This window comes from Theropithecus gelada, chromosome 1 (assembly GCF_003255815.1).
Source record: "Theropithecus gelada isolate Dixy chromosome 1, Tgel_1.0, whole genome shotgun sequence".
Lineage (NCBI taxonomy): Eukaryota > Metazoa > Chordata > Mammalia > Primates > Cercopithecidae > Theropithecus > Theropithecus gelada.
This window is the reverse complement of record NC_037668.1, coordinates 128,200,934-128,266,199: the sequence shown is the minus strand read 5'-3', so window position 1 is coordinate 128,266,199 and position 65,266 is coordinate 128,200,934. Positions and strand designations below refer to the sequence as shown.

At 38.3% G+C, this 65,266-nt stretch overlaps 2 protein-coding genes and 1 non-coding gene across 5 annotated transcripts; 2 read left to right on the top strand and 1 right to left on the bottom strand.

Annotated features, from left to right (window-relative positions):
• Window positions 1-4,634: 4,634 nt before the first annotated feature.
• On the bottom strand, window positions 4,635-57,502 carry SLC35A3 (solute carrier family 35 member A3). 3 transcript variants are annotated; one of them, XM_025364857.1, is made up of 8 exons: window positions 57,330-57,502; window positions 37,134-37,338; window positions 31,217-31,371; window positions 22,325-22,447; window positions 17,708-17,876; window positions 12,683-12,801; window positions 10,287-10,420; window positions 4,635-5,702 (listed from the first exon to the last, which is right to left on the bottom strand). In XM_025364857.1, the coding sequence occupies exons 2-8, from the start codon at window positions 37,318-37,320 to the stop codon at window positions 5,612-5,614; spliced, it is 978 nt and encodes a 325-aa protein (XP_025220642.1). In that variant the 5' UTR covers window positions 37,321-37,338; window positions 57,330-57,502; the 3' UTR covers window positions 4,635-5,611. The 3 variants fall into 3 exon arrangements, with proteins under 3 accessions (XP_025220642.1, XP_025220639.1, XP_025220645.1); XM_025364854.1 differs by lacking the exon at window positions 57,330-57,502 and adding an exon at window positions 56,838-57,044; XM_025364860.1 differs by lacking the exons at window positions 10,287-10,420; window positions 12,683-12,801 and having other exon boundaries at window positions 57,330-57,486.
• On the top strand, window positions 29,595-29,697 carry LOC112615286. Its single transcript, XR_003117315.1, has one exon. It is a non-coding gene; the product is annotated as a U6 spliceosomal RNA (small nuclear RNA).
• On the top strand, window positions 57,204-59,119 carry LOC112611191 (homeobox protein Hox-B4-like). Its single transcript, XM_025364861.1, has one exon. It carries the CDS (start codon window positions 57,221-57,223, stop codon window positions 57,461-57,463), a length of 243 nt encoding a protein of 80 aa, XP_025220646.1. The 5' UTR covers window positions 57,204-57,220; the 3' UTR covers window positions 57,464-59,119.
• Window positions 59,120-65,266: the final 6,147 nt, after the last annotated feature.

Sequence of the window (65,266 nt, the reverse complement as noted above, 5' to 3'; positions counted from 1 at the left end):
CCCAGGCTGGAGTGCAGTGGCCGGATCTCAGCTCACTGCAAGCTCCGCCTCCCGGGTTCACGCCATTCTCCTGCCTCAGCCTCCTGAGTAGCTGGGACTACAGGCGCCCGCCACCTCGCCCGGCTAGTTTTTTGTATTTTTTTAGTGGAGACGGGGTTTCATCGTGTTAGCCAGGATGGTCTCGATCTCCCGACCTCGTGATCCACCCGTCTCGGCCTATTAAACATTTTTAGTTAGTGCTTTTCATGAGAGGTTACCAAAGAAAAATAAACATTTTTAAAATGCTGGCACTTTAGTGATTTTTTACAAAGTATTTTGTGTAAGGTTACTTCAGCAGTAGAGACAGGACTAAAATCTTGTATATTATCACAATTTATCTCCATGCATTCCATTGACGGTCACAATTGAAGCAATTATATCCAAATTATGAAGAAAATATATACCAAACTTCTATAATTACTTAACCTTGAGGCTAGCCTAGAGATATTTAAAACAAAAAATGTTAGGCTGTTATTAACATAAATTCTAACTAGTTTAAATAAACCCAATATTTTTTTGTTGTTTCAGTTTTTGTTTTTTGAGACAGTCTCACTGTCACTCAGGCGAGAGTCCAGTAGTGTCATCATGGTTTACTGCAGCATCAACTTGCTGGGCTCAAGCAATCCTTCTGCCTCAGCCTCCTGAGAAGCTGGCCCCACAGGTGCATGCCAACATACCTGGCTACTTTTATTTTTAAGATTTTTTGTAGAAACAAGGTCTCCCTATGTTGCCCAGGCTGGCCTCAAATTCATGGACTCAAGCGATTCTTCTGCCTTGGCTTCCTAAAGTGTCAGGATTACAGGAAGGAGCCACTGCACTTGGCCAACCCAGTCTTTCATGCTACAGTATGGGCTAGAGAAAAGGATGAAAGATCACATGTGATAGTGATAGAGGTACTACAGAGCTAGAGAAAAAGATCAGCAACTCATTTCTGATATATAAAGAGAGAAGACAAATTCATAGGTTAGGTCACAGACACAGGTAAATAGGAAAATAAGGAAATATAGAAAAAGATTTGTATAGAGTTCTTTATGAAAATAATCTATTTCAATAAATCTATTAAATAGATAATAGCTGGATACCAAAAATGACAAGAGATGTTTATCAATTAAAAAGCCATTTAACAAAAGACCAGTTTATACATTCCTTTCAATTATGTCCATAAAAAATTTAAATATACAAATTACATTCTCAAACCCAAAAGAATCTTTCTAAACAAATGAAATACAGATATAGACAAAGTCAGGATCCAAATTATTTTAAAAAGTTTTTAAATTACAGTAAATTATATTTTGTAATTACAAATGAAACAAACTGACAGTTTTATACAATTGTTAAAGTTTCAAAAAGCTCAGTGATGGAGCAATAGTATCACAATTTATTTAAGTAAGCACTGTTCACAAATGTTTATGCTTTTGTAATATACCTATTTTAATTTTGTTAATGAATTTAAAGAGCTAATGTTGAAGCAACCAAAAAAATAGAAATGTATTTATTCTTAAAACATCCTAATTTTGCCCATGTGTCTAAAGTTGTGAATTACAGGAACACCCTCCAGAAAAATCAGGTACTTGGTAAAGCAAGGCACATAGGACCAGATTTTGATAAAGGTGCTTGTTCTCTGCTCCTGTAACTACTTTAAATAACCTGGAGATTCATAAGATGACTTTCAATATAGCATAAATAACTTTTATAAACCTTTTTTATGTAACGTATTCACCCATGATAATTAAATATTATAATGTGAATGTGTAAATCAAATGAGCAATGCTAAACCCTTTAAGAAAAAACCCAACTCAGTTTAATGACTGTACAATGAAATTTTAAAAGTTCAATAATTTGATATGTAAGAATAATCAGTATTACAGTAACTGTAGAGAACATAACCAGTTTCCTTTCAGATTATATCTCCTTAGAATCTAAATATTAAGCTACCTTTCCTTCCATGAAATTATGACATTCAATATAAATTGATGTAAACATTTAAGTTTTGCATCTCTAAACTATATATTCCACCATAAAAGTAGCCTATAACATCTCTAAAATCACTTATTAAAGAATTGATAATATAATACTGCCGTGTTGAAATATCCGTCTGTTGCATTTCAAACTTTTCTTCCCAAATACCATATTCTTAATTTTTAAAAGAACTATCGATTGGCACTCTTCTCCCATGAGTTAGCACATTTTCACATTGAACAAAGTAGTTGCGTGATAACAAATAAAAAGTATAGGAATTTAAATAATGATGGGAGTCATCATTATAAAAGCTTGATACAGTAAGGCCTGTGGAGGTCATCAAAATACACATTACACACATAAGGAAATGGCATTATCTGTATATGTGACATGATCCTAGGGCATAGGTCTACCTTCTCATGTATGATTACTTTTTTATGAATTAAAAATTATAAACCACATAGCCCAGTCTCTAATAAACATTTTCAAACCCACTAGAAAAGCAAAATATAAATTATGCCTGCCCAATAAAATCGTGCTTTGAAAATATACTTGACTACTTTGTCCATTTTTACAATTCTTGTTTACATTTTTATAACTTTCATTAGAAATTTTGAAAATTGCGTTTTGACACCTAAAAATGTGTTACCACTGTAACTAACATGTCTAATATCTAATTTACTTGTATAAGTTTTTTAAATTATTAAAATAGAAACAGACTAAACCTGATTAAATGTGAATGCACACTGCATTAATACCCAACCAATACTTCAATGTACCCAACCAATACTTCAATGTGCGTTAAACATAAATCATATTTCATCTTGAATTCTGTGCATTTGCAGGATTTAGATTTTACGTAGCAGTAAGTAATAATGTAAGTCTGAATATTATTGCAATCTAAAACTACCATGTTCAAAATGTGGTGAACTTATTAAGCAAATTCTAAAGGGTGGTTACTGAAAATCATGTTGGGAATCCACAAAGTTTGCTTGGTACCAATTTGGAATCACCACCAAAGTGATTTTAAAGATTTGGTAATTTTAAATGCTTTTAAACTTTGGATGGAATTGATGAGCCCTGCAATCTGTAGATTATTACTGCAAAAGCAAGGTAACACTGCCAGTTCACGTTAGGCAAGTGTACCCAACAGTTTGTAACATAGTATTTTTGAGTCAAATTCTGTTTAATAAAATCCATGAGAGCTATATAAAAATACTTATTTTTTACAGTTTTTATATCTATTAGAACAGTCTTTAAAAATATATACAGTGTAGGCCGGGCACAGTGTCTCACGTCTGTAATTCCAGCTACTCAGGGGCTGAGGCAGGAGAATCCCTTGAACCAGGGAGTGGGAGGTTGCCGTGAGCCGAGATCGGGCCACAGCACTCTAGCCTGGCGACAAAGTGAGACTCTGTCTCAAAAAAAAAAAAAAGTATTTTACTTTTTTCATTCATACTGTGGGTGTGTGTGTATGTAAACATATATATATATTTAAATTTAATTAATTATTTTTTTTTTTTTTTTTTTTTTTTGTGAGACAGTCTTGCTGTCATCCAGGCTGGAGTGCAGTGGAGCGATCTTGGCTCACTGCAACTTCCAACTGGTGTGTTCAAGAAATTCTCCTGCCTCAGCCTCCTGAGTAGCTAGGACTACAGGCGTGCACCACCATGCCCAGCTAATTTTTGTATTATTGGTAGAGACGGGGTTTCACCATGCTGGCCAGGCTGCTCTCGAATTCCTGACCTTGTGATCCACCCACCTCGGCCTCCCAAATTGCTGAGATTACAGGCGTGAGCCACAGCGCCCAGCCAGTAAAATACTTCTTATACTCAGTAATTCTGTCTATAGTTAATAATTAAATTAAACCCATATTCAAATTATAGAAAGCATTTTTGCTCACCAAATCATCTTACCATTTATAATATATTCTCTCTCCCTTTAACCAACTTATTAAATAACTCATGTAATCTGCATCCTCAGCTCCAGTGTTCATTAAAAAGGGAAAAAACCCCACTATTTTAAAGCAAAATGGTGGCTCCTTCTCAGTAGCTTTTTTTTTTTTTTTTTTTTTTTTGAGACAGAGTCTCACTCTGTCACCCAAGTTGGAGTGCCAGTGGCACAATCTCCGCTTACTGCAACCTCTGCCTCCCGGGTTCAAGCGATTCTCCTGCCTCAGCCTCCCGAGTAGCTGGGATTACAGGCACGTACCACCATGCCCAGCTAATTTTTGTATTTTTGGTAGAGACGGGGTTTCACCATGTTGGTCAGGTTAGTCTCAATCTTTTGACCTTGTGATCCACCTGCCTCGGCCTCCCAAAGTGCTGGGATTACAGGCGTGAGTCACTGCACCCGGCCTTCTCAGCAGCTCTTGTGGGAACACAGAAGGGGAATTCAAAATTTGGCTACCTCTCCCACTCGTGTGATCAGGGAAGAACAGGCTTATGAGAGACCTGAAAAATTCTTCCGAGCAGCTTTGGATTTAAAGTTATAGCGCTGTTTAAAATAATGTAATATGGCAATCTGGAATGTCTCCAAGAAAAGTCATTTTGGTCTCAGTCACTGACATCTGTACTATTATTTGTTTGAATGTTCTTTTTGTCAACAGTTGTAGAGTAAAGAAGTTTTTACAGATCAATGAGTAAAATGTTCATTTAATAACTTTCTAACTATATACAGTATATGCTTGATAATTCAAAACTCTCCAAATGTGGATATGATACAATAATTATTTCAAATTATTAAATGAGTATTTAATCCTTTTAAATTACATTTTGAAAATTTAATGGCAATTACAAATTTTAATTTAAAATAATATTAAGGATTTAATCTGATTTACAGAAATGAAATGCAATGAAGAGATTAGGGGCTAACCTCCCATTACTATAAAATTCTCTGGCTAGCACAGGAGCAACTGGATTGCTTTCAGCAGTCTTGAAGCACTAAAATATCTTAAAATTCATATGGAGAAATAGTATGTATCTCTACATTAAATTTAGATATGATATTTATTCTCTGACAAATCAGACCCAGAATATTACTTTATTAATTTTTATGTAATTGAACAAAAAACATTTAGCCATCCTTCATTTAGTCATATTTTGTATAAATATAAAAATCTCTGATAAGTGAAATGTTTTTTCAAATTATATTTCTATTTTTTCACAGCTTTATAGGTAATTATAATTTTCAAACTTTAAATATTTCATGTGATTTGATATATCTGTACAGAAAGAGTAAGATAAAAACACTTAATAACATTAAATCTAATTTGCAAAAATTGATATCTGACATTTGTTGTGTGCTCTTGCAAAGAGTGCATAGGACATTTCTGCAGCAATCAAAAAGGTAAAATCTTTTTAAACTCAGATTTCAAGTTTTCTCTAATATTCCTTCTAATTCTAATCCCTGGAAATACTTTCAAGTTTTGATTTCTAGATGCAATGTGTTTTGTTACATATACACATATTTTATCCTTAAACTTTTAAAAAAACAGTATGATCAGATTCAGCATGATGATATCTTCACAGACTCTGTAGAAGTCCTCTGTGCAAGATTAATGTCGAGATTCCTAGTGCACCATCGTGAAAAACCAGTTAAAGATAGTATACAACTATGCTTTAGTGGGATTTCCTGCAGGTTTGGGATCATAACCATATAAAAAAGTAGCTGTTATTACAAGGATGGCTCCAAGGAAAAAGACACTGAATAAGACGAAGACAAAATAAAAAAGAGAAAATCAGATTAAAAGCAGAATAAGTTCCTTCTATTTCTTTACTATAAAAATAATTATAATTTGGGGAAAAATGTTCCAGTAACACAGCTAACAAATCTTGAGTACCTACTACATTCCAGGTATCTGGCTAAGTGCTTTATATGCATTCTTTCATTGAGTTCTCACAGCAACTCTATGAAGATGTACTAGTATTCACTTTTTACACATGAGGAAACAGTTTTAAAGAATTTAAAGAACTTGTCTAAAGCCCCATAACTTCAAGAGGATTCAAACTCAGGTATGTTTAACTCTACAGCCTGTACTCTCGTCCACTGCACTATACTGTCTTCTAAAACAAAGATATTTTAACTTCTGTATTTCACCTTAATAGGGATTTTGTATGCAATACATTCAATAACAAAAGGTCTTAATTCTTCAGTTGAACATATGAAAGGAAAATTTTATTCTGTCATGTTAAACCAAGGTAAAGTTTAGTTTAAAATCCAAGATAGTAATAAGCAAAACTCAGGACCAATTTTTATAGGATGCTTTACAAAAGGAATTACATTAAATACAGGGAGTTCTTGGTTTCCTCTTTATCCTATGTATCTATAGATACAGTCTACCTTACGATACATTGGAAATGAAGACTGGATATGTGAACTAGACTAGACTACAAATATTAACTTTTTTTTTTTTTTTTTTAAAGACAGGGTCTCACTCTGTCACTCAGGCTCTGGAGTGCAGTGCTGTCATCATGGCTCACTGCAGCCTCGACCTCCAGGGTTCAAGCAATCCTCTCAGCTCAGTCTCCTAAGTAGCTGGGACTACAGGTGCAAACCACCACACCTGGCTAACTTTTCTATTTTTTGTAGAGCCGAGGTTTCACTTTGTTACCCAAGCTGATCTTGAACTCCTGGGCTCAAGTGATCTGCCTCAGACTCCCAACATGCTGTGATTACAGGCATGAGCCACTGTGACCGGCCTGAATCTTAACTTTTATTTATTTTTTTGAGATGGAGCCTCTTCTGTCACCCAGGTTGGAGTGCGGTTGTGTGATCTCGGCTCACTGCAACCTCTGCCTTCCAGGTTCAAGCAATTCTCCTGCCTCAGCCTCCCAAGTAGCTGGGATTACCGCTGTGCACCACCACCCGCCGCTAATTTTTTGTATTTTTAGTAGAGACAGGGTTTCACCATGTTGGCCAGGCTGGTCTCGAACTCCTGACCTCAAGTGATCTGCCTGCCTCAGCCTCCCAAAGTGCAATCTTAACTTTTAATGTGTACATTTTTTTAAATGCTATTATAGAGACATAAGCTAGTTTTGGATTTAAAGTTTCTACTAATAGTCCAAAGCCATGCTCCTGGTTTTTTTTTCAATTGTCTGTAAATGAAAAATAATTACTAATCATTATTAAAAGGCCCTTCATAATATGGTCCCCCCAAACTCATCCTCCCCACTTCATGCCACCCAATCTATAATTCAGCCACTCCACTCAGTGAACACAACATACACCTTCTTGACAGTGTCTTTAGAGATACTATTCCTTCTGTCCACAGTTTCTTTGCTTCTTAGAAAATCCTTATTCATAATTCAGGTCTAATGTCTCCAAGACTCACTCCCCTAGGCAGAACTCCCCTAGCATAACACTTACCACACTGCCATTAAATGATGCATAAGTCCACTCCCCTGCTCAACCACGTGCTCTTCATTCACTGTGGTACCACAGTGCCTAGCATATACAGGGAGCTCAGTAATTATCTGTTATGATTAATAACTAGATTTGACTTGATGCAAATGGTTAACTCTTCAAAAGACTTGCAGTTATACATATAAAGTTATTAGGATAACATAAAACATCCTATAATGTATCTTGAAGAAATTGCTACCACATTAATATTTGGTAATTATTAATTACTAGACACTGTCTTCATTAGTCATTATGAACTATTCTTAGCTTTCTGGAACTTTGGAATGGCATGGACTGAAAGTTCATGTCAACTGAAAGATTCTATGGTCTACCTTTGTATCCACTGCAGGAATCCTTTCTATAATATCTTTAGCAGGATCTACTTGAATACCTAATAATGTCAGGAAACACCTGTTTCTCAAGCCAGCAATTTTTAGATGGTTCTGAGAGAGAAAATTGTCCCAGAAAAAAATATATATATTAGGAAAAAACTATCAGAATGTAATGATTACTTCAAGGATCTGAGCCCCCTCTAACAGAATTATTATATGTATACTTCCATTGTTGCATTGATCATACTGTTATAATTCATTTATTCACATCTGTCTTTGCAATCACTTGATGGTCACCAAACCTTGATGACCTTGAAGACAACAAATTGTGTCTCATTCATGCACTCCTTTTCCAGGAGCTAGCACGGTGGCCAGCACGCACATAGTAGACACTTAATAAACTTTTGATAAAAGAATAAGCAACCCTAAATGGAAGAATGGTAACACCACTAAGCAAAATAACAAGCACAAGAAAAATAATTTAGGGAAGTGGGTAATAGTGATATTGTATCAATGGAGATGTCTAACAGTCAATAGAATAAAGGGATCTAGAGTTTAGGTGAAATTTGAACTTATCTTCCTAGAGAAGACAGATATGACATGGCAGTGGATGAGATGGCCGAGAGAGGGAGCAAGGATTGACAAGCTACCAAAGGGACAATCAGAAAGGCAAGTATAGGCATACCATTTCAGAGAAGCCAAACAAACAACCCAGTTTCAGGAGGTGGAATGAGGCTAAAGGCAAATATATTATTACATTTAGGATAGAATTGAATGAAGATTGAGAAAATGTCACTAGATTTATTACTGAAAATGTATTATCCACAAAGGTAAGATGCATAAAGACAGAGGGCTTAGTTACCTATTTTAGGAAAAAGAATCCATCTTCTCCATCTGGCTGAGTGTCCTGAGCATATTCTCAAAATATTCATTCATTCATTCATTCATTCATTCGTTCGTCCATTCATTCGTTCGTTCATTCATTCAATAATGGCAGTATCATTGTCTTTTCTCTTTCTATCTTCAACCCAACAAACCTTATATACTTCCTCAGAAACATGAATTTACAGGCAGGCATATATCTCATTGCCAAACTACTACTCTTTTGTCCCTCTGTTGGCTTACTTGTTCATTTATTTGTTTATTCTCTGCATAATTCAAAGATTTAATTACCTCAGCCTTACATAAGGTTCTTTTAAAAAAAAAAAAAAAAAGGTATGATTTTTAAAGTAAAATCTAAAAATCTGCAAGGTGCAAACATTCTCAAAGTACATTAAAGCATATTATTTCCTCATCTTATGAACAGGGAATACGATTAAGGTTACAAAATTAAGATATAAGTGTTCATTGTTAGTCTAAGTCTCACTAGCTAAGTGATTCATTTCCATACAAAGCTGAAAACAGAAATGCTTTTAAATTTTTATCTCATAAGAACTACAAATCTCAACATGTATGTTCCAGACCTATTGTCTAGATTGCTAGAAAAGAATTAAAACCATCAATGTTCAATATAAAAATATAAAAAGGATATTATATTTTTATAGTGCCAAATTCCATCCATAATCCTATTTCATTCTCAAAAACACAAATGAGTTCGGCGCAGTGGCATATAACTATAATCCCACCACTCTGAGAGGCAGAGGTGGGAAGATTGCTTAAGGTAAGAAGTTCAAGATCAGCCTGGGCAACAAAGCACATCTGTAGTCCCAGCTACCCAGGAGGCTGAGGCAGGAGGATTGCTTGAGCCCAGGGGTTTGAAGCTGCAGTGAGCTATGACCATGCCACTACACTGCAATCTGGGTGACAAACTGAGACCCTGTCTCAAAAATATAAACATATAAATAATAAAGTAATAAATAAATAAAAGATCCTTGGGAGATTCCAAAGTTTAGAGGTTGAGAAAATCAGGAGAAGAGTAAAGTTGGAGGAAAACCAAGAGTGGTGTCCTGGAAACAATTAAAACTTCCCACTAGTCTGGGGTTATAAATTAAACAAAATACTAGAATTTTCAATGCTATCTGTAATGGATATTCACTACACTCAATTTTTCCTGATGCTATCTCCTCCCTTAGCATCCATAAAACTACAGAGTCCTGGGTCTCCTTCCTCACTTATAACTCCTCCTGCAATTCCTTTCCAGTCTGCTCTTCCTGCTACCACCTAATTGAGTTTCCTCATGAGCCACATTCTCTATATAAACTGTCTTCTTCAAGGAAGTCATGTAAATTCCGTATTTTAAAAATGTCATTACATGACTTATTTTTATGACTTTATATGACTTATTAACTTTTTTATATCACTTTTTTTTACTTTGCAGGGAAAATATTCACATCTATTTATTGGGAAAATTCTGGCCAGCCAAATTTGTATAAAAAACTTTTCAGAAGAAGACTTTATTTCATGACTTTAATTTGAAATATTTTTAAAACATAGTTAAATAAATTTTTAAAATTGTATTTCAATGCTTCTTCAAATTTATCAGATCACCTTACGGAGAATTCTAATTTTTCTATATACTTTTGGGGATTAAAAAAATAGAAAAGAATATTTTACCTGGTTGGCACAAAATCTTGAAGCCAAAAATAGGAGATCAATGTTGATAATATTATCGATAAAGAGGTTGCAAATCCTTTTAAAATATTATCTGCATACTTAATAACAGCAGCTATTACAAGGCCTCCAAGTGCCTGCAGAAGTTTTAAAAAAATATTTTTTAAAACACACATATAAAACTGCATTTCAAAACAATTTCAATATTTAATAAAGCTTTAAGCTTTTGTCCTATAAATTCAATCCCATTATAGTAAGGGATTGATTTTAAACATCTCTCACAACAAATAGACTTACAGGTTTTGTTCAATAGCCCTCTTATTTCAAAAGGCATTTAATAAAAGTAACTACCAGGATAATCTGCAGTTTGTTATAATGGAGTTTGACCATATTGCAAATAAAATGTCTATCATTATCCAATTTAGTAATTAAACATCACTTGTTTGGACAAATGTGAGAGGACTGGTCACTTTAAATAGTGAAATATTTTTACTTTTGAGTAAAATTAGTAATCAGAGTCATTTTACAGCCTTTCAATAGCCTCTTAATTTGACTTTTTTCCTATAGTTTCTCCCCGTTGAATTCCACCTTTTATTACTGTCAGATTAAGTTTTCTAAGGCACAATTTTAATTGTGCTCTTTCTTTAAGACTGTAGAAAGAACTTTCTACCCAATCCCTCTCAAATTCCCAATTGTAGCTACTTTAATAATGAGGTTTTACTATACTACACAGTTCTGCTTTCTGCCAAAGACTACTTATCATTTTCCAAATCTGGGTTACCTACTATAACAACTTTCAAAACACCTCTTCTATGATGGAAGCTTTATTTAGAGAAAGTCATAAATTATGCCAGTTGAGCTTACTACAAATTAATGTTTCAGTCCCAATATTTTTTGGCAATGTTGTCATTCATCTGTTTACTCCCTATTGAATCCTTCATGCCAGTTATACCAAACATTTTTTATTTTTCTCATATCTTCAGCCCCTTTTTAAGGGAAGGGGGCTTCTTCTCTTTGCTGGAATAAGATACATCATACATAAACTCTCTTGATTCACCCTATCTCCGCTTCAAATTTTCTTTTAATTATTTTTTTCAAATTTTCACTTATCCTTGTCTCCTTTTCTGCTATCTTATTTTTTTTTTTTTTTTTTTTTGAGACGGAGTCTCGCTCTGTTGCCCAGGCTGGAGTGCAGTGGCCGGATCTCAGCTCACTGCAAGCTCCGCCTCCTGGGTTCACGCCATTCTCCCGCCTCAGCCTCCCGAGTAGCTGGGACCACAGGCGCCCGCCACCTCGCCCGGCTAATTTTTTGTATTTTTTAGTAGAGACGGGGTTTCACCGTATTAGCCAGCATGGTCTCGATCTCCTGACCTCGTGATCCGCCCATCTCGGCCTCCCAAAGTGCTGGGATTACAGGCTTGAGCCACCGCGCCCGGCCTCTGCTATCTTAAAAATAGAAGTATCCGGCTGGGCGCGGTGGCTCACGCCTGTAATCCCAGCACTTTGGGAGGTCAAGGTGGGTGGATCACGAGGTCAGGAGATCGAGACCATCCTGGCTAACACGGTGAAACCCCGTCTCTACTAAGAAATACAAAAAAAAAAAAACTAGCTGGGTGAGTTGGCGGGCGCCTGTGCCTGTAATCCCAGCTACTCGGGAGGCTGAGGCAGGAGAATGGCGTGAACCCGGGAGGCGGAGCTTGCAGTGAGCTGAGATCCGGCCACTGCACTCCAGCCCGGGCGACAGAGCGAGACTCCATCTCAAAAAAATAAAAATAAAAAAAACACAACTATCCTTTGCCACCTTCACCTTCCTTCCTGGAGCCTTGCTTCTTAGGCTTCAAATATCTCTAGAAGAATAGGAGGCTCTAAGGATAGTGACTTGTGTCTTCATTTTTATATCCTCTAGAATTCTCCATATGTATTTTTTAAAGATGTAATTAATTACTCAACCCTTGAACAATTCCAAGCTATATATAAACTGAATTTGACAGACGTTTTCCAATATGTAACTACAATATGAGGCTATGAATTGTCACAATTAAATATCCAGATCTGCTTCTTGGGTCTTAATGGCTGACCCAGACTTCCTATACAATGATAAGACTTATAGAAAAATCCAAAGTTATATTTGCCTTAACCTTCAGCTCTTTTATTCTTAAACCCGTATTTTCATTATGTTACATTTAAATACCACAAAGTTCATTAAAGATCCCTTTTCAAAATAAGATTTCATTACAGCGTTAAGATCACTTCTATTCTAACTTCCTTGAATAAACTAGATACGAGAGCACTAACAGTAGTGCCCTTTTCCCCTCACATCAGCATATCAGGAGCTACTTTGATTCTCTATATTAAAATAGAGTTTATTAGCATTAAATCTAAGACTTTAAATGCTTTACCTGAAGAACAACTACTATCCAGGTCAGTCGGTTATATCCCTGAAAAAATCCATTCTTTGATACCAGTTCTCCATCATAAATGTATACACCCATTAATCCAAATATACTTCCAAAGAAACCTAAAAAAAATTAAAGTCTACATGATGTATCATTTAGTTTTTCTGAAGAGAAATATTTTTTCCACTGACATTCCAAATAATTTTATACTTAACTTTTTCTTTTTGATAAAATTAGATTACTTTCTTTTTTTTTTTTTTTTTTTGAGACGGAGTCTTGCTCTGTTCCAGGCTGGAGTGCAGTGGTGTGATCTCGGCTCACTGTAACCTCCGCCTCCCAGGTTTAAGCAATTCTCCTGCCTCAGCCTCCTGAATAGCTGGGACTACAGGTGCTTGCCACCACACCTGGCTAATGTTTTGTATTTTTAATAGAGACGGGGTTTCACTGTGTTAGCCAGGATGGTCTCGATCTCCTGACCTCGTGATCCACCTGCCTCGGCCTCACAGAGTGCTAGGATTACAGGTGTGAGGCACACGCCCAGCCAAAATTAGATTTTTTTAAAAATCTTTACTTGGTTTTGTATACTTAACAAAAGTATACTTAGTTTATGACTATAAGACAAAGACATACAAATGTAAAAAGACAAAGACAGAATATAAAAAATAACAGACATTATCAACTTTGGAGCACTAAAATAATACAATGCACAAATTAGATGATTACATGGCTAGCCCATTCAAATATGTGCAAATTGCTCACATTTGGAATATGTCATTGTTCTTCCACCTTCCTCTTGCTAGATCTAGATTTTCATATATTCACATTGGTACATACAAATATAAAAGCTCAGGCAGGGAGTACAACATTTTTCCTTATTAAGAAGTTTCGAGAGTGGGCACAGTGGCTCACGCCTGAAATCCCAGCACTATGGGAGGGCAAAGCAGGAGAATCATTTGAGCCCAGGAGTTTAAGACCCGCCCAGGCAATGAAGCAAGACTCTATCTCTACCAAAAAATTTTAAAATTAGCTAGGTGTGGTGGTGCACGCCTGTAGTCCTAGCTAATCAGGTGGCTGAGGTGGGACGATCACTTGAGCCCAGAAGTTTGAGGTTACAGTGAGCTATGATTCTACCACTGCATTCCAGTCTGAGCAAAACAGCGAGACTGTCTCTAGAAAGTAAATAAATAAAGTTTTGTTTTGAAAGTATAACTAATAATTAATACCCAAAAAATCACAGCTAAGAAACAGTCATAGAAAACATTAGATTCTGTGTTACTGAAGCTTCACTGTTAGAGAAAGTCAACTTGGTAAGAGCAGAAACTGTCTTGTTCATGTTGAATCTCACCTCAAAAGCATAGTCTATCACATGACTATTGGAGTAAGAGACTCCCAGAAGCATTGCTAGGCTATAAATAAAGAAATTCATGCTGACAGGGACCGCTTTTTATGGGTAGCCTTTGAAATATATGCAGTTAAAGAGTGCAAGGGTAAAGCAATTTTTAAAAATGAAGTCATAACTAATCAAAGTATTCCACAATAGAAAGGAAGTGAAAAGGATGTGAAATGCTCTAAAATTCCATTTAAGTCAGCTCTATCCTTTTAATGTCTAATTTCAAACATGAAATTAATGCTGGCATATAATTGCCAAAACACATCTGATAGTATTTTATATGATGGTATTATATATATAAAATATGTACGTGTGTATATATATACACACATACGTAAAAAATACCATCAGAAGAGTTTTATATATAACATATATATATATATAATATGTATATTTTGAGACAGGATTTTACTCTCTCACTCAGCAGGCTGGAGTGCAGAGGCACAATCACAACTCACTGCAGCCTTGACTTCTTGGACTCACGCGATCCTCCCACCTCAGCCTCCCAAGTAGCTTGGACCACGGGCACATGCTACCACACCTGGCTAATTTTTGGTTTTTTTTGTTGTTGTTACTGTTTTCTGTACAGAGTTTTGTAGTGTTGCTCGGGCTGGTCTCCAATTCCTAAGCTCAAACAATCCACCTGCCTCAGCCTCTCAAAGTGCTGGGATTACAGGCGTGAGCCACCGCATCCAGCCTTACACATATATATATATTTTTTAAGAAACAGGGTCTCACTATGTTGCTCAGATCTCAAACTCCTGGTTCTCAAGCAATCCTCCCATCTCAGCCTCCCAAGTATCTGGGATTAGAAGCACAAGCCACCACATCCAGTAAAGTTTTTTAATTTATGAAAGTAAGACTTCGTAATTACCAAAAAAGTATACATTATAGAAGGATACATACATGTCATACATGTCAGCATGAACAGGTCTACTGCATTCTAACAGTTGCATAATATTCCTTTGTATGGATTATAATAGCAAATATGTATGTATCAGCATGTAACAGGAATTATTCTAAGTGCTTCCTGTATGTTAACTGATATACAACACTATGAGGTAGATGTCTATTTTATAGATGAAGAAACTAAAGCATAAAGAGGTTACATAACTTGCCCAAGCTCACACTACTGGTGCTCACACTACTTATCTTTGTGCTCTTATAGGATAGATCCTTATCCAGACTTGGAATTCTTACATTAAAGCCTATACATATTTAAAATTTTAGCAAATATACCAAATATTCCCAAATTGAAATCCAACATGGTTATATCAATCTATACTCCTAGGAACAATAGGTAATAGAGTTCCTGCTTCTCTATTCTCTAGCTAAAATTGGATCTTATCATGTTAATCTTTGACAATTTGATGTTTGAAAAATGCTATTACATTGTTTTAATTTGTTCTTATAATTTTGAATTGTGATAAGCAATTATTTAAGTATCTTTTCAAAAACGCTAAGCCTGTTACCATTTTTTTTCTATGAGCATTAGAACTTATGAGGTCACCAAATAATAAGAAATCCATGAAGCACATTAGAACCATGAATTCTGATATGTCTTCCATTTTTATCTTACAATTCAAGAAAAGTTTAGGCAAATCACACAAACCTTGATTATTTCTTTTTCTCTGATATTGTATTTTATATAAATAGTTGACATTTATTAGTGCTCACTATACGTAAGACACTTTACTCTTGGCTCACTGCAACCTCTGCCTCCCAGGTTCAAGCGATTGTCCTGCCTCAGCCTCCAGAGTAGCTGGGATTACAGGTGCCCACCACCATGCCTGGCTAATTTTTGTATTTTTAGTAGAAATGGGGTCTCATCATGTTGGCCAGGCTGGTCTTGAACTCCTGACCTCAAGTGATCCGCCAGCCTCAGCCTTCCAAAGTGCTGGGATTACAGGTGTGAGCCACCACACCTGGCCTAGACACTTTATTCTAAACACTTCACATGTAGTAATTTCATTTAATCCTCATAGTAATATATGAGATAGGTAGTAAAATTTAGAACATTTTGCAGATGAGGAAAGTGAAGCAGAGAAAGAAGTAACTTCCCTAAGGTCACATAGGTGGTAAGTGATGAAACCAGGATTTGAGTGGTCTGATTTCAAAACTAAGTATTCTTAACCCCTCTGCTATAGACACATTATTTCTGAAAGATTGAATTAAACTGCTTAACGCTTTTCATGCCTGTGAGCTTACTTTCTCTAGACAAACGAAAGAAGCTAATAAAATTTTGCTTTAAAAATATTTACCTTGAATGTTCTTATGAAAAAAAAAAAGACACATTTCTACAAATTTTGCAGAGAAACTTAAAGAAATCCTATGTGATTAAAATGAAGGTGCAATCTGTTATTACATTACTTGAAAACAGGTGGAAGGATGAACTGTAATAAAATTTGGAAGATTTGACATAAAATATAGGCCATTAGGAGTACAGACAATTTAGGGCCTAGAGGGGCCTGTATGACTGCTGATCAAGATAGACATGGTGCAACAGAGCCACACTACCTGGATTCAAATACTGAGTGCATTACTTACCAGTAATGTGAGCTTGGGCAAGTTACTTAACCTCTCTGCACTTTAGTTTCCTAATGTATAAAATGGTATATGGACAGAGAAAAAAAAAATAGTGGTTTCAAAGGTAAACCTCAAAGTCACAAGGACAAAAGCTTAAAATAGAATGTGTTGATTTTCAGATGAGCTGCTTTTCACATGGGCAGTTCTATATGACATCACCCAAAATGAATGTATGCCAGGAATACTAAATACTGGAATCTTCGTAGGGAGATTTAAATATTACAATACTAAAAGAAGTTTAAATATTTGTTCAAAGGCTTCAATATAAGAGATTTTTTTCTTTTAAACTATTTACCTTCAGTTAGAAAAATGCTGCAGTATTTAAGAGCTAAAACATAACATTTTAAAATAAAACAGCACATAAGATTTTAAAACAGAGGCCAGGCACGGTGGCTCATGCCTATAGTCCCAGTGCGCTTTGGGACTATAGCACTTTTGGGTGGATCACCTGAGGTCAGGAGTTCAAGACCAGCCTGGCCAACATGGTAAAACTCCGTCTCTACTAAAAATACAAAAATTAGCTAGGCGTGGTGGTGGACACCTGTAGTCCCAGCTACTCTGGAGGCGGAGGCAAGAAAATCACTTGAACCCGAGCAGTGAGCTCCGATCGTGCCATTGCACTCCAGCCTGGGCAAAAAGAAGGACATCCCATCTCAAAAAAAAAAAAAGATCTTAAAACTGAGACAAAAAAAATCATCATTTCAAACTTCCTTAATTATCTTAATCATCCTTTCCAGGAATAAAATATGTAAGTTATTTGCAAAACCTTCTGGGAAAGAAGTGGCAACCAAGGATAAAGTTACTAAGGCTCTAAATAGTGAAGACAGATATGGGCTACGTATACCTTTATGTCACAGATCTAAGTTTTTCATATTCTTAAATAAAAGGTGTTCATTTAAACTAAAATGTTTTAAAAGACAAGAACATTGCCAGATATTTGGATCAATAGCAGATTTTATGCAAGGCTCATTTACTTAAAGATATATAGACATCTTTAAATATAACAATATAATCACTTTTAAAAATAATATGAGAAAACATTTAAAACTTACCAAGCTGAATATTCCTTATCCAAACTGATTGTTTTGTTTCTTTTAAGATTTTCTCAAAGTAAACCCCAGCAAAGCCACTTGAAAAACATGCTGTGAGAACTGCCATGAGTCCTACAAACTGAGAACCAGCTGACAGTTCCTTAGAGTCAAGCTGAGAATCTGAGGGCCACTAAATAAGAAGAAAAGTAAAATTGCAGTTTAATTCCTATAACATTTTACATAAACATATTGAGAGCCCACTCTTAGACCATAACTTAAAAATGCAACCAATATCATTTTTGGGATTGCAAAGGAGAGCTTTAAACATAAAACCTTACAATCATTTGATTTTTTTCCTCACAGTGATAATATATTACTATTACAACTTATAATTTCAAAAAGTACCTTAGAAATAATAAATATTTTACATTTCATCTCTTACAGAGACCAATGTTACCTTGAGATAATTCCTTAAAGTTTAATTTATTAAAAAGCACCATCTCAAATATAGGTAGAAGAAAGGAGGAGAATCTCACATCCCCATCTGCTGTATCAGCAAAAGTAGAGATCAGCTGGAAAGTGGTGTGCTAAATCAAGCATAATAAAGGGAAGCTGTTGGGAGGTGAACCCCAAACACTGTCAGGAAAAGATAGTCCATCAGACAGTGAAGGAAAACTCTGAGTACAAGACACTGGAAAACGAAATGTGTTGGAAGGGACTCCAGGATCATTGCACCAGGGATGGTATCCCCGGGCTTAGATGTTACCCTTAATCTAATCAATTGATATCCTATAACTACTGTTAAATTTTCTTTTGCATCTATTTCTTCCCTCCTCAGTTTGATCTTCTATTAGTTGGACTTCTTTTTTTGAGACATGGTCTCACTCTGTCACCCCAACTGGAGTGCAGTGCATGATAACAGCTCACTCCAGCCTCAACCTCCCTGGGCTCAGGTGATCCACCTTACCTTCCCCAGTAGCTGGGACTACAGCTGCACACAACCACACTCAGTTAATTTCTGTATTTTTTGTAGAGACAGGGTTTTGCCATGTTGCCCAGGATGGTCTCAAACTCCTGGGCTCAAGCAATCTGCCTGCCTTGGCCTCCCAAAGTGCTAGGATTGTGGGTGTGTGTGAGCCACTACATCCAACCTAGCTGGACTTCTTAAAGCCATTTTTCCTTCTGAAACTGTACTTTTCATAGCTACCAAAGACTTTTCAATCAATATGGTAACTAATTTTTAATAATAAAATTGTTCATTCTCTATTCAGCTTGCCTTCACCACAGAATTAACACTACTGACTACTCATTCCTTACCTCTTGAAATGACCTGCTCTTTTCCGTGTTCTCTTCTCCAATCTTTATATTTATTCTAGTCAACAGACCCTTTCGATGATGGAAATGTTCTGTATCTTCACCCTCAATAGGGTTATCACTATCTTTAAGTGGCTACTGAGAACTTGAAATGTGGGTAGTGTGACCAAGGAACTGAAATTTTTATTTAATTTTAACTAATTAAATTTAAATAGCTACATATAGCTTGTGGCTACCCTATTGGACAGTGTAGTGCTACAGCATATTTATAGGAATCCCCTCTACCCTGGAGAGCTGATTCACAGAAGCACTGGCATCTCTTCTGAGCTCAAGTCCAAAATTTTCAGTTGCTGCTATCCAGAAACTTATCTTCTCAAAGCCAATGTGACTAAAATGTACCCATCCCTCTTCAAAGCAAACATACCTTTTGATACCTTTGTATCTATTAAAAATGCCACTATTCAAACTTAAGCTTCTTGATCTCCTTGCTCTCCATTCTCTATGATATTTATTAGTCTAACACTCATACTGATTCTTCCCTTGGAACAACTCTTACATCACTGCTGTGGGACATTTCAATCCCATTAACCTGACAGTTTAGGTCATTGTCATGCTTTCTAATTCCTCTCCATTCCTTCAGTCTTTCTTCCCACCAATCTGCCCTGCATGCCTATAGGAGTTCTCTGATATGCCTCTCTCCCTTCCAACTCTCCAGTGAGGCCTTACAGCCAAAAGCAGTCAAGCCTAAGCTCCTGGCTCAATACTGAAGACCACATATAATCTAGGACCAATCTGTATTTTGTAATTTCATCTCTCACCATATCTTTGTCAATTATTTGTTCCAATCAAAGAAGACTATTATCACTCCTTAACTTATCTTGTGCTTATCCACAGATCAACATCTGTATTTTTTTTTAACATACCTTTTATGTAATACTTTTTCTGCTGTTTCCGACCTACTAAAACACAAATAGTGAAAAGATTTGGTTCTGGCTCTGCCACTACTAGATTGGGATCATAAGCAATTTCATTAACCTCTCTGAGCCTCAATAACTCCTTTGTAAGTTGGGAAGAATAACATATCTACCTTAAACAGTTGGGTATAACATGAGATTATAAAGGATAACCACCAAGTGGGGCACCTGGCACATAAGTACTCAGTATGCAAATTTCATTATAATTATTACCTTTCAACACCTAATTTAACTCCAATATCATCCTTGAAGATTTCCCAGGAGTCATCTGTACTTACAGGCTATAAAATCAGTTGACAACTAATCATGTAAAAACAAATATCATTTGTTTTTCCTGATCTTAAACTGTGTTTTGAGTCTTGCTAATCAGGCACTATGAATGGAAGGAGCAGTGAAACACAGCTGCTGCCTTCTAGGAATTTAAGTTGTAGGGGTAAACAGACATACAAATGAGCATTTACCTATAATATAAGTACTTTGGAAAAGATATGTACAAAGTACTATGGTGGTAGAGAAGAAGGCATAAATGTTATGCCTGTGATGTTATGCCTCAGCTGAGTCTTAAAGGTAGGAGTTAGCCAGGCAAAGAAAGGGGAGAAGGCATTGTAGGCACAAGAGAAAGAATGGATAAATGCTCAGCTGTGCAAAATAGCCCCTACAAGCAGCTCAGTTGTAGCAATTCAGAGTGTGAAGTATGCAGCAGCAGAAATGAGTCTGGAACTGTAGGTACATTTCAAAAGGTTCAATGTGTCACACTAATCACTCTGAGCCTTATCCTATAGGTCTGTGTTCCTGAAGCTTCAGTTATTTGCCTATCATTTTCATGGTTTTGTCAAACTCATGTTCCACCTGAACTATTAATAACTTTCTAATTTAAAATACCTTACTGTTTGAAACAATGCCTACTTTAGCTTACCCTAAGCAATATTTATGAAAATATGAATTTGATATGCCACTTATACTTTTGTAATACTCATTTAAAATAAATATTAAAAATATTAGCCTGGGCACATTGGCTCATGCCTGTAATCCCAGCACTTTAGGAGGCCGAGGCGGGTGGATCACGAGGTCAGGAGTTCAAGACCAGCCTGGCCAACATAGTGAAAGCCCATCTCTACTAAAAAACACAAAAAATTAGCCAGGCGTGGTGGCAGGCACCTGTAATCCCAGCTACTTGGAAGGCCGAGGCAGGAGAATCGCTTGAACCCGGGAGGTGGAGGTTGCATTGAGCTGAGATTGTACCACTGCCTTCCAACCTAGGACAAAGCGAGACTCCATCTCAAAAAAAAAAATTAAAAATTTATTCACGATATGAACACCACACTTCAGGGAAAGTGATGACATGAACTGAGGAATTATCAGGATATAAGTATTAATAAAACCTTCCATCAGAACAAGTATCACTGAGGACTAAAAATAATCATCATCATAATAAATAATAAGATCAAGTGCGGTGGCTCACATCTAACACTTTGGAAGGCCGAGGCAGAATGATCACTTCAGCCCAGAAGTTTGAGACTAGCCTGGGAAACATAGTGAGACCCCGTCTCTATATAAATTTTTTTTTTTTTTTTGAGACGGAGTCTGTGTCACCCAGGCTGGAGTGCAGTGGCCGGATCTCAGCTCACTGCAAGCTCCGCCTCCCGGGTTCACGCCATTCTCCTGCCTCAGCCTCCCGAGTAGCTGGGACTACAGGCGCCCGCCACCTCGCCCGGCTAGTTTTTTGTATTTTTTAGTAGAGACGGGGTTTCACCGTGTTAGCCAGGATGGTCTCCATCTCCTGACCTCGTGATCCACCCGCCTCATAAATTTTTTTAAAAGTAAAAAAAAATTAAAATTAACACCCCCCCAGAATAGATGAAATCTCCAAAAACAAAAGTATACCTTAGAAGAAATAACAAATCTGCAAGCAACCCCAGTATTTAAAGGGAGTCTCACAGAAGAGATCCCTATGAAGAAAACCAACAAGGAATCATTAGAAAGATAAAAGAACCAGGAAAAAATGGTATCGTGAAGCTGATAGAAAATAAAAAGGGAGTGGCTAATAATCTCAAATGCTACAGATATCCAGCAAAAATCAACTGCATTTCTTTAAAATGCAGTGTCTTATTTGCCTAATTAGAATGTTCATTTCTGTAGGTAATATAATTTTATTTTGATTAATTCCTCTGTATTACTTACACTCCCCATGTAGTATGTCACACAAAGGAAGCCCTCAAAACATATGTTAGTTGTGGTGAATAACATTTGCTGGTTTCAACAAGCAATAGAACCATATTCTCCACACAAAATAAATAAGGGTTTGAAACTACGATAAAGATAAAAAAATATACTTATCTTGAATAGTTACCTGCACAAAAGCAACTCCTGTCATCAAAATTACTAGGGACAGCCACTGGTATACACCCAATTTTTTACTAAGCATAGACACAGAAAATAATGCTGTTGTAAGAATTTTCAACTGATATGTGACCTGAAAAAGAAAACAGTAATATTATTAATGTTTGCTTGTTTGTTTGTTCCTTAAGAGTACTATTAGAAATGTATTTTAAGGACTATGGCAGCATGCCTGGTGGTTGCACCTGGCTGGGAACTGGGATCTAAAGCTTCAGTTAATGCCAGTCTCAGGAATCTGTACTATGTACCAGAGAGCTTTGGACACTTGAGGCAATAATGCAAAATGAATTAAACTTTCTTATTGTAAATTCGGTTGCAACAGGCAAGCAAAGACAAAATTATCTCCACAGCCACTGCCACTCTTGCAGGTACACAAGCATGTAATCTAGGAGCCTGGGTATCAACCTGCCCCACCTGCCACAGACAGCACCTGTGCAGACCATCCAGGGGCCTGAGGACAAGCCTGCCCCACCCACCACTGCTTGCATAGGCCTCCAGGGACTTGAAAATGAGCCTGCTCTGTTTACTGCCCATGCATGCCTCCTGGGGGCTAGCGACTGACCTGAACAACCTGTTGCTACCACTGCTGGCACCCACCCACGCACACAAACTGGGGACCTGAACAATGGATTGCCTAGCCCTATGCTTTTACCACTGGCACTCATGTACACCACTTGGGGACCCAAGATTGGCCTACTGTTGCTCCTGCTACTGCCAATGCCACACATGCCACTCAAGAACTGGAAGACCCACCCACCTGCCCAGCCCACTGCTGCCTCCAGCAGCACTAAAACAAGCTGCTGGGAGGCCCAAGGCCCAGCCACCTGAACCTACCACTGCTAGTATCTGCATACACCTCCTGGGGACCCAAGAACCAGCATACCTGGTCCATCACTGCCACCACTGGAGCCTGCCTGGCATCCCCACCCCCAGCAAAGCCTTGCCACAGTCTCCACTAACAACTTCAGTTGAAGCCACTGAGGAACCAGACAGACCCCACTGACATTGATTATAGCCAAAGAAATCATATAGAGACTACATATTATTGCACACACCCAGGATCAAAGCCAAAGCACCCTACCCAACCAACGTTATGTATGTATCTGTAGGAAAATGTCTTTCCCTATGAAAGCTATCTACAAAACTGGAAGAAGTTACTGTTATACCAGATGCAAAGATATCAATGTAAAGACACAAGAAACATGAGAAAGCAAGGAAATACGACACCTCCAAAGGGACACAATAATTCTCCAGTAACACATCCCAATGAAAAGAAAATATGAAAGGTCTGAAAAGAATTCAACATAATGATATCTAGAAAGTTTAGTGAGATACAAGAGAACATAAGCAGACAATATAAACAAAATAGGAGAACAATTCATCATCTAAATGAGGTATTCAACAAAGAGATATCATAAAAAAGAACTAAACAAAAATCACAGAACTAAAGAATTCAATAAATGAAATAAAAAATCCAATCAAGAGCCTCAGTGTTAGACTAGATGAAACAGAATAAAGAATTTCATAAGCCAGTCACATAAAAAAAAGAGAAAAAAGAATGAAAAAGCCTAACTAGAGTCAACCCAAAAAGATCTTCACCGAAGTACATTATAGTCAAACTATCAAAAGTCAAAAGACAAAGAGAGAATCCTAAAAACAGCAAGAGACAAGCATCAAGTTACATATAAGGGAATCTCCATCAGTCTTAACAGCAGATTTTTTAAGACAAACATTATAGGCCAGGAGAGAATTAAATGATATATTCAAAATGCTGAAAGAAAAAAACACTGCCCGATAAAAATACCATACACAGTGAAACTATTGTTAAAAAAATGAATGCAAGCTGGGCCCAGACTGGTCCTGAACTCCTGAGCTGAAGTGATACACCCACCTCTGCCTCCCAAAGTGCTAGGATTACAGGCGAAAGCCACTGCACCTGACCAAAAGGTGAATTTTTAAAGGCTTTTGTTTTAAATGGAAACCAACAAAGACAAGGAGAATAAGAGAAGAGACAAAACATAAAATTTTGAAAGCTAGAAATCATTTGGATGAGTGGTAAATAAGTTAGAAGACCAAGAAAACTGAATACTAAACTGACAATGAAAAAACTGAAAACCAGTTGGGCATAGTGGCTCACGCCTGTAATCCCAGCACTCGGGGGGCCGAGGTGGGTGGATCACTTGAGGTCAGGAGTTCAAGACCTGCCTGGCCAACATCATGAAACCCGGTCTCTACTAAAAATACAAAAATTAGCAGGGTGTGGTGGTGTGCACCTGTAATCTCAGTTACTCAGGAGGCTGAGGCAGGAGAATTGCTTGAACCTGGGAGGCAGAGGTTGTAGTGAGCCGAGATCATACCACTGCACTCCAGCCTGGGCAACCGAACATCAAAAAAAAAAAAAAAAAAAAAAAAGGATGCAAAGCCAGGCATGGTAGAGTGTGACTGAGGTCTAGCTACCTGGAAGGATGAGGCAGGAGGACAAGTTGAGCCCAGGAGTTTGATACTGCAGTGCACCATAATTGTGCCTGTGAACAGCCACTGCATTCCAGTCTGGGAAGCATAGCAAGACATCTCTCTTTTAGAAAATAAAAAATAAATATAAATAAATTTTTTAAAATTAACAAACAGGTAAATAAATTTTTAAAAATAAAATGAAAGATAAAGTCTTTCCTAGATAAGGAAAAACTGAGGAAATTAATCACCACTAAACCAGCCATATAAGAAATGCTGGCCAGGTGCTGTGGCTCATGCCTGTAATCCCAGCACTTTGAGAGGCCAAGGCGGGAGGATCACGAGGTCAGGAGATCGAGACCATCCTGGCTAACACGGTGAAACCCCGTCTCTACTAAAAATACAAATAATTAGCCGGGTGTGGTGGCGGGCGCCTGTAGTCCCAGCTACTCCCGAGGCTGAGGCAGAAGAATGTCGTGAACCTGGAGGAGGAGCTTGCAGTGAGCCAAGATCGTGCCACTGCACTCCAGCCTGGGCGACAGAGCGAGACTCTGTCTCAAAAAAAAGAAAAAAGAAAAAAGAAAAGAAAAGAAAAAAGAAAAAGAAATGCCTAGACCAGGTGCCTGTAATCCCAACACTTCGGGAGGCCGAGGCAGGCAGATCTCTTAAGCTCAGAAGTTTGAGACCAGACTGGGAAACATAACGAAACCTCATCTCTAAAAAAATACGAAGGTTAGCCGGGCATGGTGGTGTGTACCGGTAATCCCAGCTACTTGGGAGGCTGAGGGAAGATGGCTTTAGCCTGGGAAGCAGAAGTTGCAGTGAGCCGAGACTGTGCCCCTGCACTCTAGCTTGGGTGATAGAGCCAGATCTTGTCTCAAAAACAAACAAAGAAAGTGCTTACAGGAGTCCTGCACTTCAAAGTCAGTATCTACCATGACAAAAACACATGAAAGTATAAAACTCACTGGAAAACCAGATACACAAATGACAAAGAGAAAGGAGTCAAACATTAACACTACAGAAAACCAACCAGAAAACAACTGACAAAATGACAGGAATAATTTCCATGTATCAATAATAACTGTGAATGTAAATAAATTTCCCACATAAAAGATATGGACTGGCAAAATGGACTTAAAAAACCGTAAGTTAACTACACACTACCTACAAGAAATGTAGTTCACCTGTAAAGACAAACATAAACTGAAAATAAAGGGGTAGAGAGATATTCCCTGCAAACAGAAACAAAAAATGAGCAGAAATAGCTATACCTATGTAAAATAGACTTTAGGTCAAAAACGGTAGAAACAGACAAAGAGGTAATTATATAATGATAAAGGGATCAATTCAACAAGACTGTAGAGCAATTCTAAATATATATACACCCAACACTGCAGCACCTAGATATATTAAGCAAATATTGGTAGCTCTAAAGAGAGAGATAGGCTCCAATACAGTAACAACTGGGGACTTCACAACCCCACTCTCAGTATTGCACAGACATCATCTAGAAAGAAAATCAACAACAAAAATATTAGAGCATTTAAACTATACTTTATACCTAATGGAACTCCCAGATATTCACAAAACACTTCATCTAACAGTTGCAGAATGCACATGCTTCTCATCAGCACATGCAGCATTCTCCAGAATAGAATATATATTAGGCCACAAGTCTCAACAAATTTTTTAAAGTTGAAGTCATATCAAGTATCTTTTCAGATCAAAACAGAAAATTTTCTTTTTTTCCTTTTCTTTTTTTTTTTTCAGATGGAGTTTCAATCTTGTTGCCCACGCCGTTGAGTGCAACGGCATGATCTCAGCTCATGGCAAGCTCCACCTCCTGGGTTCAAGCAATTTTCCTACCTCAGCCTCCTGAGTAGCTGGGATTATAGGTACCCGCCACCACGCCTGGCTAATTTTTGTATTTTTAGTAGAGACAGCGTTTTACCATGTTGGCCAGGCTGGTCTCAAACTCCTGACCTCAGGTGATCCACCCGCCTTGGCCTCCTGATGTGCTGGGATTACAGGCATGAGCCACTGTGCCCAGTCTAGAAAAATTTCTTAAAAACAAATTGGAACACAACATACCAAAACCTATGAGATACAGTAAAAGCAGTGACAAAAGGGAAGTTTACAGCAATAAATGCCTATGTCAACAAATTAGAAAGATTCACATAAACAACCTAATGTACCTCGAGAAGCTAGAAAAGCAAGAACAAACCAAACCCAAAACTAAAAGAAGGAAAGAAAGAATAAAGATGGGCAGGCCAGGCACGGTGGCTCACAGCTATAATCCCAGCACCTTGGGAGGCTAGGCGGATCACTTGAGGCCAGAAGTTCAAGACCAACCTGGGCAACATAATAAGACCCTGTCTCTACCAAAAAAAAAAAAAAAATTAACCAGGCATGGTAGCACACACCTATATTCTCTTTTTTTTTTTTTTTTTGAGACGGAGTCTCGCTCTGTCGCCCAGGCTGGAGTGCAGTGGCCGGATCTCAGCTCACTGCCAGCTCCACCTCCCGGGTTCACGCCATTCTCCTGCCTCAGCCTCCCGAGTAGCTGGGACTACAGGCGCCCGCCACCTCGCCCGGCTAGTTTTTTTTGTATTTTTTAGTAGAGACGGGGTTTCACCGTGTTAGCCAGGATGGTCTCGATCTCCTGACCTCGTGATCCGCCCGTCTCGGCCTCCCAAAGTGCTGGGATTACAGGCTTGAGCCACCGCGCCCGGCCACACCTATATTCTCAGCTATTCAGGAGGCTGAGGCGGGAGGATTTCTTGAGCCCAGGAGGTTGAGGCTGCAGTAAGCTAAGACTGCGCCATGGCACTCCAGTGTGGGCAACAAAGTGAGACTGTCTCAAACAAACAACAACAACAAAAGATCAGGCAGAACTAAATGAAATAGAGACTAAAAAATACGAAGGATGAAATAAAAGAAAAATTGGTTTCGTGAAAAAATAAGTAAAATCAATAAACTACAAACTAACCAAGAAAAAAAGAGGGAAGACCTAAATAAAATTATAAACAAAAAAGGAGACAGTACAGACGATACCACAGAAATACAAATGATCATTAGAGACTATTATGAACAACTACATACTAGCAAACTGAAAAACCTACAAGACATGGATCGATTCCGAGACTGATACAACCTACCAAGATTGAACAAAGAAAAAATTAAAAACCTAAACAGACCAATAACAAGTAACAAGATTCAATCAGCACTTAAAAAGCCTCCCAGAAAAGGAAAGTCCAGGACCGGACAACTCCACTTCTGAATTCTACTGACCTTATAAAGAAGAACTAACACCAATTCTCCTCAAAGTATTCCAAAAAAATCAAATGAAGGGAATTCTTCCTAACTCATCCTGTGAGGCCAGCATTACCCTGATACCACAACCAGACAAGCACGCAACAAAAAAGAAAACTACAGTTAAATATTACTGAATAGAACAATACAGAACCCAAAAATCCTGAACTAAATATTAATACTAGCAAATCGATTCCAAGAGCACATAAAAAAGATTGTTTACCACAATCAAGTAGGATTTATCCCAAGGATGCAAAGATGGTTTAACATATATGCAAAATCAATAAATGTAATACATCATATCAACAGAATAAAGAATAAAAACCTTATGATCATCTCACTAGATGCAGAAAAAGCATTTGATAAAATTTAAAATATTCCTAGGAACATATCTCAACATAATAAAGGCCATATATGACAAACACACAACTAATATCATACTGAATGGGGAAAAGCTGGAAGGCTTTCCTTTAAAAACTGGAACAAAATAGGGCAAAAGAGAGAAATAAAAGGCATCCAAACTGGAAAAGAGGAAGTCAAATTGTCCCTCTTTGCAAATGACATGATCTTATATACAGAGGACCCTAAAGATTCCATTAAAAAACTCTTAAAGAGCTGATAAACAAATTCAGTTGCTGCAGGATACAAAATCAACATACGAAAATCAGTAGCATTTCTATAAACCAATAACAAGCTAACTGAAAAAGAAATAAAGAAAGCAATCTTATTTCCAATAGCTACAAAAAAAAAAAAAAAATTCTAGGAATAAATTTAACCAAAGAAGTAAAAGATCTCTACAAGAAAAACTACAAAACACAGATGAAAGAAATGGAAGAGGACACAAATGGGAAGATATCCCATGCTTGTGGATTAAAAGAATATTGTTAAAATCACTGTATTACCAAAAACGATCTATGGATTCAGGACAATCCCCATAAAAATACCAATGACACTCTTCAAAGAAACAGAAAAAAACAATCCTAAAATTCACATGGAACCACAAAGACCCTGAATAATAGCCAAAGCAACCCTGAGCAAAAAGAACAAAGCTAGAGGCATCACACTATGACTTCAAAATATACTACAAGGCTATAGTATACAAGACTATGGAATTTGTTTAATAACAGGTACAAAGACCAATGGAACAAAATAGAGAATCCCGAAATACATTTACAAGTTTACAGCCAACTGATTTTTGATGAAGGTGCCAGGAGCATACAATAGAAAAAGGACATCCTCTTCAATAAATGACGCTGAGAAAATTGGATATGAATATGAAGAAAAAGAACACTAGATCCCATCTCTCACCATATTAAAAAAAAACTTAAAATGAATTAAAGACTTAAACATAAGACTGAAAACTATAAAATGACTACTAGAAGAAACAGAGGAGAAATGTTTCAGGACATTGGTCAAAGCAGATTTTATGGCTGTTATTTCAAAAGCACAGGCAGAGCTTGCTTCAGCAGCACATATACTACAATTGGAATCATACAGAGAAGATTAACATGGCCCCTGCATAAGGATGACAAACAAATTCATGAAGTGTTCCATATTTTAAAAAATATACAATACATAAGAAAAAAAGCACAGGCAATGAAAACAAAAATAGAATAATGGAACTATATTAAACTAAAAAACTTCTGCAAAGCAAAGAAAACAATAAAGAGACAATCTGTAGAATGGGAGAAAATATTTGCACTAATCATCTGACAAGAAACTAATATCCATAATATATAAAGAACTCCAGAGCATAAGAACAAATAATCCCATTAAAAAGTGAGCAAAGGACCTCAATAATCATTTCTCAAAAGAAGACATACAAGTAGCCAACAGGTATATGAAAAAATGCTCAACATCACTAGTCATCAGGGAAATGCAAATCAAGACCACAGCGACATAGCATCCTACCCCTTGTTAGAATAACTATTATCAAAAAGACAAAAAATAACCAGTGCTGGTGAGTATGTGGAGAAAAAGGAGCTCTTGTACACTGCTGCTGAGAATGTAAATTAGTACAGCCTCTATGGAAAACAGCACAAAGCATTCTCAAAAAACTTAAAATAGAACTACCAGACAATCCAGCAATCCCACTACTGGGTATTTATCCAAAGGAAAGGAAATCAATATATCAAAGGGATACCTCTAGTCCTATATTTATTGCAGCATTGTTCACAATAGCTAAGACATGAACTCAACCTAAGTGTCCATCAATGGATAAATGCATAAAGAAATACTATTCAGATATAACAAGAATGAGATCCTGTCATTTGCAACAACAAGGATGCAACTGGAGGTCATTATGTTAAGTGAAACAACCCAGGCACAGAAAGACAGATATCATATTTTCACTCACATGTGGAAGCTAAAAAAAAAAAAAGGAGGCCGGGCGCGGTGGCTCACGCCTGTAATCCCAGCACTTTGGGAGGCCGAGGCGGGCGGATCACGAGGTCAGGAGATCGAGACCATCCTGGCTAACACGGTGAAACCCCGTCTCTACTAAAAATGCAAAAAATTAGCCGGGCGAGGCGGCGGGCGCCTGTAGTCCCAGCTACTCGGGAGGCTGAGGCAGGAGAATGGCATGAACCCGGGAGGCGGAGCTTGCAGTGAGCCGAGGTCGCGCCACTGCACTCCAGCCTGGGCGACTAAGCGAGACTCTGCCTCAAAAAAAAAAAAAAAGGAAAAAAAAAATGGGAGGGTCTCATGGAGGTAGAGAGTAGAATGATAGCTACCAGAGGATGGGAAAGATACAAGGGCAGGGGGAGGAATAAAGAGAGATTGGTTAATGGGTACAAAAATTGAGTTAGATAGAAGGAATAAGTTCTAGTGTTAGCATAGGAAGGCGACTACGGTTAACAATAATTTACTCAAAATTTCAAAATAACTAGAAGAGAAGATCTGAAATGTTCCCAACACAAAGAAATGATGTTTGCGGAGATGAATATCCTAAATACCCTGATTTGATCATTACACGTTGGATGCACGTATCAAAATATCACATGTACCCCATAAATATATACAATTATTATGTATAAGAAAAAAAGTTTTTTTAAAAAAGAAAGAAATGTATTTTAAGTACCTGATAAGTAGCTGCATCTAGATTTGATAGTGCCACATACAGTAAATTATTCTGAAGAGTATAGATCCCTGATGGAATAGCAAGTTTAAGTGTTTCCATAGGTTTATTAAGAATTTCATCATGTAGTACTCGATTCAGTGCTCTTAGACTACATTCTAGAAAATAATATGAGAAAAATCAGTAATTAAGTAACTCTGAATAAGTTACATATCTGCTCTCAAGATCTCAATTTTCTCACCTATAGAAAAAGAAAATTGAGCTACATGTCAAGATTCTTTTAGGACTAAAATATATCTTTATGATGCTGATTTTTTAAATGTTAAATATTATAATGTATTAAGAAACCTCATATTCTTTTATTCTGATATATAATCAAATTTATCTTATATATATCTACATATATATAATATACAAACACATACAAACACTTATTTCTGACAGCCAAAAGCTCAAAGTTTTAATTTGTCAACCAAGCATTCTTAGTTTATTATAGCAATGTTATAAAAACTTGTATTTTGTGCATTTTGTTTATCACCAGCCATTCATGCCAATTAGTGATTGTGAAGATTTTATTCATAAAAAGAAGGTAAATCAGTTAGGGAATGGGTTTGGTTGCAAACAACAGAAAACCCAACTAACACTAGTTCAACCCATAGGGATTTGTCTCACATAGGATGAGTCCAGATCCAAAGCTTTTATAGAGACTCAGGGACCCAGGTGTACTCTCTGTAAGCATACCTCGTTTAATTATGCTTCATTTTATTACACTTTTCAAATATTGCATTTTCTTCCAAATTGAAAGTTTGTGGCAACCCTGCACCAAGCAAGTTGCAAAGGGTGCCACAGTGTCTAGCTGTGAAAGGAGGGGAAAAGTCCCTGGGGTGGACAAAGGACTGTAAGAAAAGTGGGAAGGTGGATCCTGGAAGCAAATGAACCCACTCCTAAAAGTGACTGTCAGTCAGGCTGGGCACAGTGGCTCATGTCTGTAATTAGCCAGCGTCTTGGGAGGTCAAAGTGACAGGATTGCTTGAGGCCAGGAGTTCAAGACCAGCTTGATCAACATAATGAGAACCTGTATCTTAAAATAAAAAAAATAAAAAATAAAAAAAGTTTTTAATTAGCTGGGTGTTGTGGCATGCACCTGTAGTCCCAGCTATCCAGGAGGCTGAGGCAGGAGGATCAATTGAGCCCAGGAATTTGAAGTAGCAGCAAGCTATGATTGCATAACTGCACTTCAGCCTGAGCAAAAGAACAAGATCCCCATCTAAAAAAAAAAAAAAAAAAAAAAAAAGTGACTGTCACTGGCTTGAAAACAAACCAGATGAGCTCTAGCACAGGCTGCCAACCAGTGGTCTGGAAGAAGGCTTGTTCTTCCACTTCTCCCACCCTGACTGCGACATTGAGACTGAAGAAAATTCAACGTGGTGCCACTAACGGGGCTAGGTGCCATCAACCAGGAGAGGAAAAAAAGAGAAAGCAGGCCGGGCGCGGTGGCTCAAGCCTGTAATCCCAGCACTTTGGGAGGCCGAGACGGGCGGATCACAAGGTCAGGAGATCGAGACCATCCTGGCTAACATGGTGAAACCCCGTCTCTACTAAAAATACAAAAAACTAGCCGGGCGAGGTGGCGGGCGCCTGTAGTCCCAGCTACTCGGGAGGCTGAGGCAGGAGAATGGCGTAAACCCGGGAGGCGAAGTTTGCAGTGAGCTGAGATCCGGCCACTGCACTCCAGCCTGGGCAACAGAGCGAGACTCCGTCTCAAAAAAAAAAAAAAAGAAAAAAAAAGAGAAAGCTGGGGCCAGAGGATTTCGGAGTTATGAGGAACCAACTCTTTCTTGGTTCCATGAATCTCTCATACAGCATTATCTTTTAAAGACCTTCCAGTATCTGCGTTGGAAATCCTCTAACCACTGCAGCTCATTCTGGCGATAAACAGGCTGAAATGAATATTCTAGGTTCAGGTGGATTATCAAAGAGAGAGCAGGATTATCTCTTTCTTGTTAATACAAGGCTGCTACAAATTAAGCCTGTGTCTCTTCATATGGCAAATTATTAAAATTATGTCCAAGAGAGGTACACTTACAAAAAAGGCATAGCAGAAAAACAAAATAACTGCATTAGAGTAGAATAACAGGCTTTAAAAATTTCTGTGATATAACCTTGATAAAAAAATTCCTGGATGGTTTATTTTTATAGATAGATAGATAGATAGATAGATAGATAGATAGATAGATAAAAGATTTTAATATATGTCCAATTTTTGGAAACCAAAATATTCCTGGTATGTGATAATATCAGCTAAGCACTATTCTAAGATCCATATATATATACACACACACATAAATATATGTGTGTATATATAAAAAACTATATATAAAACATATATAACTGTATATATTTTGGCTTTTTAATCTTCATGCTTTTCATCTGTTGTATACATGATTATTGCAACAAAGTCATCAAAGTACTGCTGCATCTCTAGTTCTTGTTTCAGGCAGCAAAAAAAAAAGGAGAGGAAACAGCAGCTTAGCAGGTATCTTCTTGGTTCTCATTGAACAGAATTGTGTTGCATAACTATCCATAGCTGCAAGGAAGCCAGGAAGTCATTTCCTTTATTTCCTCCACATTAGAGCCAAGAAAGGGAGAAAGGGATTGAAAATGAACTTTGAACTGGCCAATTTTATGGTATCAGTCATGAAAAATGGCCAAAGATCTTTTAGAGATACATACATAAACTCCTCAAAAAAATGAGAAATTCTAAGGAACCCTAGAATTATTTACCAATAATGACACTTTAGACAAATTTTTCTCTCAATATAAAATAGGAATAGTTTAATTATGAAAAGTTTTTTGAAATAAAAAAAAACTTTAAAATTACTACGTGGTACTCACCCTCTCCTCACCCCAAAATAATAATTGAACAATTCTTAACTAAGATAAAAGTTACTAAAAAGTTTTTTTCTTAGTTTTACCAGAAAACTAAAATATTACCTTAATTTTATGTTATTTTATTTTTTGAGATGGGGGTCTTGCTATGTTACCCAGGCTAGATCCCAACTCCCAAACTTAAGCAACCCTCCTGCCTCAGCCTCCCAAGTAACTGGGACTATAGGTGTGCACCGAACCTGATTATTTTTTAATTTTTTAAATTCAATTTTTAAATAATCACCAATTCCTGGTATTAAGACTTTCTATTTTTGCCAATTTGAGGGCAGTGAAATTGTGTCCTGTGGTTTTAATCTGATTTCCTTGATTGCTAGTGAAGTTGAGCATCTTTTTATATATGTAACTGCCATGCAGGTTTCTTCTTCTGTGAATTACCTGTATGTATCCTTTGCCCCCTTTTCTATTAAGTTTCTATTAACTGTGATTGAGTTGTCTGAGTAATTGTAATTCTGGATATTAATTATTGGTGGTTACAAGTGATATAAATATCTTCTCTGAATTTGTGACTTGTCTTCTTACTTGATTTGATTTACAGATGTTTTTCAATTTAATATACCCTAAATTATCTGTTTTCTTTTATGTCTTATTTGTACCTTTTGTATGTTGTTTGAAATCATTCACAATAGTAAGGTCATAAAGTTTTGCTTTTTAAATGTCAATCTTTAATTCACCTGGAATCTATTTTTCTGCATGGTGTGTCTATAGATGCTTTGGTTCACTGAAAGTTGGTTTTACCACATTTTCACCACGTCTTTCTACAATGCAACTGTTTGTGTCAAAGATATCTTTGGCTCCACAATGTTAAATGCAGTGAATACTTCTGCTCATCTATACCTTAAGCAGCAAAAACACTACTATCTCAGCTTGGCTATTACGTTTCCATTTATCTTTTTATTTTCCTTCAATCTTCATTTGCTGATTCCTCCTGTGGAATCTGACCTCTAAATATTGGGAATGCAACAGAGCTCAGTCTTTGGCCTTCTCTTCTTCTAGTATACACTAGGTGATCTCATTCAATCCTTGGCTTCAAAGCAAAATGTAAACTGACAAATTCTTGAGTTCCATATGCATAGACTCTACTATTTGACATCTCAATGGGAATGCTTATAGCTGTCTGAAACTTAATATGATGCAAAAAGCAGCTTTAATTTTCCCCCAAACCTATTTCTATATATCATTAATTGCAGCACCCATTCACCCAATAGTTTAATCTAAAAACCTAGCAATTATTCCTCAAACTGGATCCCTCCTTTCTTCTGACTTTCACATATTCAATCTTTTAACAAGTCATGTCAGATGTAGTTTGAAAGAAAATACACAAAAAGGACCAGGTGTGGTGGCTCATGCCTATAATCCCAGCACTATGGGAGGCCGAGGTAGGCGGATCACCTGAGGTCAGGAGTTCGAGACCAGCCTGGCCAACCTGGTGAAATCCTGTCTCTACTAAAAATACAAAAAGTAGCAAGGTTTGGTAGCACGCCCCTGTAATCACAGCTACTCGGGAGGCTGAGGCATGAGAATCACTTGAACCTGGGAGGTGGAGGTTACAGTGAGCCAAGATCGTGCCATTGTACTCCAGCCTAGGCGACATAGTGAGACTCAGTCAAAAAGACAGAAAGGAAGGGAGGGAGGGAGGGAGGGAGGGAGGGAGGGAGGGAGGAAGGATGGACACAAAAAGCCAAAAAAAAAAAAAAAACCATAAAAATTCATCATCATTAGTTATTAGAGAAACACAAGTCAAAACCACAGTGAGGTAATACTTTACAACTATTAGAATGGCTATTTAAAAAAACAACAACAAAATATTAAGTGCTGGTGAAGATGTGAAGAAACAGGAACCCTTGTACTTTGCTGGTGGAGATGTAAAATGGTCCAGTTGCTGTGAAAAACAGTTTGATGATTCCTTAAAAAGTTAAACATAGAATTACCATATGACCCAGCAATTCCACTCCTAAATGCATACCCAAAGGAATGGAAACAGGGACTCAAACAGATCCTCGTATATCTACCGAAGCATTACTCAGTTTTTTTCAGTATTATTCACAATAGCCAAAAGGTGGAAACAACCTAAGTGTCCATCAACACATGGATGAATAAACAAAATGTGCTATGTCCATACAATAGAATGTTATTCAGCCATAAAAAGGAATACATTTCTGATACATGTTAAAACATGAATAAATCTTGAAAACATTTTGCTAAGTGCCAGACCTAAAAGGACAAATGTATGATTCTACTTACATGAAATACTTAAAATAGGCAAATTCATAGAGCCAGAAAGTGAATCAGAGGTTACTAAGGGCTGTGAGTAAAGGAGAATGGGGATTATTACTTAACAGTTACAAAGTTTTTGTTTAAAGTGCTAAAAACATTTTAGAAATGGATAGTGGTCATTGTTGCACAACATTGTAAAAGTAATGACAATGAAGTGTACACTACAAATAGTTAAGATGGCAAATTTTATGTTATATGTATATACTTTACCACAGGTTTAAAAAATCAGAATTGAAATATACCAAAAAACCATTAAATAATATACTTTAAACACATAAATTACATGGCTCATGAATTATCTCAATAGAACTGTTTTTAAAAACTACATAAAATTAGTCACTGCTGGACTAATCAATAAAGCAAATAAAATAGTTGTTTACATTAGTAAAAAAATTGATTCTTCTAAAGTTCTACCAGTAACAGATTTATAAAACTTACTCTTACTCTCAAATTATTATAAATGCAAAAAACTATTTTATATTTATAGAATTAACCAGAAGATATGAATTATGATATAGATTAAAATAAAATGGTTTTATTACTAGACTTAAAATGTCTTCAGAACAATTTTAAAATATTGAAATGTTCTTCATACTAGGCCATTCCACAATGCAAGAGTGCAAATGTGTAGTTACCAATATATATATGTAAACTAAATAAACTGCATTGATTAAAAACAAAAAACCTAGATACCTACTGCTGTCTTTGTAGACTAATAAAATGCAGGCCATTATCTTCAAAAGTTCAGCAACAACCACTGCTGTTGAAGATAGATAACGAGGTCCTTCTTCTTTTAAAGTTCTAGAATAACGCATTGTTAGAACCAAACTGGTAGTCTGAAAGACCAAAATTCCCAGGGAAAGGTATTTTAGGTTGGCGGACATTGTTTTATCTTCATTTGCCTGAAAAACAAAAAAAACAGGGCAAATAAATAAGATAACAACATATGAAAACTAGTGTATTAAAAAACACCAAGAGGGAGAAGGGAGAGGGCCTGCAGGTCTCTCCTCCACCTGCCACCAAAAGGAATAAATAAAAAAAAGAAAAAAAAAAACAAACCAAGAGACTTCTTGTCCCAGACAAGATAGAATAAGCACACTCCACCTTATTCTTTCTGCTAATTACAATCAAAAACCTTGAATTGGAAACAAAAAGCAACTACTGACTCTGAAAGGTGAAGAAAATAAGGTAAATTGGCCAGAGACATCAGATCTTGAGGGATGACTCAGCAGTGAATTCTCTAGAGATTTTTTTTGCTACAGATGTAACCTACTTTGGGTGCTTCAGCAGCCCACAACCTGAAACTGCTCAAAGGCATAGAACAACAACAACAAAAAAAGTCCCAAGAAAAACATACTTTCTCTAACCAAAGGCCTGAGAAGGCAAGAGTCTTTCAGAACAAAATCTTTTCAACTGGTTACTGTGTAATCAGCAAGAAAGAACTTAACTGACCATCCTCATCTTGAACCAATGAGAGCAGAGGTGGTGGCCCTTCCCCCTCCCACTAGGGGTTACAGCCACAGAAACTGTGGCTGCCCTATAGAAGGCAAATGTTTACAAGGAAGCAGTACTTTTCCTCCCTCCCCAGTGGCTGTCCATTAACATAGAAGATTTAAATAGGAAAGAGTCTCACAATATAATATGCAAAAAGTTCAGGAAACAATCCAAAGTAAGTATATTTATTATACCAACAAAGAAAAAAGGTCTCAGCTTGCATGAGTAAGGACAACCAACAGACAACAATGCGGAGATGACACAGTTGTTGCAATGGTCAGAAAAGAATTTCAAGCAAGCTATCTTAAAAATGCAACAACAAGCAATTATGAAGACTTAAAATAATTTTAGACTCATATAGTTTAAAAAATAGTACAAGAGTTCACATGTACCCTTCACCCAGCTTCCCCCAATGATACTAATTCAAAATCCCTATATTTTCCCTAAAGCAATTCAGTATTACTCCTGGAGACTCACTTTTAATATTAAGACATATATAGGTTAAAAAGTAAAAGGACAAAAAAAGACACATCAAGAAAAAAATAACTAAAAAAATTAAAGAAACTTTATTAATATCAGCCAAAATGGGTTACATAAGATTTATTTTTGGAATCAAAGAAGGACATTTCATCATTATAAAAGGGTCAATACATTAGAAAAATATAATCATTTTAAATATATATGTGCCTAATAACATACCTTCAAAATACATAACACAAAAACTAACATAACTAAAGGGGAAAACAGGTAAATGCAGTCATAATTAAAGATCTTTACCCTACTTTTCTCAGTAATTAATAAAATAACAACAAAAAAGAAAACCCAGTAAGAATACAGAAAATCTGAATACTATCAACCACCATTACCGTGGTAGACATAAAAATGATCTACCTGGCCGAGTGCAGTGGCTCACACCTGTAATCCCAGCACTTTGGGAGGCTGAGGCAGGCGGATCATGAGGTCAAGAGATCAAGACAATCCTGGCCAACATGGTGAAATCTCGTGTCTACTAAAAATACAAAAATTAGCTAGGCATGGTGGCGTGCAGCTGTAACTGTAGTCCCAGTTGCTCAGGAGGCTGAGGCAGGAGAATAGCTTGAACTTGGGAGGTGGAGGTTGCAGTGAGCCGAGATCATGCCACTGCACTCCAGCCTGGCGGCAGAGCAAGACTCCATCTCAGGAAAAAAAAAAAGAAATCTACTAGATCTTACTTGAATTCAAGGAAGGACAATGCAGAGTGTGTAATACCTGACTGCTTTCCTAGTGAAGATCACATCCTTTGTCATAGATTTAACTGAAGATTCAATTCAATTCTGAACAAAATCTCTGTAGACTTTTTTGGTAAACAAACAAAAACCAAGCAAGATTTTAAAATCATATGGAAATACAAAGGACCTAGACTACCAAAACAATTTTGAAAAAGAAAAACTAAATTGAAAGCCTTAAGCTACCAAACTTCCAGACTTACTATAAAACTATAGTAATCAAAACTGGTGGCTGGGCGTGGTGGCTCATGCCTGTAATCCCAGCACTTTGGGAGGCCAAGGCAGGCAGATCACGAGGTCAGGAGTTCGAGACCAGCCTGGCCAACATAATGAAAGCTCATCTCTACTAAAAATACAAAAAATCAGCCGGGCATGGTAGCAGGCGCCTGTAATCCCAGCTACTCGGGAAGCTGAGGCAGGAGAATTGATTGAACCCGGGAGGCGGAGGTTGCAGTGAGCTGAGATTGCGCCACTGCACTCCTGCCTGGGCAAAAGAGCGAGACACCGTCTCAAAACAAAAAAACAAAATCTGGTATTGGCATGAGGACAGAAGCATAGATCAATGGAACAGAATATAGTCCAGATTTAGATCCATATGTCTCATGAGCTTAGGCTGCCATAACGAAGTATCATAGACTGGGTGGCTTATAAACACAGCAATTTATTTCTCACAGTTCTGCAGGCTGGAAGTCCAAGATCAGAGTGCTGGCATCACTGGGTTCTAGTGAGGCCTCTCTTCCGGGTTCACAGATGTCTGTCTTCTCATTGTATCCTCACATGGCAGAAAATAGAGAGTTCTCGGCGGTCTCTTTTTATAAAGGCACTCATCTCATTCATGAGGGCTCCACTTTCATGACCTAATTACCTCCCATAGTCCCTACTTCTTAACACCATCATACTGAGAGTTAGGATTTCAACATGTGAATTTGGGGAGGCAGGGGACAGAGGGAAGAGCACAAATATTCAGTCTATTAAACCACACATAAATATTGTCAAACAATATTTGACAATGGTACAAAAATAAGGGACAGTCTTTTCAACAAATAGTTCTGGACTGGAATAATGAGCTATATGTATTTTTATTTATTTATTTTTATTTATTTATTTATTTTTGAGATGGAGTCTCGCTCTATCACCAGGCCGGAGTGCAGTGGTACGATCTCAGGTCACTGAAACCTCTGACTCCCTGGTTCAGGCAAATCTCTTGTCTCAGCCTCCCAAGTAGCTGGGATTACAAGCACACACCACCATGCCCAGCTAATTTTTGTATTTTTAGTAGAGACGGGGTTTCACCATGTTGGCCAGGATGGTCTCTCAATCTCCTGACCTCATGATCTGCCTGCCTCAGTCTCCCAAAGTGCTGGGATTACAGGCGTGAGCCACTGTGCCCCACCAGATATATGCATTTTTTAAAAAATAGCTCTCTACCCCTAACTTTCTCATACCAAATATTAACTAGAAATGGATCATATAGCCATTACAAAAGCTGAAACTATAAATATTCAATAAGAAAGCATAGGAAAAAAACTGTAATCATGTAGAGATAGGCCAAGAGTTCTCAGGATACAAAAAGCACAAACCATAAATGAAAAAAATTGATATATTGGACGCATTAAAATTAAAAAATGGGCCAGGTGCAGTGGCTTACACCTGTGATCCCAGCACTTTGAGAGGCTGAGGCAGAAGCATCACTTGAGCCCAGAAGTTCAAGACCAGCCTGGACAACAAAGTGAAACCCCAGTTCTACAAAAAATTAGCTAGGCATGGTGGCATGCACCTGTGGTCCCAGCATGCAAGAAGCTGAGGCAGGAGGATCAATTGAGCCCAGAAGGTCAGGGCTGCAGTGAGCCATGTTCATGCCACCACACTACAGCCTGGGTGACAGAGCAAGACTCTGCCTCAATAAAATAAAACAATAATAAATCAAAGACTGCTCTTCCAAAGATACTATAAAATAACATGAAAGGCAAACTACATTATGGGAGAAAATATTCTCAATACATGGATCTGACAATATATCCAGAATATATACAGAACTTTAATAATACAATAAATCAAAGACTGACAATCCAATTTAAAAATAGGCAAAAGATATTTTACCAGCCGGGTGCGGTGGCTCACGCCTGTAATCCCAGCACTTTGGGAGGCCAAGGTGGGTGGATCACCTGAGGTCAGGAGTTCAAGAATAGCCTGGCCAACATGATGAAATCCCATCTCTACTAAAAATACAAAAATTAGCTGGGCATGCTCGCGGGTGCCTGTAATCCCAACTACTCAGGAGGCTGAGGCAGGAGAATCGCTTGAACCCGGGAGATGGCGGCTGCAGGGAGCCAAGATTGCGCCATTGTACTCCAGTGTGAGCAACAAGAGTAACACTCCATCTCAAAAAAAAAAAAAAAAAAAGAAAGATATTTTATCAATAAAGACAAATGAGTGACTAATAGGCATAGGAAAAGGTGTTCAACATCACAGTCATTAGAGAAATACAAATTCAGACCACAATGAGATACCACTATGTACCTATTAGACTGGCTAAATTTTAAAAACTGATACAACTAAGAATTAAAGGGGATTTAGAGCAAACAGCCGTCAACATTGCTAGTGAAAACTGTAAAATGGTACAACCACTTTGAAAAAGTTTATTAATTCCTTATTAAAAGAAAACAGCACTTTGGGAGGCTGAGGCTGGAGGATCACTTAAGGCCAGGGTTTGAGACCAGCCTGGGCAACATATTGAGACCCCATCTCTACAAAAAAATTTAAAAATTAGCTGGGTTTGGTGCTACACGCATGTAGTCCCATCTACTCAGGAGGCTGAGGCAGGAGGATGGTTTGAGCCCAGGAGGTTTGAGGTTATAGTGAGTTACGATTGAACTGCTGTATTCTAGCCTGAGCAACAGAGCAAGACCCTCTCAAATAAAAACAAAAAGAGGATAGGAGAGAGGACAGAAGGGGAGGGGAGAGGAGGGGAAGCAGAGGGGAGAGGAAACCAAGGGGAGAAAGAGAGGTAAGAAAGGGAAGGTAGGAAAGGAAGGGAAGAAAGGGAAGGAGGGGAGGGGAGGGAAAGGGAGAAGGGGGTAGGAGAGGGAAGGGAAGAGGAGAGGAGGGGAGGGACAAAAGCAAGGGAAGGAAGAGAAGGAAGAAAACGATAACATAATCTTTTCATATGACCTGGCAATTCCACTCTTAGATGTACCCAAGAAATTTGCAAATGCATGTTCACAACAATATTTGTACATGAATATTTACAGGAGCTTTATTTGTAACATCAGAAATTAAATACTCCAAATGCCCATCGATATTTGAATAAATGATCCTATGTGGTATCTCCATACAATGGAATAATGCTCAGCTATAAAAAGGAATAAAATACTGCCACACTAAAGCACCCCCAAAAAGTAAAAAACATACTAAGCCAAAAAATTTAAACAAAACAGTATACTGCATACTTTATCTTTCCATTTATATAAAATTCTAGAAAAGGCAAAATTAAACTACACTGACAGATGCAAATTTATGGTTACCTATAGACAGGGGCTGGGGTTGAGGGTTGACTGCAAAGAGACAGCAAAGAATTTTTGGTAGTGGTAGAAATACTGTGTGGTGGTTATGAGATTGAATTTATCAGAATTCACTGAATTGTAGATTTTTTTTTTTTAAATCTACAATTCACGAGTACAGTGGTTCATTTTATTCAATGGGTACATTTACTGTATGTAAATTACAACTCAATAAAGTTGATTTTAAAAAATTAAAGATTGAGGATATACCAAATAATAGCATTCCTCACCAGGCTTTCTTCACAACTTTGGCTCTAAATCAGATTTCTTTGGATTAATTCTAAGGACATTCTGTTAGTCTATTCTTCACCCCACCTCTATCTTTTCCATGAGTCCAACTTCTACCTAAATTTTTTCAAATGTGAACCCTGTTTATAGTATATCTCTTTAGAGCTCTCACAACCCAAGCTATCAAGCTACCAGGTTGCTACAGCCAAGCTACCATGGTTTAGGTATGGTTGTATAGATATGATCCTTAACTCCTAATTATTATAATATATATAATATATTCAGATTCAACAGTCATTATTTCATACCTACATTAGGCTAAGTACCATAGTTACAGAGATCTATTCCTAAAAGCATTAAGTCTAGCTTACTAAATTCAGCAATTCCTACCCTCAACTGAATATGCTCCAAACACGAACAATGCAGCACCATGAATATAAGAATAAAATTTTTAATGTTAAAATATGTATATTCACCATTAAATATATATAGATTATAATTATTGGAAAAAATGACCTTAAGCATTTAATTTCACTTTCAGAGACAAAAATCGAATAATATATCTCTGTTACAAAGAAAGGATCAAGCTTAGAGGAAAGAATACATAGACTTCTTAATCATCTATCTCAATTTTGTCCAATGTGATATAAAATTATAGCATTTTGGAGGTGTAATATGTTTTAGAAATAATCTAACACAATTTCTTCACTTTAAAATGAAGAAAATAGTGAATAAAGAAGTAGATGATTTATTCAAGGTCACTACTAGTAACTGGAGACACCAGATAGCTTATATCAGGCTCCCTGGCTCCCACTACATGCTATTGTAAAATTCCAGGACATTCTGGTGCCTTTACCTCTATATGGAAGAGAATAAGTTTCCAGCAACTTACATTTGGCAGAGGCATCTAATTCTCCCGGAAAATGTCAAACAATGATTTCATATCTGTTCAAGGAAGTCTTTTGTTTATTCTGTGCAAACAAGACCATAATGTCCCTATTATAACAGCAATGCTCTAACTTCTTTTCAAGTTGAAAATTGAGACCAGGTGTGGTGGCTCAGGCTTGTAAACCCAGCACTTTGGGAGGCCCAGGTGTGCAGACCACTTGACTCCAGAGTTAGAAATCAGTCTGGTCAAAATGGTGAAAACTTGTCTCTACAAAAAATACAAAAATTAGCTGGGTGTGGTGGCCTGTGCATGTGGTCCCAGCTATTGAGGTCTGAGGAGTAAGGATTCCTTGAGTTCGGGAAGTCAAAGCTGCAGTGAGCCAAGATCGTGTACCACTGCACTCCAGCCTGAGTAACAAAGAGAGGCCCTGTCTCAAAAAATAAAAAAAATAAAATAAAATAAAATTTAAAGGTCAGCTTCTAACCCAGGATACACTTTGAAAATTTTGCATTTCCATTTCCAAACATCAATATAAACATTCACCATAATAATACAGTTATTATTAATGCTATTTATTATAATGTATGTTTTTAAAAGTTGAAAAGTAGAATATGGCCAGGTGCCAGGGTAGGCGGATCACTTGAGCCCAGGAGTTAGAGGCCAGCCTATGCAACATGGCAAAACCGTGTCTCTCTTAAAAAAATACAAAAATTATCTGGGCATGGTGGTGCATGCCTGTAGTCCCAGCTACTCAGGAGGCTGAAGCTGGAGGATCACTTGAGCCCGGGAAGTCGAGGCTGCAGTGAACCATGGTGGCACCACTGCACTCCAGCCTGAGTGACAGAGTGAGACTTTGTCTCAAAAAAAAAAAAAGAAAAGTAGAATATATGCAAACAAATGATCATTTGCAACAGATTACCTATAAAGAATGAAAATTTAACTTACTATTCTGCCTAATAGTAGAATAAACTCAAAATGAAAATAATCAGGCATCCAAATTGATAAAAAGGAAGTCAAACTGTGGCTGTTTGCTGATAATATGATTATATACTTAGAAAATCCTAAAGACTCATCCAAAAAACTGATAAATGAATTCAGCAGTTTCAGGATACAAAAGTAATGTACACAAATCTGTAGCTCTGCTATACACCAACAGTGACCAAGCTGAGAATCAAATAAACAACTCAATCCCTTTTATAATAGCTGCAAACCAATAAAATAAAATACTTAGGAATATCCCTAACCCAGGAGGTGAAAGACCTCTACAAGGAAAACTACAAAACACTGCTGAAAGAAATCATACATGACACATATAAATGGAAATACATCCCACACTCATGGATGGGTAGAATCAATATTGTGAAAATGACCATACTGCCAAAAGCAATCTACAAATTAAATGCAATTCCCATCAAAATGCCAGCATCATTCTTCACAGAACTAGAAAACAATCCTAAAATTCATATGGAACCAAAAAAGAACCTGCATAGCCAAAGCAAGACTAAGCAAAAAGAACAAATCTGTGAAGTCAGGTATCACATTACCTGACTTCAAATTATACTATAAGGCCATAGTCACTAAAACAGCATGGTACTGTTACAAAAATAGGCACATAGACCAATGGAACAGAATAGAGAACCCAGAAATAAAGCCAAATACTTACAGCCAACTGATCTTCAACAAAGCAAACAAAAACATAGAGTGGGGAAAGGACACCCTATTCAACGAATGGTGCTGGGATAACTGGCAAGCCACATGTAGAAAAATGAAACTGGATCCTCCTCTCTCACCTTATACAAAAATCAACTCAAGGTGGATCAAGGACTTAAATCTAAGACCTGAAACCGTAAAAATTCTAGAAGATAACATTAGAAAAACAAGAGATTCTCCTGCCTCCGCCTTCTGAGTAGCTGGGATTACAGGCACCCGCCACCACGCCTGGCTAATTTTTTGTATTTTTAGTAGAGACGGGGTTTCACCATGTTGGTCAGGTTGATCAATCTCCTGACCTCGTGATCCGCCCGCCTCGGCCTCCCAAAGTGGCGGGATTACAGGCATGAGCCACCGCGCCTGGCCCCCAACGGTATTTTTGTAGCCATTTTCCAACTTCTCTTCATCCCACTCCCCTCCAGTTCTGAAACACACACACACACACACACACACACACGATTCTATTAATCTAATTTAAACTTTTTCTCCTAAAAGTTCCACATAAGTTTGTAAATTGTAAACTTTGAGTATATCTATATAGTAAAATATAACGTATAATAATCAACTTACATAATTATTATGATACATAATTATAATCTTTGTGTATGAGTGTAGACATTACAATCACACTGATTTGATACAGCAATCACATTGCTAGTACTTCTATAAATCCTTTACAGTCCTGTGCACAAAAAATATTTCAGAGTTTTGTTTGTCACCCTAATAATAGATCTTGAACTTGCTTTCTAATCACTAATTCTCCTCTAAATTTTTGGATGTTTGATATTTATAAAGTTGAGTTTTATTATTTTTAAATCTCTTCTCACCTCTTGGGGGAAAATAAACAAGAAAATTTCATTCATCTAAACTCCATTCATTTGGATTTAATGAGTTTGGATGATGGCTTGGTTAGAATTTACTTTTGCATTTTATACAAAAAATATTAGCTTATTTCATGTTCAAAGATATTTTCAGTAATTATTTTATACTCTTAAGAGAAGAAGATTTTCAAACACACTAAAATCTATAGTTTAAATATATGTGATATGCCAGTTACCTTCATTTTTATTAAAGCACCTCCCAAAAATCCTTGCTTTACAAAGTTTTATCAGCCAATTATGAGTTACTTTACAAGTCTAAATATTTTGAAAACATACATTACATAATGTATATGCTTCATTAATGCACACTTACTACCCACGCCATCCCCAAATTAATGAGATACTGATACATTATTTATATCTTCATTAATTGCATTACAGATCTATACCGAGTTCTAAAATATTCAAAACACCATATACTAATAATTTATATTCATCTTTTCAAAAATAGAATACAGGCCAGGTGTGGTGGCTCACACCTGTAATCCCAGCACTTTGGGAGGCTGAGGCGGGTGGATTGCCTGAGCTCAGGAGTTCAAGACCAGCCTGGGCAACATGGTGAAACCCTGTCTCTACTAAAAGTACAAAAAATTAGCTGGGTGCAGTGGTGTGCACCTGTAATCCCAGCTACTCAGGAGGTTGAAGCACGAGAACTGCTTGAACCCAAGGGGCGGAGGTTGCAGTGAGCTGAGATTGTGCCACTGCACTCCAGCCTAGGCAACACAGCGAGACGGACGGACAGACGGACGGACGGATGGACGGAAGGAAGGAAGGAGGAGGGAAGAGGGAGGAGGGAGGGAGGGAGGGAGGGAAGAATACATCCTTGTAGGCAAATCCTAAAATCAGTATTACTACAGACTTACTTCCAGTGGCTCACCAATGTATAGTCTGTATACTTTTTCAGTCTGTGTATAAAGCTTATCATTCTGAGACAGTATCTGTATTTTGCTGATATGTCTCCAGCCACTAAAAGTCCTAAAAAACTAAATGTTTAGTCAATGTTTTAAAACAGTACTAAAATTCATATACAGGCTGGGTGTAGTGGCTCATGTCTGTAATCCCAGCACTTTGGGAGGCTGAGGTGAGCACATCACTTGAGGCCAGGAGTTCAAGCCAAGCCTGGTCAACATGGCGAAAACTCGTCTCTACTAAAAATACAAAAATTAGCCAGGCATGGTGGCACACACCTGTAATCCCAGCTACTCAGGAGGCTGAGGCCACAAGAATTTCTTGAACCCGGGAGGCAGAGGTTGCAGTGAGCCAAAATCCCACCGCTACACTCCAGCCTGGGCAACACAGCAAGACTCTGTCTCAAAAATAAATAAATAAATAAATAAATAATAAAATAAAATTCATATACATTTTAGACTACCTAGTATCTTAGATATTCTACAAGTCAATTTTCCTTCTATTATAAAAACAAGGGCTAAATTCCTAAGTTATGATTTTTAGAGTAAGCTCTATTTACATTTTACTCTACATTTTACACTATACTCCCTTAGTAACAATATCAGTCTACTAGAGGTTAATGACATAAGAGAGTATATATGAAAACACACAAGTTACAAAGTGCTATGCAAATATGTCACATTATACACTGGTCAGAGACAAGCATTAGGGTAAAAAACAAACATTTAAGGTTTTTCCAAGTAAATCAACAGAAAAAAGTAAATACATACAGAAATGCTAAGCTCAGTTGAAATTTTTTGTCCATTATCTTCCATGATGCCGAAACTTTAAAACTATAACCTAGCCGGGCGCGGTGGCTCACGCCTGTAATCCCAACACTTTGGGAGGCCGAGGCGGGCGGATCACAAGGTCAGGAGATCGAGACCACGGTGAAACCCTGTCTCTACTAAAAATACAAAAAATTAGCCGGGCGCGGTGGCGGGCGCCTGTAGTCCCAGCTACTCAGGAGACTGAGGCAGGAGAATGGCGTGAACCCGGGAGGCGGAGCTTGCAGTGAGCCGAGATCGTGCCACTGTACTCCAGCCTGGGCGACAGAGCGAGACTCCGTCTCAAAAAAGAAAAAAAAGGCCGGGCGCGGTGGCTCAAGCCTGTAATCCCAGCACTTTGGGAGGCCAAGACGGGCGAATCACGAGGTCAGGAGATCGAGACCATCCTGGCTAACCCGGTGAAAACCCGTCTCTACTAAAAAATACAAAAAACTAGCCGGGCGAGATGGCGGGCGCCTGTAGTCCCAGCTACTCCGGAGGCTGAGACAGGAGAATGGCGTGAACCCGGTAGGCGGAGCTTGCAGTGAGCTGAGATGCAGCCACTGCACTCCAGCCTGGGCGACAGAGCGAGACTCTGTCTCAAAAAAACAAACAAACAAACAAACAACAACAACAACAAAACTATAACCTATTATTACAAGCTAAATAATGACAAAATTCATCACAGTTGACTTTTGACACTGGTATTTGTACATATTCTTTTCTAACTATCTCAGAAGTAGATACAGTACTCAAGAAGAAATCTTGTACTTGAAATCCATAATAATCTTGTAGAAGATTCAAAAACATTTTTTATATAAGTGAAAGAAATGAGTAGAAAGTAATTTACACTACAGATATAATAAACTCAATTTTTATGAAAGAAACAATAGCCTCCCCTAAATTAGTTCCCTCTTAAGTGCTTAAAAAAAGCAAAATCTTGCTCAATAATATTTAACCAACTCTTTATAACTTACAGGCTCCTACCACATTCTAAGTTAAACAACTTTTCATTTTTTCTCCTTTTCTTTCTTCCTCAAGGTGTCAGGTAACTGTTTACTAAGAAAATATCACCTGTACATAAGTTACAGTAGTATCCATTTTAACTTGTTCTTTCATAGGCTGCAAAATTTCCATTCCTAGATTCAAATAAAACCAAGAGTATTCAGATATTTCTTTACCTATGCAAATATAAAACCTATTTGCATTCTAATATTCGGATAAAAATCGTTCAGCACTATTGTACTCTTTACAGAGATGCATTGATTTGGAAAACAAAACTACTTAATATCTCTAAGATCTCCCTTCAATGTGTGCTGCCATGCAAAAATGGACTTACTCCTTCCCACCCTCCCATTTCCCCACAATCGCATGCAATTCTGCTCTACCTCATTCTGTTATGGTCACTTCCCACCACTTACAACAGTTAAAGATATTCTACAAAGAACAGAGACTTGTGTAAAAGCCAGGTAGGGTCTACAGGCACTAATCATTAGTAAAGATTCAAAACTAAGAAGATTGGGGATAGAAGTTAAAAAAAATACAGTTATCACACAATTCTCCAGATAGAAATCAGCCATCAAATATTTAATTAATATGTATATATATAAACACTTCAATAAAGCTGGAATATATATATTCTGAGATGGAGTCTTGCTCTGTTGCCCAGGCTGGAGTGCAATGGTGTGATCTCAGCTCATTGCAACCTCTGCCTCCTGGGTTCAAGCAATTCTCCTGCCTCAGTCTCCCGACTAGCTGGGATTACAGACTTTCACCACCATGGCTGGCTGATTTTTGTATTTCTAGTAGAGATGGGATTTCACCATGTTGGCCAGGGTGCTCTTGAACTCGTGACCTCAGGTGATTCACCCACCTCAGCCCCTCAAAGTGCTGGGATTACAGATGTGACCCACTGCACCCGGTCTGGAAAAATATTTTTAAAAAGAAGAGGATGCTGGGCACCGTGACTCACGCCTGTAATCCCAGCACTTTGGGAAGCCAAGGCGGGCAGATCACGAGATGGAGGAGATTGAGACCATTCTGGCTAACACGGTGAAACCCTATCTCTACTAAAAATACAAAAAATTAGCCAGGCGCGGTGGTGGGCGCCTGTAGTCCCAGCTACTCGGGAGGTTGAGGCAGGAGAATGGCGTGAACCCAGGAGGCAGAGCTTGCAGTGAGCCGAGATCGCGCCACTGCACTCCAGCCTGGGCGACAGAGCGAGACTCCGTCTCAAAAAAAAAAAAAAGAAATAAAGAAATAAAAGAAAAGGAGAATACAGATACACAAGAGAAGAATGCAATATGAAGATGAAGCAGAGAGAGATTTGATGATGCTGTCCTTGAATATTAGAGTGATGCAGGCACAAGCAAAGGAATACTGGCAGCTGCCAGAAGCTGGAAGAGGAAAGGAATGGATGCTCTCCCAGAGCAACCAGATGGAGTGAGGCCTTGCTGACAATCAGATTTCAACTCAGTTATATTAAATTTGGATTAAATTTTTAAAAATTTAACGTGAAGATAATTTAACTGAAACAACATAGAATAAGCAATTTTTATGGATTTGTAGTCTGACGAACTGTTAAACATTCTTTTTTTTCCCAACTTTTATTTTAGATTGAAGGTAAGAGGTAGGTATGCATGTTTGTTACATGGGTAAATTGTGTGTCATGGGGGTTTGGTGTATAGATAATTTTGTCACCCAGGTAATCAGCATAATGCCCAATAGGTAGTTTTTCAATCCTTACCCCCCTCCAACCCTGCACCCTTAAATAGACCTCAATGTCTACTGTGTCCCCTTCTTTGTGTCCATATATACTCAATGTTTAGCTCCTACTTATAACTGAGAACACGCAGTATTTGGTTTTCTGTTCCTGCATTAATTTGTTTAGAATAATGGCCTTCAGCTCCATCCATGTTGCTGCAAAGGCCATGTTCTCATTGTTTTATAGCTGCATAGTATTCCAGGGTGTATATGTACCGTATTTTTATGTCCAGTTCACCACTGTTGGGCATCTAGATTGATTCTATGTCTGCTATTGTGAATAGTGCTGTGATAAACTTACAGTGCATGTGCCTTTACAGTAGAACGACTTGTCTTCCTTTGTTGTCAAAGCTTTTCAAACTTCAAAAAATTCTAGCTGTGATTATGTTTAAATAATTAATGTTAGATTACCACTTTCCCTTGAGAACAAGATTCCAATATTCGAATCCAAATGCTGTATAGTTTTGTTTTTTTAAACAACACCTTTCCTAAACATGAAATTGCAACCAGTTCCTGGTAAACCTACAGTCTTAGAAGTTTACACATACTATAAGCTTAAGCTACAGAGAATATAAATATATATTAATTATGCTTGTTCTACATTTACTGTTCAAGTCTCATGTAACTCTGCCTAACTGAAGAGGGCAAGCTTCAGATGCTCTCAACTCTAATCTAGGCTCCATATAGCAGATGTCTTAATAAGACGTAGGTCTGATCACATCTCTTCCGTTTCTGGTTTTTTTGGGGGTTTTTTTGAGACCAAATCTGACTCTGTCACCCAGGCTGGAGTGCAGTGCTGTGATCACGGCTTGCTGCAGCCTCAACCTACCGGGCTCAGGCAATCCTTCTGCCTCAGCCTCCCAAGTAGCTGGACCTACAAGCGAATGCTACCACATGATTTTTTTATTTTTTGTAGAGCTAGGGTCTTGCTTCATTGCCCATGCTGGTCTCAAACTCCTGCCCTCAAGTGATCCTCTCACCTAGGCCTCCCAAAGTGCTGGGATTATAGGCATGAGTCACTGTCCCTTGCCCTGTTTGTAAAGTTTAACTGACTTCTTACAAAAGAGGATAGAGTCCAAACTCCTTCACATAAAAGAGCCCTCATAATCTGGTCCCAACCTACATTTCCTGCAATAAACTATTGCATGTCTCAATCTTGTTCTTTCATGCATTCACTGAACAAATATTCCTCTTTTTAAACACCTCTTCACCCTTCTGTATTTGTAGAACCTCTACATATCTTACAGTACTCAAAATATAAGTTTCAGTGAAGTTTCATATGTCTTCCAAGCAGACTGAATCCTTCCCTCTACTATACTCTCATGCCATTTTGCGTAAACCTTTTATAATAGCACTCATAAATTTTATCAGACCAATTTATTGACAAATGATATACATTTCCTTCTTCTGTTCACTGTATTTCCTGCTTCTCCATACCAGCACCTGTCATATATTAAGCATTTACTCTATGTTGAATTTATAAAACAATAAATAAACTCCACAATATTTGTTGTGGGAGAATGATCTCTTCATAACTCTGTGTAATAACATAAAAGACAAATGCAGGAGCTGGACACGGTGGCTCAGGTCTGCAATTCCAGCACTTTGGGAGGCTGAGGTGGGCAGATCAGTTGAGCCCAGAAGTCTGAGACCAGCCTGGGCAACATGGTGAAAGCTGTCTCTACAAAAAATACAAAAATTAGCCAGGTATGGTGGCACATGCCAGTAGTTCCACCTACTCGGGAGGCTAAAGTGGGAGATCACTTGAGCCAGGGCGGTAGAAGTTGCAGTGAGCTGAGATCGCGCCTCTGTACTCCAGCCAAGGTGACAGTGAGACCCTGTCTCAAAAAAAAAGAAAGAAAGAAAAATGCAGGTCAAAACTGGTTTGCATTAAATGTTTTCTAATAACTGTAATAGCTGTATTTCATGAGAGAAGTAAAAACAGTAAAAGAATCTTGAATACCTACAGTATATCAGGCATTGTACTAGGTGATTTACAGGTATTATCTCATTTAGATCTCATTTAATCTGTAAAAGGAGGTATTCATTTTACAGATTAAGAAACACAGGTTCTGATATATTAAGTGTATGGCTTGTCTTGCATAACTTGTCAGAGCTCAGACATGAACCACGATTTATTTCAGTCAAAACCCATTGTCTTTGCAGTAAAGCCTATGTTTAAGCATGTCTATGGACTGATCACACCGGTAATCTCAGCACTTTCAGAGGCCATAGTGGGAGGATCGCTTGAGGCCAGGAGTTCAAGACCAGCCAAGCCAACATAGTAAGACTTCATCTCTACAAAAAATTATTTAAAAAACAAAAAAGCACATCCAAGTATTAGAGGGTCAGTCACCATAGTATATAAAAGTATGCCTTTGGTCTCAGACTGAGTTCACATTCTGTCTCTACAACTTAATAAGTACAGCAAATTATTTAATCTCTCTGTCCCTCCTTTCCCTTATCTATAAAATGGTGATAAATAATAGTATGTATTTTGTGGGTGGTTATGATTAAGGAATATAAATCAAATAAAGTGATTATTATACTACAATGCCTTATTCATTGAACACCTTTATAAAACCTATTCATGATAGAAAATACTATTAGAAATGCTGTTTGAAATTGGTTTTATAGCATATATGAATTTAGAAAAAAACTTCTTATATAACTTTTACAGAAAAAACTAGGCTCTGGGTAGATATAAAGTCCTATGTAGATACTTTGTGGAATGAGCTTGTTTCTTAGCATTTTATCTGACATGACCTCAAAGTTTCAGCTTCAATTTTTTTTTTTTTTCGATGCAGTCTCGCTCTGTTGCCCAGACTGGAGTGCAATGGTGCGATCTCGGCTCACTGCAACCTCTGCCTCCCGGGTTCAAGCCATTCTCCTGCCTCAGCCTCCCGAGTAGCTGGGACTACAGGCATCCACAACCATGCCCGACTAATTTTTTGTATTTTTAGTAGAGACAGGGTTTCACCATGCTGGTCAGGCTGGTCTCAAATTCCTGACCTTGTGATCTGCCTGCCTCGGCCTCCCAAAGTGCCGGGATTATAGGCATGAGCCACCGTGCCCGGCCCAGTTTCAGCTTCATCTTAATTCTAATTTCTACTATGCTTTGTGACCTAGCATACCTTTTCAATCAAACTTCTTATCTCTAAGTACAGTAACATATCTTAAACTGGCTCTTTGGTTTCATTTTAGATCGTATCTCCAACATGGATGATAAACTAGAAAGAGTTCTGGTCAGGCAATCTGGATAGAGAAGCTAAGCAACATTGTACCTTCTAAAGTCATTTTCACACTTATATATTAAACACTCAGATTTATATAACAAGATACATTAAAGAAACAATGATTAAAAATATATAACCACTACACTCCATTAATAGAGATAATTAAGTTGAACATACTTAAGAATACATTGCTTTTGTGAGGATTAAAATCTAATGTTAAGCTACCAATTCATATTCACCTGAATCTTATTTAATAATAAATTTACTCATGAATGACATTATTAACTGTCAGTCTGATGATGTTCAAGCTATTTCAGTTACCCAGACAGGTCTATAACTTACTCTAAATGTCTGGCACTTACAGACACACACACACACACACACACACACACACAAATCCACAGTTGATTAACATCAAAAAGAAACTTCACTCTCTATACTTCTCAGGAAAGGAAAAGCTCAAAAGTTATACTTCATGGCTACTGAACAAGTTTAGGCTTTCAAATGAGATTCTTTCCATTGATTCTATAACTTATCCAATTACTCGTTCAACATGTTGAATTTCTACTGAGTAAAAGCCACATGTTTCAGGACACAAATTACATCAATTTCAAATACAATTGAGGCAGCCTAAGGAGTGTATGTAAGACCCAGGGCAAACTATTTGGTCTGTCTGAACTTTAATATTCTTATCTATAAAATAGTAGTGATAATAACTATGCTACCCCAGCAATTTATTACCAGGATCAAATGAGGTACTAAAACATGGAACAGAAAAGCATTTTCACATATTAAATCCACAGTAAGTTTCTATAACAACTCAAAAGCTCATCTTGTCTCCAGGAGCACAATAAGAGACTATTTCACTACATGATTAATGTAACAAATATTTAAGAGTCTAACACATTATGATGTGTTCAAGTACTAAAGTGCTTTAAAAATGTAGTAAGTACAGGCTGGGTGCGGTGGTTCATGCCTGTAATTTTGGCACTTTAGGAGGTGAGGTGGGTGGATCACTTGAGGCCAGGAGTTTGAAACCAGCCTGGCCAACATGGCAAAACCCCGTCTCTACTAAAACTACAAAAATTAGCCAGGCATGGTGATGCACACCTGTACTGTAGTCCCAGCTACTTGAGAGGCTGAGGCAGAAGAATCTCTTAAACCTGGGAGGCAGAGGTGGCAGTGAGGTGAGAGGGTCATGCCACTGCACTCCAGCCTGAGTGACAGAGCAAGACTCCATCTCAAAAAAAAAAAAAAAAAAAAGTAGTAAGCACAAATGCTTTCCTTAGGAAGCTTACATTATAGTAGGGATAATAGAACTCTCAAATAACCACAGTACAATGCAAATTTAACAAGTATTATAAGATTTATAAAGCCCAGCACACATGAAGAAAAAAAATGGGCTGGGCGTGGTGGCTCACGCCTGTAATCCCAACACTTTGGGAGGTCAAGGCAAGTGGATCACCTGAGGTCAGGAGTTCAAGACCAGCCTGGCCAACATGGTGAAACCCCGTCTCAACTAAAAATACAAAATAATTAGCTGGGCATGGTGGTGGGCACTTGTAATCCCAGCTACTTCGGGAGGCTGAGGCAGGAGAATTGCCCTAACCCTGGAAGCGGAGGTTGCAGGGAGCCAAGATCACACCATTGCACTCCAGCCTGGGCAACAAGAGCAAAACTCTGTCTCAAAAGAAGAGAAAAAGAAAAAGAAAAAAAGAATGAACTGGATTTGGCAGATTTCAGAAAGCTGCATAAGAAAGAGGTGGCATTTAAGGAATTGAAGAATAAGTAGAATTTCTACAAAGACAGCAAGGAAGGCCTTCCTTGTTTCTTCTTTGTAGGAAGAAAGGATAAAAGCAAAGACCAAGGCAGATAGGCATATAGCATGTTCAGAAACTGGACGTCTAATTAACTACTACAGTTTGGCTAAAAAATAGGATATGTGGGAAACAGAAATATTTGTTTAACAGAATAAAAGGAAAAAAGAATTAAAGGATCATATTGATTTTACTGGAGCCATAGTCAGACTGAAATTTTGAAGGAAAAATTTGAAGCCTCCCTAAATAATATAAAGTGTATTAAATGCCTCCCTAAATAATTTACATTTCATTCTGAAGCCGATCGAGAATCACTGCGTATTTCTGAGGAAGGAATAACCAAAAAAAGAAAGGCATAAGATCTTTGGCTTTAAAAGTAATTTGGAGGCAAGTAACTGGAAAGGCGCCAGGCTGAGGACAAGTCCAGTTTGGAAGTTACTGCTCTAGCGCAAGTAAGAAGAGGAAAGCCGAGCATATTTAGCAGAGAGGTAGTGGGAATGAAAAAGGGGAGAACTAAATTTGAGATGTTGAAGAGATAGAATCAACAGTTGGGAGGAAAGTTAGCATCAGAAATTTTACGTTTACAAGTCATTCCCTTGAAACACCCTGAGTTTACCAGTGAAAGTGAATAAGAACACCAAGTAAGAAACTGCACCAAATTTCACCTTTAACTACTAAAGCCGAAAGATGACTTCAAAAACAAAAAGACTTAATTTTCAAATACTGCATTTAAGAGAACATAATAAAAGATCGTCTTTTACTATAAAGCAATGCACCCACACACCTGTTCTGATGAGAATTTCACCCCGCCTCAAACAGTCCTTGTGTTCTTACTAGCCTTACCAAGGGCAGCCTTTCCATTTCTTTAAGTTCCTGCGGCTTCTTGAGCTCCAGGTGCTGGTCGGGTGCATCTGTGCCTACCACAGGGCTCAACACCGAGTGAGAGCTCATGGGATGTTCACTGAAGGGATGTGACCCCAGCCGGGCCTAGCCGTCACTAGCTCCGCACGCCCCAGGCGCTGAGGCACACACTGCCGTCTTCATTCGCTTGACACACCCCTCTCCTCGGGCCTTTTTTCCTCCTCCACCCAGCACATTCCGCACGTCGTCCGTCGGAGTTACAACGTGTCACCTCATCTGCTCCCAACCCTATTTAGCTAGCACTGTATTTCAGGTGTTCGATACCGTCCCCGTCACCCCTGCAGACTTCACATCAGCCCCCTCGCATGCCTCCTCTTCCTCCTCCTCCTCCTCCTCCTCCAGGAGCTGCCCGGGCCACCCCGCAGCCGCTGGCCTCCTGGCTCCTGCCCCTCCCCAGGTGCGCTCAAGACTCACCTCCCGCGCAGCTCGACCGGCTGAGCCCACCACCGCGGGCCGCGGTTCAGCTCCGCCGGGCGCCCCAGGCTGCCGAGTCCGCTGGGTCCAACGCGACCGCTGACCCGCAGCGCCGCCGTCTCCCGTCGCCGTAGCCACCGCCAGCTCGGTGCAGCCCAGGCGTTTCCGGGTTCCCGCGGTCCCGTCCCCCAAATGCTCCGGCTTCCGCCTCGGCTCTGGCAAATGCCGTTCCCGGCTCGGCTTTGGCAGCCCCAGCTCGGCACTTGGCAGCTCCGTCCCTAAGGCGACGCACCTGGGCTGCTCTGCTGGCAGCCCCTGGTTCCTGCTTCACCGTCGCGTGGAGGCCTGGGGCACTGCTTTCTGTTACACCTCTCTTAGGATTGCGAGACAGATAGAGTGACACTCGTCGAGGGCCTCTGCGGGACTGTCTGTTTGCAGAAGGTGCCAAGGTGTCCACTGCGAAAGAAAGGGCAAAGTCCTTTGGGGCAAAGAACCCTGAGAGGAACGGGGAAATGGATTTTGAAAGCAAACGAACCCGCTCCTAAAAGTGACTGTCACTGACCTGAAAACAAACCAGATTAGCTATGGCAAAGGCTGCCAATCAACCAGTGGTCTGCAAGAAGGCTTGTTCTTCCACTTCTCCCACCCTGACTGAGATCTTGAGACTGAGGGAAACCCAGAGCTATACCACCAATGGGCCTGGTGTCATCAATCAGGAGAGGAAAAAGAAAGCTGGGCCCAGAGGATTACAGAGTTATAAGGGACCTACCCCTTCCTGGCTGCATGGATTACAGCATTACCTTTTAAAAGTCTTCCAATGGCTGTGTTGGAAACCCTCTAACCACTGCAGCCCATTCAGGTGATGAACAGGCTGAAATCAGTACTTCAGGTTCAGCTGGGTTATCAAATAAGCGAACAGGATTATCTCTTTTTGTTAACTCAGTGCTGCTATAAATTCAGCCTATGTCTCTTTATATTGTAAATTATTAAAACCATGTCCAAGAGAGACATACTTAGAAAAAAAGTGAGATTGAAGAAAAATAAATAACTGTGTTAGAGTAGAATAACTGGCTTTAAAATTTTCTGCAATACAATCTTGAGAAAATTCCTGGACAGTAAAATACATATTAGGTCTTAATATATGTCCAGTTTTTTGGAAACCAAAATGTGCCTGTTAGATGATGATAACAGCATGCCTCTTTTTATTGTGATTTGCTTTGTTGCTCTTAACAGACATTGCTTTTCTTGGCTTTTTTGTTTGTTTGTTTATTTGTTTTTACAAATTGAAGGTTTGTGACAACCTTGCCTCAAGCACATCTATTGGTGCCATATTTCCAACAGCATGTGCTCACTTTGTGTCTCTGTGTCACATAATATTCAATAATTTTTGCAATATTTAAATTTGTTCATGATTATATCTGGTATAGTGCTTTGTGATCAATGATTTTTGATGTTACTATGGTAATTGTTTTGGGGTACTGTTATGGTTTGGCTGTGTCCCCACCCAAATCTCAACTTGAATTGTATCTCCCAGAATTCCCATGTGTTGAGGGAGAGACCTAGGGGGAGATAATTGAATCATGAGGGCCAGTCTTTCCTGTGCTATTCTCATGATAGTGAGTAAGTCTCATGAAATCCGATGGGTTTATCAGGGGTTTCCACTATTGCTTCTTCCTCATTTTTCTCTTGCCACAGCCATGTAAGAAATACCTTTCACCTCCCGCCATGATTCTGAGGCCTCCCCAGCCATGTGGAAACTGTAGGTCCAATTAAACCTCTTTTTCTTTCCAGTCTCGGGTACGTCTTTATCATCACCATGAAAATGGACTAATACAGGTGCCACGTACTGCACTCATATAGGAAGACAAATTTAATTGATAAATGTTATGTGTATTCTGACTACTCCAACAACTGCCCGTTTCCCCACCCTTCTCCCCCTTGGACCTCCCTATTTCCCAATACACAGCAATATTGAAATTAGGCCAATTATTAACCCTACAATGGCTTTGAAGGAAATAAAAATATTTCACCCCAAAATATACTTCTTTGACATACTTTGAGATGACTGTTTAGAGGGCCTGCAATCAGAAGCATGCCAGATGTGGTGGCTCATGCTTGTAATCCCAAGACTTTGGGAGGCTGAGGCAGGCGGATTGCTTGAGCCCAGGAGATTGCGACCAGCCTGACCAACATATTGAGACCCCATCACTACAAAAAACAAAAATTTAAACATGTGCCTGTCATAATGGTACATGCCTTTAGTTCTAGCTACTCATAAGGGAAGCTGAGGTGGGATGATCGCTTGATCCCAGGAGTTCAAGGCCACATTAAGCCATGATCATGTTACTATACTCCAGCCGGGCTGATAGAGCCAGACCCTGTCTCAAAAAAAGAAAAGTAGCCCAGTAGCCCTGCAAAACTGTCTCTTGTAGGACAGATTTGCATCTGTTGAGAATCTGCGTTAATGTAGCCAGGCTTTCTCTGAGGCCCTTCCTTGTCCAGATCTAGGAAAGATTAACTGAGATTCTGACACCTTTAAAGGTCTGAAAGAAACTTCCACCATCTGTTCTCTCTGAGGGCTGCTACCCACCTTTGCTAGTCAGACCTCTGCTTCTCTCCCTCCTGTAACTTGTTTTGCCACTATAACCTGATTTACCACCGTAATCTACTTTTGGCCATGCTTGAAACTCTCATTCTTTCTAAAGATGGTATATACCCTTGTGTACTATGTGGGGGATAAGACTAATCACCCTGTGATTTCTCCTCATACACACCAATAAATTTCTATGCCTTTTTTCTTTTTTCTTTTCTTTCTTTTTTTTTTTTTTTTTTTTGGAGTTAGGGTCTCGCTCTAGAAGGAGTGTAGTCGCATGATCATGGCTCACTGTAGCCTTGACCTCCAAGGCTTCAGTGATCCTCCTGCCTCAGCCTCCCGCTTAAGCAATCCTCCTGCCTCAGCCTCCTGAGTAGCTGGGACTACAGGCACATGCCACCATTCTTGGCTAACATTTTTTTTTACTTTTTGTAGAGATGGGTTCCCACTATTTTGTGCAGGCTGGTCTCAAACTCCTGAGCTCCAGTGATCTTCTTGCCTCAGCCTGCAGTATTGGGATTACAGGCACGAGCCACTGTGCCCAGCCTGCCTCTTCTGTTATTAATCTGACTTTTGTCCGTTGATTATTCAGCCAACCTTCAGAGGGTGAAGGGGAAGCTACAAAATCTCCCCAGGGCAAGAATGTCAGCTGAGCCTGAACTGCAAGTCTGGACATCCAGCAATTCAAGTCAGTACCCAAGGTCTGCAGCTCTTTTAATAAGAACAATCCTATTACCCTTGAGGGATTTGCGTGTATTTTCTCATTTAACTCTCACAGCAGCCTTATAAAGTAAGCATTAGTATCGTATTTTATAGAAAGAGAAACTGAGGTTTACAGACAGGTAACTTTCTGAAGTCCCCACATCTACTGAAAAATAAGTTGGGATTTAAATCCTTATTTGTCTCCCTTTAAAGTCCATATTTTAAAACATGACGCTTAGCTGCCATAGGAAGAAAAAAATGAGACAGAAGAGAAAGTTGGCAGACAGCAAAAGTAGCAATAGAGATAAGAATTATCAGTGAAGAAAAGAGATGAACATGAAGAAAGAGAGAAAAACAGCAATCTGGGACACTGGCCGGAGGACTAGCTTTGGCTTCTCTATCATAGCAGATCTTACAGGTGAAATTTTGGCACCATGAAGACAGACAAATGAGAACAAGATATTAGTCTAAAGGCAGCCAGGGCCAAATAGGACTATGTATCTCAATGGTACCTAATTAGAATTGTCAGATAAAATACAGAGGCCTTCACCTGGTGCGGTGGCTCACGCCGGTAATCCCAACACTTTGGGAGGCCGAGGCGGGCAGATCACCTGAGTTTGGGAGTTCGAGACCAGCCTAACCAACATGGAGAAACCCCATCTCTATTAAAAATAAAAAAAATTAGCTGGGCATGCTGGCACATGCCTGGAATCCCAGCTACTTGGGAGGCTGAGGCAGGAGAATTGCTTAAACCCGGGAGGCGGAGGTTGCAGTGAGCCAAGGATCACGCCATTGCACTCCAGCCTGGGCAACAAGAGGGTAAACTCTGTCTAAAATAATAATAATAATAATAATAATAACAACAGAGGCCTTGTTAAATTTAAATTTCAAATAAGCAACGAAATATGGAATATTTGCGATATACTTTAAAAAATTCATTGATTATCAGAAATTCTAATTTAGCTGGATATTCTGTAATTTTATTTGCTAAATGTGGCAACCCTATTGAACGCATAAATGCATCGTGATATTGTACAATAACTGGGATTCCCTATGATGCCCCAGAGAAATGAAGGCCAGATCAAATTACGTTTAGTGCAGTTGACACTGCAAACTTTATGCACACAAAGTGACATTCTCTAGATCAGTATCTTCAGACAGTGCCAAGCTGGTAGACTTTAAAGGATAAAGGTCAGAGGTTGTTAGAAAACCCAGGAGAAAATAAAGAAAAGACAACAAACAAGAAAGAAAGAGCGCAGGGACTATGTTGATAGACATTTTTAAAGAATTTCTGCTCAAAATGGTTGAAATACTGAAAAAAAAATTTCAGTGCTTAGAGAATTAAACAGCAGGTTTCCAGGTGTCACTTACCAAATATTTTGTTCCTATGCCATCATAACTTTTAAAACTATTTGACTGAAATTACAGCTCAGGAGCAGGAAAAACCAGTTTGTTGTTTCAAGCTGCCAAATCACAGTAATTGAATCTGGCTTTTTCTTGTTAGTTCTTCAGAGGGAAAAAGAAACCTATGTGTTAACAAAACTGGAAAGGATTGACAAAGATTATCTACTTGTCCATCGTTTACTTCTAAGAAGACTTGAATGAGGTTACTTCCATTATAAGAGCTCAACTGTCAATATGAACATGGTCCTTTGATTTTGAGATGGATCTATAGAGTTTAGCATTCTCTAGAACATGGATCTGATAGGTTTGAAATAAAACTTACTTTTCATTTCTGAGGAGGAGTATTTCAGAGGCTTCTGGTTTTTTCCTATAGTAGAGTTACTTTTTGAGTCAGGGGCCCAGGAGATTTCACGGAGGTGAGGCCCTCTCCTCCCTCTGTACATTCAGAAAGTGGAGAAACTACCCTGCATGATTGCTGCCCTATGGGGCTTGTTGATCAAAGCTTCAGTTATCACTTGATGCTCTAAAGTCTATTTGGGAATCAATGAATTGGTTTCATCTCAGAGTCAGGGTTAAATGTAAATTAATGCCTTGGAGATTCCCCTGTATCTAGCACAGTTACCTGATAAAATCACCACAGCTTCCTTTGTGGAAGACTAGGAAAAAGTGCACAGTATGTATAGTATGCACTTGTGCTGTTAAAGGGACGTCTTAAATCTGGGAATGGGGGCTACAACTCTAGTAAAGCTGGGCCTCTATTTACCAGTCCTAGTGTACATTTGATTATGAAGTCCGTATGCAATTGGATTGTGCTGTTCACCAACTATTTCCCAGTCTCAACCTGCAGGACTCTTCTTAAAGTAGGTCGCACCGTTAGACTCTCTTGTGGTTGAGTGAGACCACATGTCCAGTTCTGGCCAATTACCTCCAGGCCAGGGCATTGAATTGCCAATTTATGACTGTTTAGAATCCTCTTTCTCTCTGCTTTTGAGTCTGGCAATGTGCAGCATCATGACTGCTTCATCATCAGACTGTATCCTAGAATTAGGAGATGTGTAACCTGCAGTAAACATACAGCATGAACAAGAAATACATTTTTATTATTTTATGTTACCAATGAGAAAAGAAAAATAGCTCAGGGCAGTCTGAGCTTTGGGAGGTAGGCAGTCCCAAAGTGACAAGAGCATGGGACTTTGATCATTCTTGCCTTCCATCCTCCAACTCCCACTCCACATCCATGCTTGGGGACAACTGTTTAAAGTCATTTTTTTCCTGACTAGCTGCCTCAGCCATCATCTTTGTGTTGCCAGAATTTATGATGCAAAACAACAACAACAACAACAACAATGTATAGCCTAGCAATAGCTTGGGTTATTTTAATGTAAATTCTTGGTAAACAAGTCAGGAGCTGCCTCTTCTTTTCCTTTAAAAATCCACTTGTAACTGCTGCTAATCAGAGGGTATGTTCAGGGCAACTTGAATCTGTACCCCTGAGTTGCAATCCTCAAGCTTGGCCCAAATAAACTCTCTACTTATATGAATTTTGCCTCAGTGTCTTCCTTTGAGGTCACATTAAGATTCTGCCAATTTCCAAGCACTTGGGAGTTGAAAAAAAAATTGACAAAACCTAGCATACATAGATTCATACAAAAACTTATGGCCAGAGATGGATGTATTTTAACAAAAACATGACTTTTGTGACTTTGACTTAGAGACCAAGTGATGGGGGCAAGCAAACTGATTTTAGCGGCTGGAAGAATGATAACCCATGGTGTGCTATGGAATATTTGATAAAACTGTGACCTGCAATTACTTAAAAGTTAAATAATAAACATAGTAAGTTTATAGCTCCAGTGCAAGAGACTAGAAAACAAAATGTTAATAGCATGTGTAGGTTAATGTTGGATGTATTTGAAAGACACTTCATGAAAGAGAAATACCCCAAAAATAATTTACTAATTTGTAAGCAGGAATGGAAAGGAATAAAGACAACATAGAAATTCAGGAACTGGCAGAGTTGACAATGGCAAATACTTTTCTAATGGAAGCCTTTAATAATAATTTTAAAAAATCAAATCAAAACTATCCCTGTCATACTTATCTTTAAAATCTCTAAATGCATTGAGATATCACCCAGTAAGTCCTTTCAATTAGATGAAATGGCTTAATAAACAGGGAATAAAGGTGTTGGTCTCCCACCAAGCTTGATAGGCTCAAGGTATCTGGAATTAAGTGGCCAGATAAATGGAGATATGTCAAGGAAAGAACTGTGGTATGGCTATTGGCAAATGAAGCTGATTGGAATCTAAGAGATAAGAAACCAGTAACGTTTATAAGATAATTGTATTGCCAAAGGAGCCAAGAGCCTAGACAAAACTTAACATGCATCTTTGGCCTACAGCCCTCTATACACAGGGAATTAGCCCAGGATACTGGTTAGCCTCCAAAGAGTGTATGTTCTCCAATACGCTCTTCACATATAACTAAAAAATATAATAAAGGAAGAACTCTCTCCCAGAAGGTCAAATCAAGGAATATAAAGAACAATGAATTGGGAACCCCCTTCTAGAGGGCAGAATTAGCATCTAATTGAAGAACTATTTAATATTACCTACACCCAGGATAGTAGGACTTCACAATGTGTTGCCACTGAGCAGTCAGCTCTGTTCATTGACTACTCTCATTTTTTCCCAATGACTCGCCACGTCCCTTCCCTGTAATATACTTTCTGTGATTGCCTGTTCTAGATATTTTACATGTGTTATCATACAATATTTGTCCTTTTTAAATTTAGCTTCTTTCATTTAGCACCATGTTTTCAAGGTTCATCCATATTGTAATCTGTATCAGAACTTATTCCTTCTTCTGGCTGAACAATACCCCATTTTATGGATATACTACATTTTATTTATCCCTTCATCCATCAGGAGACATTTGAGTTGTTTCTACCTTTTGGGTGTTATGAATAATGCTGCTATGAACATTTATGTACAAGTATCTTATCTGTTTAAGTCCTTGTGTTTTTTGTTTTTGTTTTTGTTTTTGAGACAGAGTCTCGCTCTATTGCCCAGGCTGGAATGCAGTGGTACGATCTCGACTCACTGCAACCTCTGCCTCCTGGGTTCAAGTGATTCTCCTGTCTCAGCCTCCCAAGTACCCAGGACTACAGACACATGCCACTACACCTGGCTAATTTTTGTATTTTTAGTAGAGACTGGGTTTTGCCATATTGGCCATG

Coding starts and splice junctions, on each gene's coding strand:
- SLC35A3 (XM_025364854.1), bottom strand. CDS start 56,945: ATGAGCTCTCACTCGGTGTTGAGCCCTGTGGTAGGCACAGATGCACCC. Junction 37,339..56,837: donor AAATGGAAAGGCTGCCCTTG/GTAAGGCTAGTA, acceptor TTTGTTTTTCAG/GCAAATGAAGATAAAACAAT. Junction 5,703..10,286: donor CAAGATTTTGTGCCAACCAG/GTAAAATATTCT, acceptor CGTCTTATTCAG/TGTCTTTTTCCTTGGAGCCA.
- LOC112611191 (XM_025364861.1), top strand. CDS start 57,221: ATGCCTCCTCTTCCTCCTCCTCCTCCTCCTCCTCCAGGAGCTGCCCGG.